The 72,089-nt window shown below is 41.2% G+C and overlaps 4 protein-coding genes across 5 annotated transcripts in view; 2 read left to right on the forward strand and 2 right to left on the reverse strand.

Annotated features, from left to right (window-relative positions):
• LOC308092169 (beta-1,3-galactosyltransferase 5-like) overlaps positions 1 to 622 on the forward strand; it is a gene marked incomplete at its 5' end in the record, with an annotated part of 23,863 nt that extends 23,241 nt beyond the window's left edge. Inside the window, one exon of the mRNA XM_080438020.1 lies at positions 1 to 622. This exon is cut by the window's left edge and continues 495 nt beyond it. Coding sequence (XP_080294146.1) covers positions 1 to 481 — 481 coding nt within the window. The 3' untranslated portion in view covers positions 482 to 622.
• Positions 623 to 5,725: 5,103 nt separating this feature from the next.
• fbxl22 (F-box and leucine-rich repeat protein 22) lies at positions 5,726 to 12,170 on the reverse strand. Its single transcript, XM_080437709.1, has 2 exons — positions 11,534 to 12,170; positions 5,726 to 6,263 (listed from the first exon to the last, which is right to left on the reverse strand). The coding sequence occupies exons 1-2, from the start codon at positions 11,986 to 11,988 to the stop codon at positions 5,912 to 5,914; spliced, it is 807 nt and encodes a 268-aa protein (XP_080293835.1). The 5' UTR covers positions 11,989 to 12,170; the 3' UTR covers positions 5,726 to 5,911.
• A 3,341-nt stretch (positions 12,171 to 15,511) lies between these two features.
• Positions 15,512 to 33,541, reverse strand: usp3 (ubiquitin specific peptidase 3). Of its 2 annotated transcripts, none has more exons than XM_080438576.1 (15): positions 33,183 to 33,541; positions 31,856 to 31,916; positions 31,363 to 31,500; positions 29,543 to 29,626; positions 29,253 to 29,334; positions 28,553 to 28,635; positions 27,680 to 27,793; positions 24,794 to 24,907; positions 24,038 to 24,187; positions 22,248 to 22,354; positions 22,075 to 22,155; positions 21,843 to 21,961; positions 21,419 to 21,532; positions 20,431 to 20,498; positions 15,512 to 16,411 (listed from the first exon to the last, which is right to left on the reverse strand). In XM_080438576.1, the coding sequence occupies exons 1-15, from the start codon at positions 33,274 to 33,276 to the stop codon at positions 15,796 to 15,798; spliced, it is 2,025 nt and encodes a 674-aa protein (XP_080294702.1). In that variant the 5' UTR covers positions 33,277 to 33,541; the 3' UTR covers positions 15,512 to 15,795. The 2 variants fall into 2 exon arrangements, with proteins under 2 accessions (XP_080294702.1, XP_080294703.1); XM_080438577.1 differs by having other exon boundaries at positions 31,856 to 31,909; positions 33,183 to 33,279.
• A 15,544-nt stretch (positions 33,542 to 49,085) lies between these two features.
• ca12 (carbonic anhydrase XII) lies at positions 49,086 to 59,724 on the forward strand. Its single transcript, XM_080437358.1, has 9 exons — positions 49,086 to 49,259; positions 49,981 to 50,001; positions 52,723 to 52,902; positions 54,298 to 54,440; positions 56,349 to 56,444; positions 56,539 to 56,602; positions 57,037 to 57,194; positions 57,363 to 57,489; positions 58,163 to 59,724. The coding sequence occupies exons 1-9, from the start codon at positions 49,196 to 49,198 to the stop codon at positions 58,903 to 58,905; spliced, it is 1,596 nt and encodes a 531-aa protein (XP_080293484.1). The 5' UTR covers positions 49,086 to 49,195; the 3' UTR covers positions 58,906 to 59,724.
• Positions 59,725 to 72,089: the final 12,365 nt, after the last annotated feature.

Raw genomic sequence — 72,089 nt, forward strand, 5'->3', positions numbered from 1 at the left:
GAAGACCGACGGCGACGTTTTCGTCAACACAGAGTACCTCGTCCGCGAGCTGCTCAGACCCGAAGTGAAGCCCAGAAAGAAGCTCTTCACGGGTTACGTCTGGCGGGGAGAGAGGCCGGACCGGAACAAAGACAGCAAGCAGTACCTATCCAAAGAGGAGTACCCGAGCGAGACGTACCCCGAATTCTGCTCCGGGATGGGTTACGTGTTCTCCGGAGACTTGGCGACGGAGATCTACGGAGCCTCTCTGAGCGTCCCTCGCTTCAGCAATGAGGACGTCTACGTTGGGACGTGCTTGGACAGGCTGGGGATCCGGATCACACCGCCGCCAAACCAGTTCTTGTTCCTTCCTTTTGAAGGACTGAGGCCCTTCGACAGGGACAGGTACAGCCACCTGGTCACCTCTCACCCCGTCACGCCCACCGAGATGCTGGACTACTGGCACCGCCTGCACCCGCAGGAGAAGAACACAAAAGCTTAGGCATATCTTTTCAAATGGGGGTCCATGGGCTAATATGTGTCAATTTGGGGGTCCTTGACGCAAAAAAAGTTGAAAACCACTTTAAACCAATAAGACCAGGAACGCATTACATCAGAAAGTGTTAAAATTACACTTTGGGAGTGGAATGCAAGAGGCAACCTCATTACAATAGTTTTGCTTGCACTCCTCGTGGCTTACATATTCTCTCTCAGCTGGAGTGATGTGCAATTCGGCATTAAACTTTGAGTTTGCACAATCCATCCCACTCCACCCTCATGGTGGCATTATAACTCTTGACTCTTGAACCGTAGCTCATAGCCTACAATACATATTTTTCTCTTTTATTCGGTACACAAGTCGGTACACATTATGAGTTACGTGATAAAAATGTATCATTCTGATTTTTCATATTCCATTCCAATGGCCTAGATGATTACTTTCCAAATTTTGCAGGAGGGGCCCATAAAAAAAGACGAAAAAAAGAAAGATCATTAACACAGCAAACTACACCAAATTGAGGAGCCTCCAGTACAGAAGTCCTGACGTCACTCGTTCATCCCCTGGTTCGTAAAGTAATTTCTCTATGGAGAATAACATTAGCCTGGTAAACCCTCCCTCCGGAAATCTCATTTCCATTTGATTTCAGGAGTGAGTCTGGCCTGATCCGCCTTTCTGCAATATTGGCTGTGCTGGAGTTGGGCGGGAGTAATACCGTTGACTGACAACCAATGATAATTTTTCCCCTTCAGCCAATCAGCAGTTCACCAGTCTAATGTGACGCAAGGGGACTTTTGAGACGATCCATGCCCAAAATGGGTTGCCTTATTCGGTTACATGGGTGTCACTGCCCGCCCCGGTTCAGTTCTCTAAATTTGTATTTTTAAATAGGCTTTGTCATGATTAATTGACCACATATATGAAGTTAAACAACTAAATTCTATCCAAACGATATCTTATAAGTAAATTCCGTGCCTCAAAATAGAAGTTAGAGAGCTTTTTGAAGTAAAAAAATTGCGGAGAAAATAGCGCACAAGAAAAAGATGGCTGCCGTTCGTGTTTTGGGCTCACTCGAACTCGCCACCTGATTGGCCAACGTAAGCTGTCAATCACAGAACAATGAGCGACGACGCTGATAGGCGCGGCCGTTTGGCATACACAGCCAATATTGCAGAGAGGCGGTTCATGCCAGACTCACTCCAGGAATCAAATAGAATGAGATTTCCGGAGGGAGGGTTTACCAGGCTAGAATAACATTGGGTCATCTTAGAATCGTCTCATATAAGAATTGTGTTCCAAAAATAAACAAACTGTCTTGGCGATATTGTCAGGGAGGTGGCTCTGTTATGATAGTCATTCACTTATATTTGATACAGTCTGTTTTTGGCGAAAATGTAACTATTTCGGCGGAAGTAACATTAGCGTTTTCTCACTGTCAGTTGATGCTTCATATCCATAAGAGCATGGGCGCCGATGACGTGGGGGCATCGGGGCAACAGCCCCCACACTCAACTGATGAGGGGGCTGTGGGCCGGCTCAATTTAATTCCATGACTATAGCTGAAGGTTCAAATGGTGCCCGCGAGAGAGACGCATTCAACGAGCCGGCCGTTAACACCTACAGAACAATAGCGCAGGAATGTAGGAATGTAACAACCCCACCCAGCAATCAGCCCTTGTAAACCTGCTCTGTATAGAGCATCGCAGTTCCCGCCCACTTCCTGTTTTTTCCTGGTGCCGGAAGAAAAAACTCAATGCATTTTTCCATTGACATTTCCAAAAATATTTATATCTATTAATTTAAGCCTCGAATCAAGCCATCATGACATGACATGAATCATGACCATAAAACGTTTGATTCTGTGATTTTTTTTTGTTGAAAACGGCAAAACAAAGGGTATTTATTAAATATAGTATATCATATAATTAAATATAAAATAAAATAAAATCACAGAAAAAAACGTTTTGTGGTCATGATTCATGTCATGTCATGATGGCTTGATTCGAGGCTTAAATTAATAGATATAAATATTTTTGGAAATGTCAATGGAAAAATGCATTGAGTTTTTTCTTCCGGCACCAGGAAAAAACAGGAAGTGGGCGGGAACTGCGATGCTCTATAGATGGGTTTCTTGTTTGTAAACATGAGAGGATGATGCGCGCGCAGTGGAGGGATGAGCCTGTAGAGGGCGCTATTACCCGCAGCAGCTCTGGCCATTGTACATTCATAAAATGAATGGTCTTCACCGGGTTTAATGAAAGTAGATTAAATGATGCAGTTTGTAATATCTTCTTTACTCAATAAAAATGATTTGTCGGAAGTTGGATCTGTTTGTATATAATAGCAGCATTATGCCTATTATGCCTATAATAGCAGCATTATGCCTATCTAAATCCCGAAAATAACAAGAGAGTGAATGGCACTTCCGGGTCGTTCTACCACCCGCATGCGCAGATTGCGCACTCTGCTCTGTGATGACGTCGCTCGGAAACCCATCTATAGAGCGTTTGATTCTGTGATTATTGTTTTTTGAAAACGGCAAAACAAAGGGTATTTATTAAATATAGTATATCATAATTAAATATAAAATAAAAAATCACAGAAAAAAACGTTTTATGGTCATGATTCATGTCATGTCATGATGGCTTGATTCGAGGCTTAAATTAATAGATATAAATATTTTTGGAAATGTCAATGGGAAAAATGCATTGAGTTTTTCCTTCCGGCACCAGGAAAAACCAGGAAAAACCAGGAAGTGGGCGGGAACTGCGATGCTCTATAGTTTGATGTGTAAACCGTCCTAATGTGACAAATAAACCTGATTCTTCTTGTTTCTTGTTTCTTCGAATTCTTTTAGTTTGATTGATTTTACTGTATAACTAAAATGAAACGAAAATAGCACCTTTCATAACATGAGTGCAGCTCAAATCTCTAAAATAATTAAACTGTTTAAGGTGTTTTTTTTTAAGTTTGATTGCAATTACTGTAAAGTTTCTTTTACCTCTTTACCTCTTTTACCTTTAGCTCAAATCTCTAAAATAATTAAACTGTTTAAGGTGGTTTTAATTTTCATGCTATAAATAAAGTAATTCAAGTAAAAACAAGTTGTGTGATTATTTTAAGTATAGCCTTTAAGTATAGTATAAGCAGCAATGTAGGGGTCCTTGGCATGAAAAAGGTTGAAAACCACTGGCTGATAAATCCCATTTTACTGCCATTATTTTTAAATGATTTTAAGACAAGTTGTCTGATTATTTTAAGTATAGCCTACTTATGTGTGGGTGTCTATGTAAAGGGCTTTTATATAAAACTTTAAAATGAATAGAAACAAAAATAAAACAACAGCACCTGGGCTGGCTGACAAACCTGTCCCTCATTGGGGTGATGGGGCTTCCATTGCACCCATTTCATTGGTGGGGCACGCTCCCATAGGCATGTAAATGTATAGGGCTTTGTTTTCACCTGGCAGGTATAGTATAAATTATAGTATAAGTTCTGCTAGTGCTTGTAGCACGTTATCTTTTGTGAGATCATCAATAAATGTCTTCTTGCATAATGTCGGTGCAATACCATTAATTAATTAGGCCTATAGGCTACTTTGTTGATATCATGACTTTTGTTCATCATGATTTGTGTGCATGGGGTTCTCATCTTAAACAAGCTTAGTGCTTAATGAGAGTTCCAGTTTAGCAGACCTTGTATTGTGAATTTGTACTTCCATGTACTGTTATGTACTGTCATGGACTATTCTCATGTCTTACTAAATAAACTACATCAATCAATCAATCAATATGGTGCTGAAAAGTTGAAACATGCTGAAAAGTGAGTAGTGTGTCATAAAAAGCCCTTGTAAAATCGTACCACTGTACTATTGGCAAACTGTAAATAAAGTACTCAATGAAAAAAAGAGAGACATTTTTTCCGGTCGCGACGGCGGGGGGGGGGGGGGGGGGGGGCTGGTCTAGGTCAAGTTCAGCCCCCATGGTCGCGCACAAAAGTCGGCGTGCCTGCATAAGAGTCAAACCACCGGGGTCATTTGTTTATTTTTGCAACACAGTTCTTATTTGATGCGATATTAAAGACGTCTATGGGGATTCAGAACGGGGGTGGAAAACCGCGAACCAGGTAGGATGTGTAAATTACGTCAGACTTTGGTGCTCTATACAACATAGATGCAATAAGCAATTTCACTTACACCGATAGGGGGCACCACAAATGCTACAAATGTCACTGTTGCAGAAACATGATCCCCCACCAAATTTGGTACAAATGATCTTGAGTCATTTGACAATGACCGTCAAAAGTAGTGTGAGGGACTATTTATTAAGAAGAAAAAAACACGATATGATGAACGCAACATCCAAAAAAAAAATGTAATCACATGTTGAGCGGCCTCTATTGAGCGCACATTCAAAATCACTTTCACTTCTGCCCAGTGCCCACAGAGGGCGTACATTGGGTAAAGTTGCACCGTATGTTGTAGAAATGCTATCCCTCAGTACCAACTTAGAATGGAACATCTGAACTGTTCTAGAAAAATAAATGAAGCAGGTGTAATTCAAGTCCAAGTTTCATAAACATGAAGGGTTGTGTTCTAGCACCACTTCACCAACAGTATTTGCAAGACACATTGAATTAGTACTGGTGCAGGAATAAGAGCAAAGGAGTTCAGCCTCACTAGCATTGCGAATGTGATTTACTAATTATAAACTTGTAAATAAAAGTAGTTTCTAGTGCTGCAAATGTGGCTTATTACTGCACAGGTCTTATGCCATCATGGTAATGAAGTTGGTGATGGATTGTGTACACACACAAACACACACACACACACACACGGCCGGCCAACTGTGTATTTTGCGGTATGTAATAATAACATGCTTCCTCCTAGCTGTCACACCGCAGGCAGATTGACCCTAGGGAACTCTTCTTAGTGCAGAAGGTACTAATAAAAGCAATGCAGATTACACTCTCATTTGCCTTCTCTTCTCATTACAACAGTTAAACTGGGAATAAGTATGTCAGACGAGTATAAAGGTGTATTGTTAAATAATCAAATAATCAAACAGTTCATTTGTCAACGTGATATGAACGCACACATTAAAAAAAAATGTAAGGACAAATGTTTTTATTCAAACGTTTTATTAAGACTTCGTCCCTCCAATGAGAAGAACTTTCAATATAAATAGCATGTCTTCTTCATAAGGAACAGTAATATAAAAAAAAACAGTGTATGTAAAAGATATATAAAAGTGTAAAAAACCCAAAACTATTTGTATCAACATTCCCATTAAATACAGACACACACACATCAAACAAACAATCATAGCCATAGTGATGACTTGGGGAAAGTATCAGAATGGAGAGCAGAGCAGAGCTGTCCTTGCAGTGCTCCTCCTTGTGGTCCCTGAGAAAGGCCTGCATGCAGCACTGCCATCAGGAGAACAGCAGGACCTTCTGCAGCGTCCTCCTGAGCTGCACCCTCTCGTCGGGCTTGCTGTCCGGGATCATGTCGCCGCTCCTCACCGCGCTCAGCTGAACGCCGGGCCTCCTCTCCCGGATGGCCCGCAGCCCCGCCTGCGTGACGTTCCGGCAGAAGTCCACCTGGACCTCGAGCAGGCTGCCGCCGCCGTGGGCCGCCACCGCCCGCAGTGTGCGGTCGGTGACGCGGACGCAGTTCTCTAGGTGGAGGCGACGGAGCTTTCCGCAGGCCTGCAGCACGGCGATCACGTCCTCGTCGGTGATGTGTCCACAGCCAGACAAGGTCAGAGACTGCAGGTTGGGGCACCTGTCAGAGAGAGCGAGAGAGAGAGCAGTCAGCCAGGATGAACCATCAAGCCATTACCAGTGACCGAATAACACACAAGACACACACACATCACATGAGGTGGAGAGCAATAAATGTCCCATTCTGTGTAATTCTTGGCCACCAGGCCTTAGGGCACATGGCCTAGCCGAAAGGGATTAGTTTGTTTGGCCAATGACTCATCTTGAGTAAGCAATGCTTTGTGGCGTGTGTGCCGATTGTGAGAAGAATACATCTCAAGTGTTTGGAACAGAATCAGATAACGGCACATAGCATATGGATGGGGGCCCTGATCTGAGCCATTATGTCAATGGCTTGTAAACGACACCATTGACAGACAGCAACATGATCCATCTCACAATAGAGCAGTTTAATACAGAGACCGAGCCATCCTTTCTTCATGCTATCCTTTCTTTCTTTATGTGCAGTCCCATTGGGCATATGTGCTCCTGTGCAGTGCACTGTAAAATCCTGGAGCTATACATAAGCCTACACCACTTTGTAAAAGAACGACACAAAACAGAGGTCCTGTAGCACAGAACAATTTGAGGATGTTTGACGAAATTGCAGAAATGGACAGTTTTAGATGCTTTAATAAAATAAAGAAATGGAAAAACGATGTCGAATGAGAGTGGCGGATCGTTGCAGTAAATCAAGGATTTATATGTTGCTTCTGGGTGTCGGGGGAAGTGCTGTAACCAACTGGAAAGCGCACAATGCAGCGCTGCGCCTGGACAGGGCTGGCAGACAGACACAGCTGATGGCAGCAGCTCAGGGGGGGATGTCATTCCCGTTCACTGATGCAGATTACATAAAGACTTACATAATCTTTCTACACTTTACCACATGTGAGGCAAACACATTCCAGTCTCCGTCGAGCACTGTGGGTATACCGTCCCAATAACCTTTGTACAGTACATGGGGCAAGAACGGCACAATCCACGTGCCCACTGTTTCATTGTTGCAAGGGGGGCCAATTCCGGGCTTTATCAGCGGATGTGATTGCACAGTGTTGACACAGAGGGAACCGGAGGAATTTTCGAATGACAAGAGCTCAAAGCCAGGGGTATTTTTGTAGAGGTCCAGTTGGTGTGTGTGAATAGTGGTGGTTATAAGTCAGCGTGGGGGGGGGGGCACGTTGGAGGGATGAATAGAGGTAAACAGGAATAAAAGCCTCATCAAACCCTGTTACATAATGACTCGCCCTGCTCTCATGGCGCCTGCCCACGCTTTGTGCAGATGTTCCCCCCACCCGACAAAAAGGCGTCTACACAACAGTTTCTCATGATTTAGTCTCCTCCTCATCTCTCTCGCTCTCTTTCTGTATAATTTCTGATAGCATGTCCCACTCTACGAGAATGTACATGTATTTGAGTATCCTTCAAAAAACAAAAAACGCTAAATCCCACACAATGGTTACAAGGTGGCACATTTTTTTCATCATTTGTCAGTACATTGTTAGCTATAATATGAAGGACCTCAGTTTCTGTGTACAGATTCCTTCAATCTTTAATTGCTGCCTCAAAACCCTCCTGCAACACCATCCTGTCCATCACACTTATATACAACATGAACACTCCAACACTGCTTTTCAACTGCAAGGTACCAGGGGTGTCATTTGGGGTCCCAGTTAGGGGTGGCAATTGCCATCCCCTGGAATGATCTGCATTTAACCTTAAATTCAGTTATTTTGTGCATATTTTCACCACTTCTGATTTTTTTTTGCAGATTAATTTAATTTTAGGTCGGCATTGAATGCATCTTAATCCACATCTATCCATCTACATGTGATATGTGACGATTTTACTTTTTGTGTGTGCAGATCTACAAGCTCACAACGTGTTCTTTTTTTTAGAATAGTAGAATAGTAACTTTTTTTTGCCACCCTCAAGGATTAGTTTTTTATGACCCTCTATTCTGAAATCGACTTGATTCTATTAGCTTCACTTTGCACTGCAGGTAGTAACCCCTCAATGTACATCCAACCCTCTGCATAGGAGAATGCTCAACATTGCTAAAGTTAAAGCTAACATATTAGGTAAGAAATAGGCCATGCAGTTGCTCAATATTTATTCATTTCACATTTACAATGGCTAAAGCTTTAAAAGTTTGTCAACAGTATTCAGCTTCCATACAGGGGGGTCCATCGTGACACAAGGATGAAATGAAGCGACAATGTCACTGACCAATCAATAGTGTCTTTAACATCACCTTTTGGTCTTGTCTCAGCTGGCTTGGCACCTCAACGGAGGTGATACCAAAATAGTACCAGATACCAGGAGCTTTGGCCTAAAACAAACAAAGCCGACTAGTAGTTGAGTCGGCAGAAGACCTAAGTGTGTAACGTGTAAAGTGTGTAAGGTGTAATTTTGTTAGTTTTGAAAACTTCCCCAATCCCCTGTGACAGATTTATTTCATCCTCATTCCTTCATCACCAGTTTCCTGGCATCCTCAGGAATAGATTATAACACTTCTAGCCTTGGGAATGACAGATAAAATATAGCAAGTCATGATGTGGGATTTGCAAAGCCATCTGTTATCTGGGTGCTCGAACAGACAAAGTGAAGGAAAACAAGTTACATCATCCAATTTGTCTCCAGGGTAGCTATTAACATAATCTGCCCTTGCTTTGACAGTTGTTTAATGTCACAGTGAACAGATTTGGTATTTTCTTTCCTCCATCATGTGCTGCATTAATGTCAGCACTCAGCAGCATTTCCCTAACACTCTCTTACCTCAGATATACAGTCGCCTACCTATGTTGACATACAGTAAGGCTATACAGTAGCTAGTGGCTGTGGTTGAGATGAAGGCAGCTCACTGCAAAGCCCATGGCAGGTCTCCAAACCAAGCTCTAAACCCTGTAATTATCTCGCTAATGACCTGTTTGGTTTCCTTAACAGTTATTTTGTCTGGTCAAGTTGTCCGCTAAATTCTAGAGGACCAAGCCATGCATCTAGCATTCACCTCATTGGGTTACAGCATTTTTGTGTTACATTTTCACAACATTCTATTTTGGGCAGTTCTTTCTATCCTACTTTCTATTGCTGCTGTAAATGCTACTGAAACAACTAAATCCACCTTTAGGGTTTAAAGGAATAGTTCACCCCCCCAAAAAAATCTTATTTTCCATCAATTACACACCCAATTTTTTGTTTTTGACACATTCCTGAGCCAATAATTTGATGACCGGGTGTATTTCCGGTAGGAGACTCATAAGAGACTCCTTTGAGTCTCCTACCGGTACATTAGCATATTTCTGCCGGTAATCAAATTATTGGCTTTGGAATGCGACAAAAACAAAAACATCTCCATGAATTCAATGCTTTATGGGGTGTGTAATTGTCTTGATAGAAAAGAAGTAATTTTTTGGGTGAACTACTCCTTTAACAAAGTTTCATCTTTATTCACGATATGCTATGACTCATCTTCTTTTCATACCAACGCTTTGTGTGTGAGGAACTGGCTCAAAGACGGCCATTTCAATAAGCACATTCATTTTATGATTTTTAAATATGCTTGACTATCTTACAAGAAGAAAATATGTTATGGCTCAATGCCCACGGCTGATGCAGTGCAGCCAACAGGCATTAGAGCAGAAGAGCACTATTAACTTTGAAACGGCGTTACATGACACAGATTAACAGAGTCCTAAAGATATTCTGTATTTTATGGTTTTTCCCTTAAAACCCATTGATACCTGGAGGAACGCATCTGTGTCACTTTAGATGTCTTTGGCTATTCAAAAATAGCAGATCTACAAGCTCATAGCGCGGCACCGAGTGCCGCGCTACGAGCTTGTAGATCTGCTATTTTTGAAAAATCTTGAATTTGTTTTTGTTGTTTTTTTTCAAAAAACTGTTAGGATTTAGATTTTTTTTAAAGAATCGCCTCAGGTCTTAATGGGTTAAAAAAAAAACGCCGATCTGATGTTGGTGTTAGAGAGTGTATGTGAAGCCTTATCCGGGAAGAGGCAGACCAACAGACGCACATGCTCATTCCTCTGCCAGCAACAAAGAGCCAATTGTAGGCTCCACCTGCCTGTGTAAATCTTCACAGTCTGCAGGGAAGTGGGAGGGTCTGTGGCCAAATCGCTCTTTATCTCCACCACAGCCTCCCCCCCCCTTGCTTCTCCTCCTCCTCCCAAATCTGTCACGTGCACTTGTTTTCTTTTTCCTTGCAAGGATTCTGGAGAGTTTAGCAGTGTGCCATTTTGTGGTGGTTTAAGGGGGTGAGATAGGGACACCAGACAAAGTACGTGGTTCCAGTTTTGACTGGCCGTATGGCTCTCTGGCTCACTTCTCTGGTTTCACAATGCAGGAAATCCTCACGGGGGGGGATACAGCGAGCTCATTTTTTGCAAAAGAGCCAGGCCCTCCCCTCTTTGGTCTTGTCTAGAGTGTGGCAGTGGCCAGGCTCCCAACACGTCAGTGGTTATTACTGGTTGGCTGGGAGAAATTGTCCAGAGACCTCATTATTCTGTTCAAGGCTGATGCCTCCCTGAAGCTGGCAACTCAGAAGGACAAAAAGTCAATGGAATTGGCGAGATCCTAATTTAAGAAACAAATCAAATTAAACTGGGAGATAATTACATTTGAAACGAAAGGTTGGCAGTTCGTTTAACTAGTTTACACAATTGTCACGCTTTTGCGACCGACAGATTAGATACTGTAGTTTGTCTGTCTGTCATGCCAACACAGTGAGAATCAATGCAGGAAGTTAAACGTGAATGAATGCTCTTATCTAACCTCTGCCTGTGTTATCGCTGTGACAACCCAGAGGGGCTGATTGATTGTGGCAAACACTCTTTTCCCTCAACAGTAACTTCCATCATAAGTAGGTCATGTAGGTGGCTAGGTGCTATTTATTCACAGTAAAATCCTCAGTGATAATTTAACTACTTAATAGTAAGTAAGTTCTCCCCCTCTTGCAGCATTTAGAGGTAAATATACTGAAGCAAGTCCGTTTGTGTGTGAATGACATGTGATCCGTACAGAACTGACACCAAGGTCTGGACTCTCATGTCAGGCAGCTGTCAATTCACCAGTTGCTAAGCTCTCCCGAGTTAGTTACAAATAATTAATGCTACATTATGAAACAAAGCCCCCAAGGTGGAACCATAGTACATTTTGCATGTGTCTTTGCTTTTCATCACTGATCTGTAAAGATGTTGCTTTCTTCAGCATGCATACCTGGTGTAATTAGATTTAGGATGTGTGGACACAGAAATGCAGGCACGGGCATGAACTCACGTGTGGCAGACGTTGGCCAGGAAACTGCTGACCAGGCTGTCGTGTTTGCTGCAGATGTCCCTCTGGAACGTGCTCTTCATCCAGTCCTCGATGTTGCACACTTGCTGGACCCTGCTGGAGTACCAGCTGACAGTCAGGAAGCGCAGTGAGGGACCCAGCACAAAGTTATCCCTCTTCAGCTGCGAAGGGGAGCTGAAGTGCAGCAGTGACCAGAGGCACGGGTCCAGGAAGACCTCGCGGAGCCCATGGCAGGTGAGAGACAGACTCCGCCGGCTGTCCTTGTCCAGGAACGAGAAGAGGTGGAGGAGACACTCGCGGTTGAGCTGGGTGAGCTGCATGCTGAGGCAAGTGACACAGACAGACAGAGAGGCCTCTTTCCCTGAGGGGCAGCAATACGGCCTGCTGACACACGGCAACAATGAGCCTCCAGTCTGTATTGTGTGGCCCAGATACATGATGCCTCCTAAGGCTCACACTTGAGCCCTGCACATATAAGGCCGTGGAACGGGGGTTATTTTGGGAAGACAACTGCCAGCAGCACTGTCAACGATGGAAGTGTTGTGTGTGTGAGCCACACACACACCCCTTTCCATTTGTCACATGGCTCGCAACAGGAGAGGACAGATGTTTACAGTGGCCTGGCCTAATTCTCTAACAGATATGCATGTGGGGCCTTGCATATATGTCTGTATGTATATATATAAATAAAATAAAACAGTTTGGAGATATGTGTTTGGTAATTATTTCTCCATGCTTCTTGACAATAACTTGGAAAGCCTGTTTATTTCAAATATTTTTAAATGGTGTCCCATTTGTAAGGAACATACATACATGCACATACATATATATATTTCTCAAAAGAATTAAGGGAATACTTTGATCCCTAATTTGTTTCACCCATTTCAATTCAAAATGTCCTGTGTAGATTAAAATCAGATGGCAATAGTGTCTGCCTAAAGGAACACTGTGCTACTTACTGTACAGTACACTTCATAGCCACTTAATTAGATACAACTGCTCATGATTAACACATTCAGCCTGCTCCTCCAAACAGCTCCACGTGGCTGCAACTCAGTATGCAAAGCAAGAAGACAAGGATCAGGTGATGATGTTCAACTGAACATGCAAGGGCAAGATGCGTGACCTATGTCTTTGAACATTATGGTTGTTGGTGCATGATGTGGTGGTTCCACATGCATCCCTTCTGGGAAACTAGAGAATGGTGTGCGTGTGTGGCGGGGGGGGGGGGGCTCTTTATTATGTACACCTACCAGGTGTATGAGGATAATGAACTCTTAATGTATTAATGTATGTTAGAAATTGTATATGTGCTGGACCGATGGGACAAGAGGAGGCTCGAAGCATCCCCTAGCATGGTGTCGGGTTACCCCGCCCCCCCCCAGTAGCCCCAGGCGGCGCTCTCTCCTGTGGGTGCCCGCCAGGAGGCGCTCTGACAGTGCATGGGGTACAGGGCGGAATCATATCAAAACATCAAAAAAAGTGCCCAGTAGCATCTGTTGCATCACAGAGCCTCAACCAGTTATTGTCTCCGCCAGGCCGAAAGGCATGGCGAGAGAGTATGTTTTTCACCCTGTCCGTCCGTGTGTCCGTGTGTGTCCGTCCGTCCGTCCATCTGTCTGTGAGCAGCTAATCTCAGGCACCGTTGGCCCGGTCGCAGCGAAACTGTGCACACACTCTCCCTGGATGCCAATTCAGAACCTCTGCCCCAAATATTTCTCATGAACCTTTTATAGCGCCACCAGGAGGCCGATTTGTGCAAAACATATTTTTTGACAGTACTCCTACAGATTTTGTCCAAAAATCACGCAAATCGCTACACAGTATCTCTAAAGTCATTAAATGAAACAGGTCTTTCAGATTTTTCTTATTCTATCCTGATTGGCTAAGATTGACATCTAAAGTTTGCATTATTGGCTTGTTTTGAACAAAATTCCGCAAATCATGAACGCACTGTCCGATTGCGGTCAAACTTTGAGTTTGCACGCACATTCACACTATGTTGAGGAACAAATGCCACCCTTTTAACATTGGCCTGTTATAGCGCCACCAGCAGGTCTAATTTAGCAAAACAAGTGTTTTTAACAAAATGCCTCAAATCATGAATGCAGTCAGGGTCCAATTGTCATGCAAGGCCTAAGAACAAATGGCACCCTTTTCACATTGGCCTATTATAGCGCCACCAGGAGGCCACAATAGCCTACCTGACCTGGCGGAGACCTGTGCTCCGAGGAGCACTTTTTCTAGTTTCCTGCTGTACCCGATACCGATGTACGCATCTCCTGTCCATCAAACCCGTGGGGGCGTCAGGAAAACCCTGCCGTTTACTGCGACTCGTGAGTCATAAACGTTCTGTGGCAGAGCACTCCTCCTCGGTGTTACACAAACAAGGCAACGTGAGCCTATTAGCAGCTGTGACCTAAACGCTGGGAGGAGGGAAAAAGGCCACTTGTGTCTTAAATGAGGACAGAGTAGCGAGTCCATAGACAAGCCACCTGTGAGAGAGACACCAAGAGCAGCTGTTCCTTTTTAGCATACAGGAGGGCTTGTTCCTGCCTAAGTGGGGGGGGGCTGACTAGATGGCTGGCACGTGTCCTGATGGGAGCTCCTGTGTGTGGGTGGAGATGTTCAATAGAGGGAGAGGAGCAACATAAAGCCTTGCAGGAGCATTTACGCTTTTGCCTCAGTGCTTTTAGTTGACAAGAGCAATGGTTTTCATCAATTAACTATCATAATGGAAGGCAGTGGAAAAATTATACTGGGTTTGCAAAAGGTGTCCTTGCTGGTGCGCACAACTTACACATTCATGTGACAGTGCAAGAGCGAGAACATACTGTACTCACAGGTTTAATGTTAGGAATATTTCATCCCTGCCTAGTACCTATATGTTTTCTAACTTGGGTTTTTACTTGGTAAGAAACACAAAGAATAGTGATTGTACATAGAAGACCGAGAGGGGAAAACAAACAGATTTCAGATGATTGGACCCAACCTGTCATTTAATTTCACAAATGACACATAAACATGATACTAAGCATAACCCAGCAACTTAGGATGCCAAGCTAATACAAGACATTGGACAAAATATGGAAAATGTTTTAACCACTTGAATCCTAGAATCCCTATTCTCGGGGGGGGGGGACATTGCTGAAAATAGCAGATCCACCTGCTCACAACGCGTTGAAACACTGAATATTATTGCCTACTACTGTATGTTCGAAGAGATTTGCTGTACAGGGGGGGAAAAGTACAGAGTCGAACCCAGTCAACTTTAGTTTACGGTTTAGACTAGAGTGTTAAAGTGGTCAAGAGTGTTTAAATGTTGATAGTTTCTGGTCACACTGGTGCTGGTAAAGAGGTCACAATAGATTTTCTTGTTTCTAGTCTCATGGCTGTTTGAAACCACTGGTCTAGCCTACAATGCTGTGTCTTAATAGGCAATTAGCCTTACTTAGACAAGTCTTGCTGGGTTTAAATACTTGAACCCTTCTTCCATAGTTTCAGCATACCTTGGTGATGGATCTGATGACTAGATGTTGCCACAGCAGATAATGACATCAAAGGGATGAGCGGAGATGATGTGCAGGTGGTGGGGGCCACAAATTATCATGTGCCTAATAACCTGCTTTATTGGAAGAAGTAATCTCAAGATAAAGTTATGTGTCAATATTTTTCATTATTCCATATCTAGGAGTGTCTGTATTCCTGATGATATTGAAAACCATACCTTCAAGATTTCTAAATGACTTGGTATACCATAATACCTTCATACCGTCCACCAAGCCTACTACCACCTTTCTCAATAAATCTAAAAGAGTCAGGAAATGTCTAGTGAATAGCAACTTTATAAAAACAATTATCTAACATTCCGACACAGTTAATTTCAACTGTATGACCTTAACACTGGAATTAACTGAGATTTTCCAAGGCCAAAGCTTTTTTAATCACTATAAAAAATAATGACCTTTTAGAATCTTTTATATGAGGAGAAAAGGCCACCTCCACTGATTGAACTGGTGGAACAAAAAAAGAAAGAAAGAAAAGAAAATCAAGTGGCAGGTTATGCTAGAGGTTGTCTAATAAAATGCTATACATCAAAAAGAATAGAATAACGTACACTTAAAGCTTCAAAATGAAAAGAACTAATTAAGCACTGTGCGAGAGGTGTTGTCTGGGTGAGGCAGATATGGCGTGAAGAGCAGGTCTGAGCCCAAGATAGTCTCAAGGCATCATTGTGTGGGAGTCTATACAGCTCGGCTATCATTGCCTGTGGCAACCTTATCTGAGGTATCACTGGCAGCCATAAGGCCGTCTGAGGGCATCTTCTCCAAGTCAGCTCTGTCTGACACAGCCCTGACGTCGGCCATCTCTTCCAAACTCGCCTCATCAGAGCCTGCCATGTTCATGGCAACCCTGTCGGACGGTGACATGTCCAGGGCGATCGCGTCAGCTGCTACCGTGGCCATGCCGAGCTGGCTCTGGGCAATTCTCTCTTTGGCTGCCATGTCCAAGGGAAGCTTATGGTGGTCAGACGTGTCAAAAGTATTCAGATCTGTGACTATGTGGTCTGAGAAAGCGCCACTGTCCATGGATGCCATGTCACAGACTGCCATGTCCGTGGTCTCTTGGTCCTCATCTGGCCTGTCCGTGGCCACCCGGTCCGCAACCGGACTGTGCGTGGCCACCTGGTCTCCAACCGGCCTGTCTGTAGCATGCTGGGCCGGCTTCTCCACATAGAAGAGGACGTAGGCCTTGGCTTTCCTCACGGTGTCCTCCTCTACCAGGGTCACTGTGCTGTCGTTGAAGTGGTACCAACGACCCTCGTGGCTGCCGTATGCTGTGTAATGCCCTGATCCAATCCTGTCAATAAAGAGATATACATCACGACTGACTTCATGCAGGATCGACACACAGGACAAAAATGAGGACCACAATGGATTTATTGTGCATCATCCTCAAATGTGTATTATCCATTACCTTGTGTAAAGGTTAATACCTTTTTCAATGCTTAATGTTAAATGCTTTTTCAAATAAATCAAATCAAATGCCTCTTGGACGCATTTGGTGCTTCCAAAATGTTTTGCTTTAATCATTTTAAATGTACTACTCGTTAAGTTTAAAAGACCATACCCGTGACTCATGCTCCAGTTGAGTCTAAAAATATAAATTGAAAAATCCTTGTTTTGTTTCCTTTGACATTGAATGGCCTATTCAAACGCTTTAAACATATTTTGCCGTTTTCAAAAATAGCCAATTCAAAAAACTCTTTTCCCAAAAGGAGAGGGAACAGTGTCTACGAGTTCACGTCTGGTCGTGTGCGGTGCGCATAGCAGGAGTTTCATTTCCTCAAGTCACGTGCTGCCACCTTCACTAAGGAGCATGATGTGGGACGAACGCCAAACTACTATGAAAAACACAGCAAAATATGCAGCTTTAAATTTGTATATCGCATGTCTACAATGTATATAAATCAGGCTTTATAGATTCACCGTTACCTATGACAATGACAAAAAGTGGTGGATAAAATGCTGACTGTGTGCAAGCACTGTGCAACACGTATGGATTATGGTAGCAGCAATACTTCCAATATGATGACCCGTTTATGAAGACATCACCCCAGCATGTCTGATGACAGTGCAAGGAGGAGAGACAGTTGGGAAGGAATGATCACCTCCTTCTCCCCCGCAGGATTTAAGCAGTGTCTCCATGCATGGGGGAGGGTGGTTATGAAACATTTACAACCCTATGCAGTCATAGGATACTTGATTTCAGCATATGATTATAGTGAGCTGCGCTGTCCCCTCTCGCAAACCTTTCAGCACCAAGTTAATTATAACTATGGCAATGCCGGTTGGGAACGCAAGCTCCTTTGGTTATGCAATACCCATTGTCAGAATACTTAATGCAGTACCCATTACAGGACTTGGAGGCCAATCGATGACATCTGTACTATGACGTCATATTGATGACATCAGGGCTCTCCATATATGGGCATAAAATCAGGTTCTCGAGATATGCGGGGCAAAGTCAGATTACGTGCACTTATACCCGTAAATTTTGGACTATAAGCCGCGACTTTTTCCCCATTTTTCGACCCTGCGGCTTATATAACGGTGCGGCTTATCTATGGATTTTTACAGCTAACGGCCACTAGGGGACCTCCTAAATCTATGGATTTTACACCCGCGGCTTATAGTCCAGTGCGGCTTATATATGTACAAATCATTCAATTTAGCTGCTGCGGCTTATATTCAGGTGCGGCTTATAGTGCGAAAATTACGGTAGATGTTTTTATGTTATTCATGAACAAACACGACTAGGAATGATCAAGTAAACACTTTCTTTAAATAAAGACAAACATTTGGGATACACAAATTCTGAGCATCAGTTAATTGCACACAAAAAAAGCACAAAGTCGACCAACTTTGCCGAGTTGTTCACATCCCTAGTCAATACATGTCATTGTCTAATCACTCCTATATACATATATTATTGTACAAAAAACAGACCATTTCCTTGTTTTTTAGATGTATTCCTTCTTTCTAGTTCAGTTCACCCTTACTTGAATGATTAAGTCAATATCAGGCAAACATCATTGCACAGTTAATAAGTGACAGACGTTGGAATTTAGTTTGTACAGCTATTTTTTACTTTTAATTTCAAAACAATCAGTTTAATGACAACAGGGATTTTACATTGAAAGTACAAATACACCTGTGGAACTTCATGTACATACTGTACCTGCTATATGCCATTATGTACTGTATAATATCTCTTCACTCTATTATTACAATATTTAATTATTTGACCCGATTCTGTTTCTATCCTGTTTTGTTTTCTTGCTCTCCAGTGACTTCCTTGAAAATCAAACAAACTATGGTATGGTATGCTTTGGAAAATGATTGGCAGGAACATCCAGTATACTGTGAGTCATAATCAATGGGCCCAACATGCCAGACCACTGGTGTAGTCCTACTATACCTTCTCATCCTAATCCTAACTACTTTAATTGAAATGACCTCCAAAATATGCCCAAACCTCTAGTTAAACTAATACATTTGCCCCCACCAAAGTTCCAACAGGGAATACACATTCATTCTACGGCTGTGGTTCAGGAGTTAGAGTGGTCGCTTGGGAACTGGAAGGTTCCCAATTCGATCCCTCGCTCTTCCTGGCTTTGTGTCGAAGTGTCCTTGAGAAAGACACTGAACCATAGACATATAAAAGGTAGACGCCTCCTCCGAGTCTGGGGTGTCTGTATCGCGGCCACCATATTAGAGGGGACACGCTTCCTGACTACTGGCCAATCACAGCGCATATTTTCAGAGACTTGGCAGAATCTAAAAAATACAACGGTATATTTTTATACAACTAGATTCAGTCCTGGAAAAGAGGTGCTGTGATTGGCCAGCAGTCAGGAAGCGTGCCCCCTCTAATATGGCGGCCGCGATACAGGTCGCTCCAATGAACTGCACCGGCCAATGAGGAATCTAGGTCTCTATATCTATGCACTGAACCCCTAACTTCTTCTGATGAGGGCGGTTCCTGCATGGTTGCCTCTGGAGCGGTGTGTGAATGTGTGTGTGAATAGGTGAATGTAAAGTACATTGTAAAGTGCTTTGGATAAAAGGTGCTATAGAAAGCAAACCATTGCCAAAAGTGGCAAGTTCAGCATAGCAACACAGCTGCAGTGCAATATTGCCACCTAGTGGTCAATGGCAAAATAGCAACAGGTTTAAAAACAATATAAATTATTTTTCCTGATCATATCTTCAGCACTTGTCAACTAAATGCCTTCCCGTGTCTAATGGAATGTTAAATTACAGCTTAAAAAATTAAAATGCCACTGAGTCCCAGCCTACAGCAAAAGGTAGAGCTGGAAGGCAGATGCTAATTTATACGTAGATGTATCAGTCTCAATGTATTTCTACTGGTTAAAGGTAGGGTAAGTGATATTTTTTGGTTAAAACAAAAAGTATTTTGTTAAAAGGTTAAAGCACTATATTCTGATAGTAATCATTGCTATAGAGTGTTTGTTCAGTAACAGGAGTCTCCATGTCTCTCCAGCTCTTTAATAAACAGAAAATACATTTTCCGGTAGGTGTCAAAATCTCAGCCAATCAGCAGAAAGTACCCATTTTTAAGCTTCATTTTTATAGTGTTCCAGTTCCAATTTTGCCTGCTCATTTCTTAGTGTCATCACTTCCAATTTCACTTGTTTAATCTGTATCCTGATTGAATTCTCTATCCTGATTGGATCAAATTGGAAATGCATTTTCTGTTTTATAAAGCGACAAGGAGACTCCTTTTACTGAACAAACACTCTATAGCAATGAGTACTATCAGAATATAGAGCTATTTAACACTTATTTTAACCAAAGAAAATCACTTACCCTACCTTTAAATAAAGGTTGAATATCAATTAGACTAATCAGCTTTTTTAAGGCAGCCAGCCTGTGCCTCAGAATGTAAATCACGTTGGGAAGAGGAATGTACTGATCTCAGCCTTGAAATACAAGGCTGAGATCAGAGTATGTAACAATCATCCAAAACATTCAGTTAGTTTACAATGTTACCATGAGAAACTTTCATTTAAAGTAATATTTAGAGCTCATTGGACAATCGGCACTTGATGGCTTTTTCTGGTATACTTTCTGAGTCAGTGAATTGCACATTATTATTATTCATACATGCCATTTCTCATCAAAACATATACACTTCTAATACTATAACTTGGTCTGACCCTTATTGCTTTTTACCTTTCCTGTGTACTTATTCAATGAATTTGAACATACTTGGCCAATAAAAAAAATTCTGAAGTACCAATAGAGGGACCATTTCTTTGTATTCTCTGTAATAAACGTTCAAAGGCTACTCACCCGGATCCATGATGTACCACCACAGCAACAAGGTCATAAAGGCAACTTCCTGGCAAGGAATTCTCTGGCTGTGGAAATATAACAGCAGGATGAGAAGTCTTCTAAATGTGTTTTGCACATCACAACCAGAGCCTGACCGATCGGTTTGGCTGATATATTGGCCATCAGTTCACTTTTGTTTGTGTGTATTTTACTAGTTTGCTTGTTCATTGTATAATGATGAATATAATTTATTTTCAGTCAAGGACCAAGGTAACTGTGGGAGGCCACAGCGGTATGCACAGCTTCCCCACACTATAAGTATTAACTTGGGTGCTGCAGGTTGACAAAACACGGTAGAACTGATATTCTACCACAATTCAAGCATGTCTATAACTTAATGTCATTCATGAATAGGCTACTATTTCCAGACAACAAGTGGACTTCAGTGTACTGCAGTACAGATCATTATATTTTCAGACAAAAGGGTGTCAAATATTAATTCATGTCTAATAATATGCATCTCACCTGACCGGCAAATAGTGCCACCTACTGCTTAGTGCTTATCTCATGAACCATTTCCTAATAATCACATTATATTACTGGATGGAAACGTGCATAAATTCACATTTAGTTTAGCTGACTTTCTGAAAATGTTTGATTCATTTTAATGGTAATCCACTGACAACAACCTTCCTGGAGAAGCTTGTAAATTCCCTAGAATGAGGGAGGGGGATAAGAAGCCATAAATGAGCCGTAAGCTAATTTTATATAAAAATATAAATTAATTGAAATAAATGTACTAATTATGTTATTTCATTACTGTTTCAGCATCGACTGCTTGCATTATAGGTTTACAATTGACTTGGACCTGAATTGTAAGATCACAGAGAGCCTATGATGTGTGAAAATGATTGAGCTGGTATTAGGTTACCAAGTCATGAGCTTTGCACAAGCAATATACAGAACCTGTTATGTTGGGTTAGGGTTCATTTCTGTTTTCACTCACCTCCAGTAAGTAGCCCCTCATGTCCAGGCCTCGCAGTGGGAACTCCACATAGGTGTCCACTTTATTTCTGAGATAGGCTGTCCAGTGAAACCGTTTCAGGTGCAGACACAACACCTACCAATGGGAACAAAATATCTACTCATGACAACTTCACAGTTTTTTGTCTCCTATATACACTGTCAAATTCTCAGTGTTAATTGAACTCTCAGAGTGTACAAATGGAACCTTACGAGTTCATTTGATTACATTTGTAACATGTGTACACTCTCAGAGTAATAAACTGGATAACACAAATAATGAACACTGAGGATTTAACCGTGTAACTAGTAAACCAACAGGCAAATAATTTCCTTCAACAAATGAATAAAATGGCTTTACAGTAGAGTTGAATAGTAAATACATAGATAATGGCATTATATTTAACCTTAGGCAGCTTCTGGACCCAGAACTTCTTGGTGGATTTCTGTCGTTTTTTACACTTATGACACAAGTAAAGCTCCGTTTCGTCAAGCTCTTCCAGGTCTGTGAAGCTACGAAGGCAGTCTGAAAATAGATAAGAAACACAGAAAATGCTCAGACACAGTCACACTGGTACACTCTGCTTAGATGTGAAGGCTTCAAGTGATAACTGCTACAGTTGAGAAACGATGCATTACCACACAAGGTGCAAGTAGGGCCTGGTTTCTGGTCCTTGCTTCTCTTGACTCTGAACTGGCTGGGTATGTCCAAAGACAGATCTAGAGAAACATGCAGAAAAAAGCTGAAGCCTCTTTCTTGCTGCCACATGACCAACTGAAGTCCAACAAAGAAGAACAGCAAAATATCTTACCAAGGAATGGATCAAACTTCCGAGATTCTGTCCCACAAATCAAGCAGTTGACTTCATTCTGCAGCACTCCACCAAACAAAGATGTGACAACTGTGGAGCTTCCATTTCTGAAATGAACCACAACCGTAGGGTGGTTTTACAACTCAAATGTGTTCAAAACAAAGGTTTCAAATGCATTAAACAAAACTAGTGCAGTGCCTGTTGGAGCGGGTCGGTTCTAGAGAACCGTTCAGTTTCGACACATTTACATACAGACAGACATTCCTGTAGAACAGGGGTGGGCAACTTTGTAGATGGTGAGGGCCACACAATTTCCTCACTCTGGGGGGCTGCATTGTTTATCGGCAGGGACCCCCCCCCCCGTCCAAAACGGTCCGGGGGCGGTGCGCCGGTTCGGACCCTGCCCCTGTTTATCGGCACTCTCGCCAGTAGTACCCCATTACTCAAAAAGCCCATAATAGTCACATATGTGATAAATAAGGGATATTAACTATTATTATTTGTTATAACTTTGTTTTTATTTAGCATTTAGTAATGCTTCTATCAACTTACTACAGCTGTACTGCTAAACAAAACTTCACATTCCTGAGTATGCCTTTCAGAGTATTGCTGTAACCTTGGCTTAAAAATATACAAAAATGAACACTAGAATTATAGTTAATAAGGCTTAAAATAAACGAGAGCGCACTCTACTGGTGGACTGTTGTAATTCAAATGGTTCATGGAAAGTTGCATGTTTGGAACAGTTGAAGGCAATAGTTCACCATTTCGTATATGTTTAGATTACTGTTTTCCTTTGTGATTTAATTATTATTATTTATTTATTTTGGCCTGGGGCCGCATTGAGTGACGGTGCGGGCCAGTTGCCCATCCCTGCTGTAGAACAAGTGATATTATGTTTATATAATTTGACTGGACCAATTGATGGTTTCTAAATACACTCATTCATTTCAACAGTTTCCTACATAGTTGCATTCCCAGCAGGATTATTGTACTGTACCACTATAAAGCCCACACAAACCACTGAGCTCATCTCAACAAAGAGGCCAAAGACTTTGGCTTTTTATGTATCAAGGTACAGTAAGGAAAAGTGAGTGGTCTGTGGGGCTGGGGGGTAAGATCATGCAGAGACGTGGAAATCAGGCAGGGGCCATGATAAGGCTGAATAAAAATGACAAATCATACATGATATGATATGATGATATGTTGAATATATTGAATGTATCCTGCTAAGACCAAAATAAAATACTACTACTACTACATCCTCTTCCAAATATTCTGTTAGTTAGATGAGCTTAGAAGCAGGTTGCCTTTCCGGTTCTGGACTTGGCTATTACACCATTCACCGACAGATGGTGTCTCCTTCATGATCAACAATATGGTGTACAGACAATAAGGCGTGCCGAAATGCTATCAGCAACAGTGGCCTAACATGAGGACAGCAACCGTTGGACATTGGACCATTTGTCTGCAAAATCAAGTGAAAAACAAAACATAAATGTCTCAATGAAGAAATCGATCCATATATATATATATATATATATATATATATATATATATATATATATATATATATATATTTGTTTTAAGTTTAAACTTTAGTTTAGTTGAACCTTTAAACTATTTGAGCAGCATGTCTGTGGCCCACTAGGAGGTGCTCTGAGGCCCAGTTGAGAATGGCTGTTCTAAGCCATCTATAGCATTTGAACACATGACAGCTTTTAAATCACGCAACGTGCAATAACGTGCAACACAAAGCTTTAGACAAAATGAGGTTACTAGGACCGTACATGTAGCATTTCCCCCCTGGGGTGGAGATCCTGAGGCCATCCTGAGGCGGAGCAGTGCAGGCAGCCTTGCTGCGGCTGCTCTGGAGCTCCCGGTGGAGGTGATCCAAAAGGTAGCGCATGAACTCATGGGCATCCTGCTGTTGATAACCCCTAGACACAAAAACAGGTCATGCACAGTAAAAGGCTACTTATACTCTGAGTGTACAAATGTAAACAAGTCATAACATTTACTGAAATAAAACTCCTCAAATAAAATTCTGATTATTTCTCCCCTTCAATAATACCAATTGGTATTGTATATAACATCGTTATTGTTGATTAGTCACCTTTTAAAGGGGGTATACCTTGTAATACCTCAGGATAAGGCCCGTGCAACAGGGCAAGTGGAAGCTAGTGTTCCATTACGCAGAGTGGCAGCACTATTTGGTGTCAGCCCTGGCCTGCCAGCAGGTGTGTGCTGGCAGGTTGCTCAAAATGAGAGTGGAAGTATATTTGGGGGCGCTACCCACACGTTAAGCTTTGATGCTCATTCCACGATTGCATGATCTTTACAAGTTATACCTCGTTGTAAAGGTGACTAATTGACGACAACAATGATATAAAATACAATACCAATTAGTATTATTGAACGGGAGAAATAATCGGGAAGTTAAGTTCTCAAACCTTTTTAGGGAATTTATTTTAGCCCATTAGTTACTCCACAATATGATTGATTCATATATTTCCCATTATTATCATTATGTTTCCATAGAGTACCTGAAACTTGGCATGATTTTCCAAATGACATAGAATAAGGAGTCTGGGCTGAAGGCAGTCTGGCTTCCTTGCCACAGGGAGCACAAGGCTTTCCTGAACTCCTCCACCAGAGACCTGATGAACACAAACACACGAGTGTGAGAGGATGCAAGGGCTCAAAATGGTAAATACTGTAGGAATGGAACGGTCCTTAATTCACTTTCCATACCTTTTAAAACTCTTACTGCCCTTATTTACAGTCAGTGGTTTAAAGGCTGAGTGTTTATTATCATTTTATTTAGGTTATTCTGTGTGTTCTAGTGTTTAGTTAAGGGCTTTTCTATTATTTACTGTGGGTAATTCCCTCAGGCAAAGTCTGCATCGATGCAGACTTACGGAAAGTGACAATTTGACAATGGGACGGCCGTAAATCCTCGCGGACTTCACATGATGAATGCGCATTTAAGTTAGTGAGTCTGTAAGGGTGGACATTGGAATTGGGCCACAGAAACCAACATCAGTCAACAAACATCAGCCTCTACACTTTTGGATACAAAAAAAAGGAAGTACATAGACAAATAGACAAGGCTCTTAATACTGTATACCCTCCTGCAATTATCGAGGTTGGAAAGTCACACACGGTCACTCAAGAAGATCCAAGTTAATTGTGGAAGTGTGTCCAAACATGATAGACTTTAAAAGACAGAAAGGAATAGTGAAAGGCACTTTGAACTGAAGTGATCAAACAAGAGAATGTATCCATGTACCGTATATCAACAGTATTGTGAACCGTTTCGCAAACATGGCACGCTGCAGATCACCATGACGCCCTCAGCGATGTCTGTCTCTAAGACAAGTCTTACATAAAGCAGGGTCATAAAGTGCCTTTGCTCATTTGAGACACTCCCTTCAGGTTCAGACAACCACATAACAGACTAAACATGGAATTCTCCTTTATCCCAATAGTCTAAAAACAGCACAACTCCCTATTTCACACCATCTCCTTACTAATTCTGTGTATTTATTTTTGAAAAGATGTATTATTATTTAGGGCAATATATCTATTTGTTTTAGATAGGCGAGTATAGAGACGAGAAATAGAGACTGGAAAGATGTGCAACCCATGGTTCCAGCTGGAATCGAAAACCAGAGACGAACTTGCAATCATATGGTGGCCACACTAACACCCACCGGTAAACTCCCATTGTGTGTATGGGAGTTGTGTATACTATATTGTGAATGATCAGGGGTTGACACTAACGCCTGCCCGCCTGCCCGGGGCAGGTAAATAAAATGGTCGGGCAGGTGAAGTTTGCTATCCGGCTGCCCTACGGGCAGGTGTGCATTTTGAGTGGGGATGCAACCGTTTTTTGTTAACTATAAAACACAACACAAGATATCCGTCTTTAGACACTTGAGCGTGGCCAGAGCGCTCCCCCTACCCCTCTCTCTCACACTCACACACACACACACACAGAGGCTGCGACCTGGGCTTCGGCAAATATAGCTAATCTACAAGCTCACATAAATTATAATACTGAAGACACGGGCACGCAACTAGTTTTTTTTTGCAAAATCATGCTTGGAATCTAGCGTGAAGCTATACGTTTGTGAGAACGTGGAGTTGATGACGAGCATGGCTGCATGCATCGCACCCGTGATATAAAACAAAAACATCCGCTGACTTTTGTCACATGTGCTGCAGTTCTCTGCTTGTCCCTAACAGACGTTTGAAAATATAAGAATGCAGCAAGCAACTTGTAAAGCCTTCCTTATGTCAGTATCGGTTCAAAACAGCAGTGCCAGCCCAGTACTTCCCTTTGTTTATTGAACGGTCAAAGCTTAACACATGTCAAGTCAGACGAACGTAAACCCTTGACTTCTGGTCGGTGGACTTCAAAATAAGAGTGCTTTGTCAAGTTATGGGAAAGTAAGTGTCTTCTGGTCTGTGGAATGGAAAATAGGAGCACTGTTGGCCTACAATGTGCTGTTTTCACTATTGCTACACTTTAATATAAAATAACAAGTGTCCCATAGTCATATTCATAGCTATTTAGATATTTGCATAAATATTGAGGTATGACATTTTTTATCGTGCAGCCCCATAATTCGCAAGTAGAAGGTAAAAAATAAGTGTAATTCAAACTTCAATTCAAAAGTAATTGTGATTTACTTTTCGGGCAAGTGGGCAAGACCTGTGGGCAAGTAGAAAATGACCTGTGCTTGCCCGACGGGCAAGTGCCTCTGAGACCTTAGTGTCAACCCTGAATGTGTTTCTGTGAATTTTATTTATTATTATATCCTGCACCAAATCAAACTTTCCCTTGTAGGAAGACAAAGTATTTTACTTAAGCACTTTGTTGTTCAAAATTGTGCCTTCATGTACTAGCTGTAGCAGCAGAGGTTTCCCGACATAGTCATTTTTGTTGTTTCGTATTCGTTGCTTTTGCCATTCCTGCTCGAATCCCCCTGACACCATCAACAATGAGCCATGGGGTTTGGGCATAATCGCTTCTGCATGGTACAGGTACACCATGCTATGCTTTACCCGTCATGAGCTCACCAAGCCTGTGAAAGCTCATAACTGTTGTCCAAAGACATGTCTTGCTATATAAACTACAGGTTAAGCTTTAGCCTCATCGCTGCCATTTAATTCAAATTTACTTTATCTTTACGTATATCCTGATTTGACATGGCACCTATAAAACGACTGCTAGGCAGTACAATTAACTGAATAATTATGATCCATCTACAGAAGTTATTTTCACTGTTTGTGGGGAAAGATTCTAGTATCTAACCTGCCACAATATTAAAAAAAAAATCTATAACACTTCTTTCTGCTGTACACTCGCTGCAAAGTATCAATTAATTTCAGGTGAATGCACTCTTCCTGAAAAAGGACCTTACACACTGCTGTCCCCTTGGCTTCGGGTGTGGTACATCCTCCTTCCCGCCGTCTTACCACTGCGTAGCGCCACCGCTGGCAGCTCCTTGAAGTAACCACTGAACTGCTGAATGTTGCTGAGAAAGAAACATGTACAGGAAACATGCATTTCAGAGACCATGAGAACACGGTGAGAGAAATACAGGCAATGCCAGGCAGGCAGTACATCCACAATATACACACACACAAAGAGAGCAAGGGATTTCTACATTTTAATTGAGGTAAGGCCGTAAAAAGGGACAGGAAAGTCTTTCATGTCTATGAAATTAATTCAAGGACCCCAACGGAAACAAGTCCGCAAGGACTTTTTTGGTCGGACCTTTTTAGACAAAAGTATTATAAATGTAACTGTGTTGTTTTACATTCTTTTGCCTAATAAAAATTTCAATCAATCAATCAAAGTGAGGGAACAATGGAGGAATGACGTGCAACACAGGACTCAAAGCAATACTTTGCAGTTACGTGGTTGCCGCATTAACTGGTTGGGCTGCCGGGGCGCCCCAGTAATATGGTGTGTTAGCTGGAAAACATGGCCTTTGAATTGCCTGTGGTTACCAAGCAGCCAGCCTAATCCCCTGTCTGTGCCCCAGACTGTATTACTAAAGGATGGCCGACCACAGGGCCCTCCATCTACAAGGAAGAGTACTATGCCAGGCTGCGAACACAGCAAGCCACCCAAATGGACCATATTCGTACACCAGCCGCTTTGCTATTATCTCATACTCGAAGGATGGGAAATCCCATCCCAATGGTGTGAGATTTTCCCCATCTCTAACAAACTAATAACAAAATGGCTTATACACATATGTGGTCAATGCCTAAGTTAAGATGCTTACCTGAGGGACTGTAGAATGGCATTCATGAAACACGTGTTGCCCAAATTCCGTAAGCCTGTGGCGCTCACAGCTGAAGTCCCAGTCTAACAACAAAGAATGACACGTGCAATAAAGTCATGTTTAATCCCTCAAATGCAAACTCACCGTGTTGGTATTAAGGATTACAAAAAAACTCTAATGCATTCATGAATTATACTTGACAGCAATGAAGGCTGTCAACTGAAACTGTGTTGTAAAAGTTTCAGCTTGTCTGATTACTTGAATGAAAGGCTACGGCACTCTTTCATTTGACCTACAGTCTAATGTTCCACTCACCACAGCACATAAACACTACTATGACAAAGACACAATACTACATTTGAGTTTGAGTGTTGATAGTAATTTCAGGAAACAGGTGTTGTGCAGTCTGAATACTATTCAAGGAAAATGTGAGCCACAGTCTATTAGGTCACTAAGCAGCCTGGTAGTCTGATGCTACTAACCTTGTAGTCAATAATATATAAAAGTTAACTCAAGGCTCACGAAGGAGTAGGCCAGAATAATGGTGTAATGTAGAAAAAGCCTGATGCTCAAGAAGGTCTGAGCACCAAAACAGTCCCTTCTTTCTCAAATTATGTAAATGCATCTTCTATTTTTGCATCCAAAGAGCAGAACCTAGAATGGAAACAACTTAACAAGCATGACGTTTTGGCATACATACATTGTCTTTTAAGACCTTGCTGTCTGGAGACGGGCTGTCCGAAAGTTTTCTTTTTCTTTGTCGGTCACCAGTCAGTGATGAGCTGCAAGAGAAATCAGCTACATCAGCTATCTATGGCATAAAAGCTTTATCTTGGCTTTTTACATTACACTTGAGGATGAGGATGCTACATTTGATTTATTGTACATCTGTCAAAGGCATAAAGGTATGAAAATATTAAGACAACTTAACAGTCACTGGTGTTATGGTGAGGTCAAAGACAATGACCATAATAGTGAACACATACTTACTTTTCCAAACTCTGTAGATGTTCCCTCACCTTCTGCACCTGTCCAAGTTTGGTGTCGTTGACAACAAAGTCATCACATCTGTAACTACAAACACACACCAGACGAAAACAATTCACTTACATCATGAATTCACCTTCACACTTGGAAGACTGCAACATTAAGTGTCAATGCAAACATAACTATGACGAAAATGGTGACTGTGACCTAATTTTCATCTGCTGTTACAGTACATATCCATAATTTATATATTATATGCCAATACCCGTTGTACTTGTCAGAGTACATGTTGAACTCGCTGTCCGAGTACCCAGTGCAGTACCCACTACCATACGACTGATCGACTAAATTCGGATGACAATCAATGCTGATATCGTGTTGATGATGACATACATGAGCATAAATGGGAAACAGACAGACCTGCAGACATACAGATACAGACAATTTGTGCATCGCTCTGTAAAGGAATGGAGTTCAATTGTGCACGGCACGCTACCACTCATATTGGTGCGGTGGCACAAACATGATTCAAATCTTGGCCAATAAGTGAAGCAGACGTGTTGTTTTGGCCAATACGTTGTGAAGCTGATGCTTACTAGGGGTGTCACGATACGTATCGAAATCGAACCGAAAATGACGTACGATACAGTGTATCGAAATCAAAAGCCGTATCGCGATTCAAGGGTTAATAAAAAAATAATACTCCCGCGCATGCGCACATCCGATTGCACGTCCGGGTGAAGTCATGCACGAGCGCTGTTGTGTTTTTCCGTGCATCGCGCATGCGACGGGGGAGAAAAAAAAGACGACAGGACAAACCCACACACAGTGCACACCGCAGGCGCAGACGAGTTTGAAGGAGAGTCAGAGAGAGAGACCGCTGTAGCATTGCGTCTGTACTACTACTTTACATTTCACCATGGCCACTGCTGAAGCCAGAGATGGTAATGATGATACACAAACGGAAGAATTGGAAAACCCTCCCGCTTCCTTTAAGTCAAAAGTCTGGCAATATTTTGGCTTCCCAGTGAATTATGAGGGCACCCGACGCGTTGTTGACAAAACGGCTACCGTTTGTCGATTATGCTCCACATTGATAGTTTCTCCGTCTTTTCTTTTTCCCCTCTACACCTATACCTCTCGGCCAAAAATAGCCGATCTAGATCGGCTATTTTTGGCTAAAGTTCACCTCAGAAAAGGGATGAGGTTAAGGTAAAAAGTTGAAGACCCTGTTGAAGACCCCTGGCTTAGCTTATTATCAGGCGCAAACAAATCAGTCAGCTCCATATATGGGCATAAAAGGGACAAGGACTGAAAGATACAGAGATCTCCATATATGGGCATATTGTTCGGATCGGCGGTGCGACATAGGTGTGAGGGCCGTGTAGCGGTCTGAACCTCTAGTCTAGTATATTAAAAAGATCTATAAATTGTTGATAGGAAACCAAGCTACATTTGAAACACAAGTGTAATAATACGCCAAAGAAAAACATTTAGCAGACGCTCTTATCCAGCACGTCTTACAAGTACTATACCGGGGCTATGCATGTCGGGAACGATGCAAGTGGGAACTACATGAATTTGATCGATTTAGATAAAGATGCCTTCCTTCTCCTTCATCCCAACAATACCGCCATTCTTCTATCAGATTCTTCCGTCATGGCTTTTGCCCACTTTCTGTTCCATTTTATGACATTTCATGACACAAAAGCAGTTTAAACTAACGTTACTTAATCACATGAAATAATCACTCCCGTGTGTAAGGAGTAAGGAAATTAAGTCACAAGCATTGTGCATTGTTCATGATGTCCCAGGACACCCACCAGAATGTGCTGTAGTTACTGCAGTCCATGCAGACAGAATGATGAGCCTTCTCCTTGTCCTGTTTGTCACATCTCTTCCGGCCATCACCGAGGAACTGGCTCTCCTCAAAGTGTTTCTTTGCATGTCCATTGACATACCTAAAAAGACAGGGATGGCTTAAATAGACTGTTCAACACTGGTTGATTATAGAATTTAACTTAAGTCAAAATTAAGATGAATAATAACAGCCCTGTTCTTTTGAATCAACATAATCGACAAACACTTTTTGCAAACTATGCCCCAGTGTTGATGAAGTGAACTAAGGCAATTCTATATTCCTCTACTAAATGGAACACAAAAGGGCCTTATTGTCTACAAGTAATGATAATACATTTAATTGTATAGTAAAAAAAACTAGTTTGCAAAGAGCAACAAACCTTAAAACCCACAATTTAAATAAAAGAACAGCTTGGTCCTCAGACCAGCTAATGACTAACCAAACACCTTATTTACCTTCCACAGTGCACGTTCAGACAGCTGAGACAAACCCATGGACTTTTGTTAGATCTGCAAACTGGACATGGAAGGAGACATGAGCAGTGGTGGAAAAAGTACTCATATTTCTTAAGTAAAAGTATCAATACTGCAATGTAGAAATACTCTGTTACCAGTAAAAGTCAGGAATTCAAAATGTACTTGAGTAATAGTACAAAAGTATTGATATCAAAAAGTAAAAAAAAGTAGAAAGTACTCATTATGCAGGATGTCCCATTTCACAAGTTGTCAAATGTATAAAAATCATTTGAAAATAAATACATTTTTAGGACTAACTTAATTTAAAGACTAATACTGCATCAAAAGCAATCAACAAACTATACTATAAAAATTGGCCAAATTGTCAAATAATATAAGAGGTAAAAAAAAGTGTGGAAATAGGCAATCTACAAGCTCACAACGCCTCGCTTGTAGATCTGCTATTTTCACAATATATATATCTGTGCAACCAAGTCAAACAAGTGCTTGTCAGGGTGGGGAGTCCCCAGTTGAAATATGATTATTTTGAGGGGGGATCACAGCTTGAAAAGTTAGATAACCACTGGTCTACAATAGTCTAGTTTTAGTAACGAGCAGACAAGTGACATCATGGTGGTCCCAGATCAATTTGTTTGCAAAATCATTTACTCAATACAATAATAGCTGTAGAATACAACTCTCGTAGACGTATTTATGATTCTGACGTTTTCAATCTACGAGCGTTGTAGGGCTCACCCCCCATGGACACAGGTACTTTCTGCACTATGCCCCGTAGACACTCCAAAGTCCAAACATTTACAAATTGAAAGAAATGTGCTTACCGCCACGCCCCAAATGTTAACTCTCGCTACGGGGTAGTAGTTTAATGTAATAATCCATATCTTTCAATAAAGAAGTGTTTTAATGCCGTCTGTGGCCGAACACCATTTTTTCACCCTCGTTTACTTCCTGTTTACATTGAGTGTAATTCCGGGTTTCACCAGATGGGGCGCATCACTACCGCCCATTGGGAACTTCCGACAGAATCGGCCACAGACGGCATTAAAACACTTCATTATGGAAAGATATGGATTATTACATTAAACTACTACCCCGTAGCGAGAGTTAACATTTGGGGCGTGGGGGTAAGCACCTTTATTTTCAATTTGTACATGTTTGGAGTGTCTACGGGGTATAGTGCTGAAAGTCCCTGTGTCCATGGGGGGTGAACCCTACAACTCTCGTAGATTGAAAACGTCAGAATCATAAATACGTCTACGAGAGTTGTATTCTAGTTCTACAGCTACAATAACATCATGTTTCTCACCGCTACAGCACCAGGAGGACGGAGTGCCATTGGGGAGCCTGGAGGAATCGACGGCAACAACACAAAGAGTTGAGTTGAGATGAGGGCACTCCATCAATCAATGTAAACAAAGCGAAGACTGCGTTAACATCGAGGAGCAAAAACAAACGCTGCACAGAAAGTGAATGCTACCGACTAACGTCAAACCCAACGAGAGCTTTAGCACTAAACTGCTAAGGCACGTTTAGCTCCTCTACAAGAAACACGCGCAATTAGTTGAATTGTTCATTTGAATATGTAATTCATAGAAATATTAAGTAATTTTTTTAGTAAGGATATGGATAAAGTGGTGAATGTAAACCTAACGGGGGTGACGTTTCAACGTTTGCTAGCATCCATTGAGGAAATGACGTAGCAGCGTTGCCATTTCCTCTGAAAGAAATACGCAACCAGGTCTATGAAGACAAGCCCAAAAGAAGATTCGTATTGCTATTTGAAAATAGCAGATCTACAATAGCTTGTAGATCAGCTATTTTCTACAAGATGTGAAAAAAAAACAAGATGTTTTTACATTTTAACAACGCAAATCTTGTATGGGGGGGGTCCCTGGTACAAAATATTTCCAGATGGGGGTCTGTGGACAAACATTTTAATATGGGGGTCCTTGCCATGAAAATGCTTGAGGAGAACCACTGGTTTGGACAACATTTAGGAAACAACTGCACTTTATAAACAAGCCCAAAAAACCGCAACCACCAATATTTTACAAGCAACTTCACAGAAAAACAAGTCCAACAACAAACAAGCAGACATGGCAACACTGATTGAGGAAATTACGTAGATGTTTTTGCCGGCTTCGCCTTCCTGCCCCAAAAAAAACGAAAAAAACATGCAAAAAAGGTCTCAATCCCATAGCCTAATAACTCTATTCCCATAGCCCGGAGGAACGGGTCTTGGTCTTGATGTGATTGGCTACTGCCTAATTTATGTTCCATCGTACGTATGTGTCGCGCGTGGAAAATAGCGGATCTACTAGCTGTGAGCTATTTTCCGCGCGTGACACCGTCGTATGACGAAGTACACTTCGTTGTTGGCGGAGTCATAACCAAGCTTATTTCATAGCGCAATAAGCATTTTTTTTTAAAAACATCCCAGAGTTATGTATATAGACTCGGTCTGTTTTAATTATCATGTAAAAATAACCTCTTCCGTTATTATGCTATTGTTTTTTGTTTCTTTTAAGTTGACACAGGTACACGGTGTAAAGTAACTATAAGTACGTACATTTACTGAAGTACTGTACTTAAGAACAATTGAGGTATTTTTACTTTAGTGGAGTATTTCCAATTTCAATACTTTTACTTCTACTCCACTACATTTCTGAGGAAAATATTGTACTTTTACTTAATACTCCAATACATTTATTTGAAAACTTTAGTTTACTAGTTACCTTTTAGATTTAGATTTGTATTACTAAACATACATTAACCACTTCAGCCCATACATTTCGTCTATTTTCAAAAGATGTGTATACATTTTGAAAACTTGAAATGGGACATAATGAGTACTTTTACTTTTGGTACTTTAAGTATATTTTGATGCACTGTTGTACTTTTGTACTTTTACTCAAGTCTGAAACTCAAGTCTGAATACCAGACTTGTACTTGTTGTAATGGAGTATTTCTAAATTGTGGTATTGATACTTTTACTCAAGTAAAAAAAAAAACTTCTTCCACCATGTTGGTCCATGCAGAAACAGAAAGTAACCTCGCAGCATCTGTGGTCCAGCCAGTCTAACTGCCAGGCATATTCATTCCTATACTTCACCATCATCACCAGTGATTTTGATTCTTGCCAGTCAGACAACTTAGCATCTGCCTCCAAAGCCGAGTTTTTCTGCCTCACACAGGCAGATGTCGTACAGGACACATCTCTGAAATGGGACACATCTCTGAAATGTATTCTGAGTGACCTAGGAATGGGGATCAACTTGTGGTGTGTGTGCCAGGTCCCAGGTCCTTGATTGTGTGCGTGTATGTGTATAGGGCACAGGCTGCTCCGTGACCCCCCCCCCCCCCCCCTGAAGATGCCTTTTTGTGGCGTCCTCGAAAGAAGTCAGCTGTACAGTTCAGACCCTTTTCTGTGGAGGGCCACAAAGTTGAAAGGTCACATTGCATGGAACCACATCATTCTGGCATTTGTGTCCATGTACTTCCACCCACCCTCTTTGGCTCTTCCCTGGCACCGGTGCTGCCGCCAATCTATTGCTGCCACCGACAGTCCTCGCCGCCCCGCAGCAGGCACCCGTGGCCCTGCCCTGGTTGCCTCAATGACCCCTGGAGCTGGGGTGATCTGGTGGTTGAGGAAGCCGAGCTTCAGCTCCTCCTGCTGCTCCCTCTCCTGCTTCCTCTCCTATAACTCTCCCTCTGGAATTCCATGAAAGACTGGAACTGCACGTGCACGGTCCTTGATTGTGTGTGTGTGTGTGTGTGTGTGTGTGTGTGTGTGTGTGTGTGTGCGTGTGTGTGTGTGTGTGTGTGTGTGTGTGTGTGTGTGTGTGTGTGTGTGTGTGTGTGTGTGTGTGTGTGTGTGTGTGTGTGTGTGTGTGTGTGTGTGTGTGCTTTTGGAATTCATTTCCTCTGTATTGATACTGTATATTTCAGTTAGGGTCAGGGTCAAGATTCTTTATTGTTACATCCCATTATAATACAAGTATTTGCAGCAAAATAACAAATGAAATAACAGTTTAAAAAAAGTTATGATTACTATAATTTTTTTGATTTGAATAGAAATAGAATCATCAGAAAAAGTTATATGAAGATTGACACATTTCATATTCAAAAGCACACATTTCATATAAAACAAAGGCAATGAGTCTGGTGAGTCTGCACAAGCACAAATCAAATAAATATCGATATGTTGTCCCACGAAAATAGATTCTTTGAATTAGCTTGCTTAAAGGGAATTTAACTACAAAATACCACAGATCAGGTTCTGGCTCAATTCTGGCTCAACTCATCCATTACTATTCATTCATTCATATCTCAGTGTGTGATGTACGCATTGTTAACCACTATCACCCTGGCATCCCTATTTTGGTCATTATAGGTGAAAATGTTCCAAATTAATAGCAGCCCACATGTGTCAGGATGCGGCATGTGAGCCTGTAGAACAGATATTTTCAATTAGTAAGTAGGGCTTAAGTGGGTAAACATCACAAGTAGTCTTTTAATGAAGACTGTGAACTAATAAAATTGTACTCCTGCTCAAGTTGTTTGCACATACCTTATTTCAATGGATTGCTCATACAGTATGGGACATTTTCCAGAGAACAAATCTGCCTATAACTAAAAAGCACCATTTTAGATATTATACTGTATAGTTTTTGGCCATCATTCACACCAAAGTACACATTCTAAAACAATTGCTGAGCTAGACAATGTTTGTATTGAATTGTGATGACTTTCACACAATGACAATAAAAAAAATAAAAATGTAAAACTCAAGTGTTAAAGCAACACTGATACTGGTACTTCTTAGTGTTTTGTATCAAGACTAGAGGCACTCTAGTCACACACAGCTAAGTCCATAGAATTTTAAAAGTGTCCGTATATTCTATACGATCTATGCCAATTCAATGCCTTTATCTTGAAGAGGTAACTCTGTGTCTTTACTTTTCTTTGGTTCCTTTTCCTTTCTGGGTAAAAAGAAAAACAAAAGGGTTATTATTCAAAATGAATTATTTTGCCTATTGAGAAGTGAAAGTAAGAGAAAATAAAGCTACACTGTTATATGTATTGCTTTCACTGTATTTCTCCATCTGTCTATATTGAAAGGAAAACCCTGAAAACTAAAACAATATTATACCTTGACTTCACAGTCAGGACGATCACCAATGCGATGATGACAGCACCAATGATTCCAAGCAGAATTCCGGCGATGAGTCCTATCAACATAAAAAAGAGGGAAACTTTTGACAACAGTCAGACAAGAAGCATTCCCATACTGGCATAGCTACACCATAACATGTCATTCAGAAAGTGTAACAATTGAATATATCACATATTTTGTCTACTGCTCGGAGATTTAATCATGAATTGGTCTCAAAGTGTAACTCAACACCAGACCAAATGTGTGTATTTGCTGCCCTCTAAAGTTTAGAAACTACTGCTGGATAAAAAAGAGGTTTGGCTGACCTTGGTACACCGATTTAATACAATTAATACCTTTATGTGTGTTCGATTTGGGTGTGACAATGAACAGGCATTATAGTGCACTTGACACAGGGTTGTGCCTAAACTGGTTAAAATGTTTTATCTAATTAAAGAATGTAACTTTTTTTTTATCAATAAAATATAATTTAGTCCAATCTGTATGGTAGAGTATGTTAATACAATATAGCTTATAATTGGGGTGGTTGTATTTTGTCTACCTACTCTTCTATTGAGACATTTAGATAGTGTCAAAGGTCACCTAGACACAGGATCTGACAAAAAACAAAATTCAATTTATCCCCCGTGCAAGCAGGCAGGCTCTATTAGCTATGGTAAATAATTCTGCATTTGAACAGGAAACCGGGTTCAAATCCGGGGTAGAAGAGGAAAGTTACATAGTGCTGCTTTAAGTAAATTGTAAATGAAGTATTTGATTAATATCCAAAATCGTGTAACTGAAACACAACAAGCTTGCTTGCTAGGTCTATACCATATATTGAACATTATTCAATCTGATATTGTATGCATGAAATCCATTATACGTCACAAAGGTTTTAGCATCTATTCTTATAGACAATGAGAGCATTAGTCACAATGGGAAGAACTTGGCAGATATGCGTTCCTCAACCCGAGACATATTATAAGACGAGACTGGTCAGCAGTGGGAAGTCTTCTGGGCGATAGTCCCATGATCTAGCCACACGTAACACCAGTGCTGTTGAGATGTGTTCCAAACCACATCAGAGTAACTTGTGACTTAAACCTAACATTATAATTCAAAAATTGCGTCACTCGCCATAATTGTAATATACTTCTCTATTCAAAATAAATGTGAGATACTTCGTCCATATTCAGCCATAAAGTTTGCTTATTGTGATTATTTCTAAGCTGTATGTATCTCCTCACCAACTGGGGTGTCTGGTTCATCTTCCTCCAGTTGATCACCATCATCTAGAAAAAATAAATAAATATCAAACTATTATCCAATGTGATGCAATATTTCCATGTAAAAAAGCATGACAGTTCCTAAAATATAATGAATAACAATCAGTTATCATATAAAGACATGATGAATGAATTATCCAAAGCATCTTACCATGGGTACCATGAGTAGGCCTACCATGACTGTGTGGTGAGAATTTCTGAGAAATGAGACCTTGGTCCCCGCAGTGTAACCCACTGACCTGATTCAGGGCTAGATCATGTTCTATAATGTACTGTACTGTAATTGTGTCTGCTCACCGTGGATTCCATCACAAGTGGCGTTGCAGCTTTCCTGGGAGAAAAATCTGTTTCCGTTTCCTAGGCAGCCAGTCCAAATGAATTTTTTGCATTTGTCATGATGGGAGTCATAGTAGTAGCGCAAACCGGTGCCCTTGCACCAATCTGCCCCCTTTGCGTATGGCAGGTGGCAAGCTGCAGCGTCTGTGAGTGAGTATACAAGGGATACATTTATCATTTATGTGATTGATGATGTCAACTCTTCAGAGAGTAAGGATGAAAATATGGTCAAAATGCATTTCCCTTCCCCTTCCCGTTTCAGCCTGGAGACTGGGTTGCTTGATGGCATATTGCTATTACTTGAAGCTGAAATGTGTCACTGCGTAGCCTCCAAACAATGACATGTTCCATTAACAGTTAAAACGGGCCCAAATGCTGCATAGTTGCTAATGAGCCTTGTGGTTATATAATGGAAATATTAATCTCCAGACTTACTTAGCAGGGATACCTGCTAAAATTTTGCTTAGGTAGACTTCAATGAAGCCAGCATTAGATGACTGTAAATATATCCACCCACCCTTTTCTCACAAACACACGCATGCACGCACGCACAGCCCCGCGCACACACACACACACACACACACACACACACACACACACACACACACACACACACACACACACACACACACACACACACACACACACACACACACACTTAATAAGCTATTATCAGGGAGGCTTAGATGGCATTGTGGTTCCCTATAGTTTTAGTAGGCTACGTGGCCATAAATGTCTGCTTCAAGTCAGTTCATATTCCAAAGTCCTCCTCCTCAATTGTTATCCCTGCCAGAAGGCCCGAATGGCGAGGGATTATGTTTTTGCCCCTCTGAGTTTGTCTGTCTGTCCGTCCGTCTGTCTCTCTGTCCGTCTGTGAACAGCTAATCTCAGGCACCGTTTGGACCGATCTGCTCAAAACTTTTTTTCCGATTGCTGTGAATCTTTGCACACGCACTCCCAGTGGGCCAAGGAAGAACCTCCACCCCAAATGTTTCTAATTGGCCTCATGGTGGCGCTATAACAGCCTGCTTCACATTTTGGCCAATAACTCTTGAGCCATACAATCTAAATATTTTTGTTCCCCTAGATTCCTTGGATCATGACGCAACTCCACAAATCAGTACATATCATGAGACATGTGATCAAGATGTATCAGCCAGATTTTGAAGATCTCATTCCAATTGGCTATGACTGCCTTCCAAACGTTTCTAGTATTTTTGTTTGTTTGCCATTCTGGGCCAAGCGTAGACTGTTCATGAAAAACTGTTCTAGCTGAGGTGTATTTCATTACTTATGTTCAATTAGTAGGCCTACATTTGGGTATTCTTTGCAATTGTTGTGTTAATGCTGAAGTAAAGTTATGGTCATCTTACCATTCACAGGGTATGTCGTCTCTGCATTAGCCGAGCAGGTTCTTATGCAGTCCTTCTCGTTTGCGAATCGATTTTGATTTCCTCCCTCTCCCTTGTAAAAAAAAGGATAGCACGCGTCGTTGGACTTTTGGTAATACACAAGGTATGTCATGTTTGTGCCAGTGCCTTCCTCATTGGGCAAAAGACAGAAATCTGTTGGTTGACAAAGATGGGAATAGAGAATACATTATTTACACATTATTTGTAGATCTAAGGTGTACTCGTCTGCATACAGTGGTCATGTATTCAGGAGAGAAGGTTGAGGGGAACATTGAAATTTGAATATGTGTCACACACAGTCAAATCCGGAGTTTTGATGTTCTGGATTTTACTGGAAATGCATAGCTGAAAATGAACCCTGCACATTTATGTCACACTATACTGTATGATTCAGAGCAAATCATCAAGAGATATCTCTGTTCACATGACTAATGTTTAACCAGCTTCATCGCCTGAGACCCACTCCTTCTTTTTATGGCTGCAGTAAAATGTGTCATTTATGGTTCAGTTTCAGGTCTCCCGCCCTTTATAGATTCCACAGTTGGCCAGTACAGTTTCACCCCGCAGTAAAACAAACTTAAACTTCCCTACCATAATACTTTGGGGGGAAAGTGACGGAGGGGTCCATGGCTTTCCGTAATTATAATGTTGTGTTTTGAACGTTTTACAGTGATGAGCTGAGGACAGCAGCAGTATTTACTCCATCATGCACAGAACAATCAGGCTAGCCAAGTCAGCAGTGATGTCAGTGTTGAGAAGACGTAGACAGGAAATTATGGAGTCCGTTTTGCACAATCATTAACAATGAGTAAATAGCATCACCAGGATATCAGACCTACAGCATATACACGTTCTTACTTCTTTGCTCATGTCTACGGCTAGAGGCAGTTATTGTTGGCTTTAGGTGCAAGTTCCTGCTTGACAATGGGCTACTGTCAATGGGGGGAAAAAAGCTTTGTAATGGCTGCCTACTCCCTAGAACTTAACACCCACTGGTTTCCAGTCCTGCTCCTCAGAGGCCACCCAGTACTGCTAAGCTAATGGCTTTGAACTGGTGTCCCTGTCAGTCTAGCTGTCTGTGTGGGTCAGTTGGAACCACTTGCAATTTCTAAATGTATCTCATAAAAATGCATTGATATCATGGTATGTGATATTAAGATGACATTAGGATGATGATTTTTAAATTAGACTTATGTCCACTGTCCATTGAATATGTCTCCTACAATTTCATTTTGCAATGTAAGTCCTGTGTATATGTGCTTTATTGGTAGTCCTGTCTTAAAGTGCAAAACACTTTGGTAGAGGTTTGGTCTTGCCATAATGTAACTCCAAAGGTGGGCAAGAAATTTAAAATAGTGCTCCATTGATTAGAAATTGGTCATTCAAAATATGCTCCTTGTTGTCTTACAGAGGCTCAGGAGGAGCTCTTTCCGTAAACGAAAGTAAACTTCCAGTCGATTTTGCTAATTTTATTAGGAAGAAAACCCGGACTGTAGTTGAAGATCAGGATCCTGATCTTCAAATATTAAAATCAACGGGAAGTTTTTGAAAAATGGTGATGTTCTATATTGTCAGAATCAGCTTTGCTTGCGTTCGTTTGTGGAAAGAGCTCCTCCTGAGCCTCTTCATTGTAAAATGTACTGTGGAGCATTTTGAATTTTGAATAATATCATGGCAAGGTAACAACCCAAATCTCTACCAAAGTGTTCTTGCACTTTAAATTCTCTTTCTCTCTTATGTTGTGTTTCCATGGCACCACATGCTAAAGAAAGGTCCTTGTATGTAATACAATAATAATCAGATTAATCACAGATCAATAATTAATCATGATTAATCACCATTCGTAACTATGTCCGAAATATGCCAATTTTCTCTGTATATTTTTGTGGGAACGGAAGGATAAATGACTCTCTCTCTCTGCCTCTCTTACTCTCTGATCTGTGCCCCCCCCCCCCATCCAGATAGGGCCGCACACAGGTAATTACCGTTTTTGAATCTATCAGCCATCAGTTAACAGAGCGACGACTAGTGCAGAGTTCTGTTAATTGCTAAATGTTTTAAAATACATTAAAATCCAATCCAAATCCAAATGAAATCAAGCCTAATAGTAAAAATTACAGAAAAGTTGGAACCTTGATCTACCAGTATATGTACAGTATCGAGGAAGAAGCTTTATCTCATTGCAGAAGTTTCAACGAAACTGAAAGAACACATTTTCAAAAATCTACAACCTAATTTACAAGTAGAAATTGAATAGTAGTTTAAGTAGAAAAATTGTTGTTCATGTACCTGTATTATCAGAGTAGATGTTGTGCAAAATTGCAAAAGCGATCCCCAAAAATAGAAAATGTTTCATGTTGCCTCTCTTGTGGCTGTCCGTGGAGTGAGTGACAGTTGTAAAATAAGCCTATGTTGGGGACTGGGTTGGTCCTTGTCATCATTAACCTTTGGACTCAGGCAGCAGAAAGGTTTTTTTTCCCTATGGCTGTCAGAGCATTGAATGAGGACATGGAGATTCTCGAAGCGCAAAAGCGTGTAAAGAAGTGGGGGGAATTCATTCACAAGGAAAGAAAAGCAGGGGGGCAGGGTGAGGAAGGAGAAAAATCATGTCGAGGAGTGGCTGGCAACAAATCTAAGATATCTACATATATTGTATACACAATCACATAACATAAACCAGCAGGTACAGTATGTACATGAGGTTAGGTGCAAGGTGGTGACACTAGGTCCACATTAGCAGCAGGTATGTAGCTACATGAGATTGGGTGCAAAAGAGTATCAACACATTGTGCATGAGATTAGACATAAGGGGAAAAAGAGTATCAACCATTGTAAGGTTCACATGGAACAAACGTCACGCAAAGCCCGGCATGAACGTCACGTGAATCCCAGCACAAATGTCTCACAAAGCCCTGTCTATCACTCAAGGAGTCTGACAGGCTACCAGAGAAGCCTAGAACCTTTTTTTGCCGTTTGGGACGTTCCATCAAGGGGTCATCTGAAGCTTACACCCCAAATCTGGGACCATTTGGTCTATCGCTCCCCGGACAGAGATTCTGTAAGCAGACACTTTTCTCATGGACAGAGACTTTTCTCGTGGACAGGGACTTTTCTCGCGGACAGAGACTTTTCTCGTAGACAGTAACTTGTTACTTATTGTAGCCCCATTTTGACATGTATTATGCCACGGACCCTCATTTGATAAAACTTTTATCTCTGGGACCCCAATACACTGTAAAATCCTCAATGTTCATTTAACTCAGAGAGTGCACAAAATGGAACCAAATTAACCTTTAAGGGTCTATTTAGTCCCATTTATACACTGAGTTATATTCCTCACTTGTAGCCAAAATACAGTGAAAGTTTACCAATGGTTTATACTGTACACAACAAAATCTAGACAGAGCGTTAACTCTGAAGAATTGACTCTTACAATTCTTACACTTTCCGAGTAAAATTAACCCTGGATTTCGCTGTGATACAGCCAGGGTAGCATATTCATGCATTGTCCATAAAGAACTAGTTAGGCAATTCTATAAAGTCACAGAAAACATTACTGTGTTTGCCCCATTAGACAGTGCCAGAGACTTTGAAAAGGCTCCAGCTAGACTGAAGCACAGGTCAGCACAGAACTATAGATAATACGTTTTTGTCCCTTTTCCTTGAACACGTTGAGACGTGATGCACCAAAAATAAAAATTACCTGGAGAGAATGTGTTGACTGCAACAATAGCTGTAACTTTTTGGATAGGGTTCAACTGAAGTAGTTTAAAAAAAGACAGTGACCTCAGATACTATTTTGCATGCTATTTGGTTGTTTGAGCTAGCCTGCTTATTGACTCAACATGAGAGATTTGAATTTGGTAGGCTATCTGATGATTGTAATCATGAGGCAAGGTTATGGTGTAGGTCTACTTAAAATATTTACGCTGAAAACAGTAGCCAATTGCTACTATAATGCCTATACTACTACTACTAGGCTACTGTTAATAATCTATATATTAATTCACGAAACCTGTCTGTGTGTCTATCTGTCTGTCTGACTGTCCCGGGCATACTGGCCCCGTATGTCCCATATGATCCGGGGGTGTGCAACGCCAATAAGTGGAAATTCGATCGGACCAACGGTTTCTGAGAAACAATAAAACACGAAGCAAACGTGATGCACGTGGAGCTGGAGTATTGCAAAATGGGTGGGGTGTCTATTCCCAACTTGCTTGGCCTTGAGTATGCCAAACTTTTAGTTATTATTATCATTCGTAATAATAATAATAATTATTATATGTGGTTGCAGTCTGGACCCAAGGAATCCGCTGGGAAAAATGCAAAAAGCTGCACCATCTGTCATATTAAACTCTATTTTCCCCCACAGCTTCCTTGTACCCTGCCGACTACAACCCATTGACACACAGCACTGGGTAGGCCACCCAGCCTGGCGGTAATCTGCACTCAGAGGAGCTCCCTTTTCTAGTTAATACTGTATTATGCAATGACTGCATTACAGTGCAATTGTGTAGTTTTTAATCATCAATATTCATTCATTCATTCACTCACTCACTCACTCACTCTCTCACTCACTCACTCACTCACTCACTCACTCACTCACTCACTCACTCACCATTATTTTATCATAACTCTTCAATAGGCTACACACTGTCTTGTCAATCACCTACACCTGTTTATAAGTGTATAAGGAGCTACAGCTTGTGATATCAACTATATTACACTTATCCGTGGCACGACTGTAGGATTATTGACTCTCATTTTCCCTCAGGATTGTAACATCCTTAACTCAGGATCAATCTCTCACGTTAGTCATCCCTCGTTCCAAGACCAAACCCTACAGCGAGGCTGCTTTTAGTTCATATGCAACCAGACGTGGAACAGTCTCCGAGTAGATTCATGATATGATACCATCCAACTTTATTGTCCACAAAAAGTGAACAATTGTCCTTTGCTCACATGGCAACATTTAAAAGGAAACTTAAAGCGAGGTTGAAGAACATTGTGTAGCTTATAGCTACACTACAGCCTAATGTACATGTAGGCTATATACAAATAGCCTAAAGCAGTGGTTCTCAACCTTCAGACCGTGACTCGACCCCCCAAAAGCCAAAATAATCATATTTGAACTGTGGACCCCCCCACCCTGACAAGCACTTGGAATTGTAGGAGTTGAGGCATTCAATTTAGTTTGACTCGGTTCCACAGATAAATATTGTGAAAATAGCCAATCTACAAGTTGTGAGCTTGTAAATTAAAATTAAATTGTAACTTCACTATCATCTGGGGACCCCCAAAAATCATGTAGGGCCCAATCCACAGGTTGAAAACCACTGGCCTAAAGAACAAAGAAAATACAAGTATTTTAAGTATTTATTGTCTCCGCCAGGCCGAAGGCATGGCGAGAGAGTATGTTTTACCCCCTGTCCGTCCGTCCGTCCGTCCGTGTGTCCGTCCGTCCTTCTGTCTGTGACCAGCTAATCTCCGCCACCGTTGGCCCGGTCGCTGTGAAACTGTGCACACACACTCCCTGGATGCCACAGCAGAACCTCTGCCCCACATTTTTCAGATCAGCCTGTCATAGCGCCACCATGAGGCCGACTTTTGCAAAACACATTTTTGGATATTACTCCTACAGATTTTGCCCAAAAAACACGCAAATCAGTACACAGTATCTCTATAGTCATGTGATCAACACGGATCTGTCCGATTTTCCAGATTCCATCCTGATTGGCTAAGATTGGCTCCCAAAGTTTGCAGGATTGCTCCGTTTTGAACACAATGCCTCAAATCATAAACGCAGCTTGCGATTTCAGTGACATTTCACATGCACATTCCCACTAGGCAGAGGACGAAATGTTTTAAATCAGCCTCATGGTGGCGCTATAACAGGCCGATTTGCGTTTTTAACTATAACTGCACCGATCTGCCAGAAACTTTGCACGCACACTCCCTAGAGGCCAAGGAAAAACATCTGCCCTGCATTTTTCACATTTGCCTTTTATAGCGCCACCAGGAGGCCGACTTATGTAAAACAATTTTTTTGATATTTGTCTCCGCCAGGCCGTAAGGCATGGCGAGAGAGTATGTTTTACCCCCTGTCCGTCCGTGTGTGTGTGTGTGTGTGTGTGTGTGTGTGTCCGTCCGTCCGTGTGTCCGTCTGTGAACAGCTAATCTCCCGCACCGTTGGCTTGATCGCAGCGAAACTTTGCACACACACTCCCTGGATGCCAATTCAGAACCTCTGCCCCAAATGTTTCACATGGGCCTGTTATAGCGCCACCAGGAGGCCGATTTGTGCAAAACATATATTTTGACAGTACTCCTTCAGATTTGATCCAAACATCACGCAAATCAGTACACAGTATCTCTATAGTCATGTGATCAACACGGATCTGTCCGATTTTCCATATTCCATCCTGATTGGTTAAGATTGCCTTCCAAAGTTTGCAGGATTGGTTTGTTTTAAACAAAATGCCTCAAATCATGAACACAGCATGCGATTTCCTTGACATTTTGCACGCACATTCCCACTAGGCCGAGGAAGAAATGGCACCCTTTTCACATTGGCCTGTTATAGCGCCACCAGCAGGTCTAATTTAGCAACACACATTTTTGGAACAAAATGCCTCAAATCATCAATGCAAGGTCCGATTGCCGTGCAAGGCCTAAGAAGAAATGGCACCCTTTTCACATTGGCTTATTATAGCGCCACCAGGAGGCCACAATAACCTACCTAACCTGGCGGAGACCTGTGCTCCGAGGAGCACTTTTTCTAGTTTTGTTTCTTTCTGTGCAGCACTTTGGGCAATCTTTGGTTTTATGTAAACGTAATCTATACATAAAGTTTGATTTGATTTGAACTGCTTCCTCCTCCGCGCTCCTCTGTGGGCAGCACTCAGCTGGGTCAAGCTGAAAACAAGTTCCCCGGCGGGATGAAAAAGGTCACCAAAAAACAAACAAATACAAAACAAAAAAACATTGAAGACCCTTGCTCTACGGCACTGTTTCTCAACCAGTGGGTCGGTACCCAAAAGCAGGCAAGGGACCGTAATATATTGGGCACAGACCTCTTGGTCAAAATGAAATACTCCAGTAAAGTAAAAATACCTAAAAAGTGTACTTAAGTACAGTACTTGAGTGCTGTACTGTACAATTAGACCATTGTCTATCCAAAACTAGATATTCAACTTGATGTTCACAGATGGAACAAGATACAAAGAGAGAGAGGGGAAACCTTTGGAAAATGTATTTGTTTCCTTGTCACGCAACCTCACACGCTTCACACTTGCAACATGGACATTCTGTACAGCATGATTTACACAGAGTTCTCTCTCTTGACAAACTGTCTATTTGACTTGAGTTCATTCAACCTCCACCATCAGTTTGATTCTCTTCCTCATAAGTTCACGATGTCTCAAACTGTGATGTATTTATCAGTGCCCGTTTACTTCTCTTTTCCACCAGCTATTTAACACCAGTTTATTTTATTTGATGGAGGTACAGGACAACAGTTGTAGAAAAACAGCATGTACAGTACTCGTTCATAAATAAATAAGTATACATAAATCTATACCAAGTTCCCTGGTATTCTATATATATATGTCACTGTATGCAACTATACAAATACCACAAGGGAGTTTGGACCATATTATTATTATTTTCTTTTGCTTTAAGATATTTTCTGCTTCAACTAACTACCTGTTTTATTCTTATTTTTGTCTTTATTCCATTTTTGCAGTGGTGGAAAAAGTATTTTGAAATGTATATAGAGCTGAAGTTGTTAATGTATGTTTTGTAATAATAATCAAAATCTAAGTAACAAGTAACTAAAGTTTTCAAATAATTGTAGTGGAGTAAAAGTACAATATTTGCCTCTGAGATGTAGTGGAGTAGAAGTAAAAGTACTGAACACTGGAAATACCTAAAAAAGTGTACTTAAGTACAGTAGGCCTACCAGTACTTAAGTAAATGTTCTTAGTCACTTTACACCACTGCATTTTTGTACTTCTATTGTTATTAAGCTATTTAGCTGTTCCTGTCCTGTTTTTCACACTTACTGCGGGGCGGGCTGTGATGACACACGATCAACAAAGAGTATCTATAATTTATGCACAATAAATGACAATGCAGAAATTTGAGGAAAGTACTGGGTTCCAATTTCCTTTAGGCAAAGACTTATTTACTGTTGCCAGTTTCCTTCCTTCTAACAGGAAAAGAGTTTAATTTACTGGAGAGGTTCACTCAAGGGGCGCGTCCCACGGTCGGCTCTAGCCATGGATCACACGACGGTCGTCTGTCACGACGATCATGGATGAACTTCAACCTGGTGATTGCACTTTCTCCCTTTTTGGCCCGTACATCTACATAAACGTTCAGATTTCATATATAAAGTGCTTAACCCATGGACACGGATGTTACAATTATGTATGGGACCTCAAAAGTACCCGTATCTTCCCTATTATTCAATAAAAAGTATTTTAATCCGATTGGTGGCCATTTTCTCATAGAGTTATAATGTATCAGAGTGCAATACACCTCCCAACCAATAGGGTCACATTGTTGAAAACATGGCGAAAATACGGGGGGGAAATGGCCACCAATCGGATTAAAATGCTTTTAATTGAACAACACGGAAAATATGGGTACTTCTTCAGGGCCCGTACATAATTGTAACATCAGTGGCCATGGGTTTGGCACTTTTTATTTTTAAATTTGAACGTTTATGTAGATGTGCGGACCGTGAATGAAGAAAGTGCAAACACCAAGTTGAAGTTCATCCATGACTGTCATCATGATATGACGTCTAGGTCGGCTCAGTCTGTCCTGTTGAGTGCATGTTCACATGGTGGAGCGGTGCGCTGCTGCACGCTGACCGGTCTTTGAGGTTGCGCTATAATGAGTGACTTCGCAAGGATGCGGTGAGCGTCTGTTGAGCTGTCACTCTCTGGTGACTCCTGTTCATGATCTCCAGGAGGCTGGTTTGTTATGGATCTGACGTCAGTAAGAAGAAGAAGAAGCTGTCAAGACTACTATAAAAGCCGACTTTGAGGAGGCAGGAGGAGGATTCAAGTTATGTTATTGTGTGCTGTCTTTCAAGATCACACAGATTAGAGCTCCAAAGATGCAGATTCTGAGCCTCACGCCCACCGTTGTCCTCCAAGTGACTTTCTTCGCTGTCTTGCATGGTAAGACCTTTCTTTCTTTTCTTGGAAAACTATGAAAAGGCAAAAAGCGCCATTGATTGATTGACTGATTGGTTGGTTGGTTGATTGATTGATTGATTGATTGAATACTTTATTAATAGTTTGCAAAACAAGACACGGTTGCACAGATTCATACAAAAGAATGCTAAAAGGATGACCCCTCAGGGGTTGTTTCCATTAAGGTCCTGTGATTGTGTAAGGTCCCATCAATTGCTTATTACACATAGGCTAATTAACTCTTGAAGATTCCCAATTTAATTTTTTTTATTGTTTTGTTTTGTTTTTTGTTTTGTCTATAAAACATAATTTGATATTAGACTGTCATTTCTGGCTGTTTATTGAGCAGGTGTATATTCTTCTAGAGCATGATAACACCTGCTGACAGGTATAGGCGACAACCTAAACACAATAAGCATGTAATCTCATTTTTGCTCATTGTAACATTGTTGCTAAACTGAAGAGTCTGATATGAAACAGTAGGCCTACACAACATAAAATGCAACAATAAAAAATGCATCAATTTGACCCTTTTCTCTTATATATATAACTCCAGTAGAAAGCAGGTCTTTTGTATTCTTTATGTGTTTACTGTTTAGTCTAAGCATCCTTGTTATTTTGTGCACATGCATGTTTTAATATATCACATGCTTTATGGTGAAACACTTTGCACTTGTCATTCATGTTAACTTTCTTTTTGTTTCAGCTCACAAATGGACATACACTGGTCAGTAAGCTAATTGTTTTCCTCAACATTTGGTATTTGTACACAGATTAGCCTATTCATTTGTTCACCCCCCCACCACCCCCGCTTCCACCCAAAAAAACATCAACTTTGCATTTGTTTATCTGTAAAGTCTGTGGGCCAGTCTAGTATTCCACCCAAACCAAAATGTATTAATTGAGCATTAGAGTTAATTTACATATATAGAGTCATAGCATTATTAGTGCATACAGCCCAAGAGGTTGGCTAATCTGATGACAGTGTCAAATACAATGGTTTTGAAAACCATTAATTGTTTCACCTTTCTATGACCCAATGCAAGACAGCAGGGAACACTGCCGCCACCTCACTTTAACCACTTAAACTCTCTAAACTTAGTAAACTGGCCCTGAGTTGGCTATGTACTTGGACCGTTTTTTTCTGTTTACACCAAAAATTTCCGGTCTACAAGCTCACAGCACCAGAATACTAGGAATGCTGGGGTTCAAGTGGTAATAATATGCCTGATTTATACTTTGTGTACTGTACAACAGTGTGTTGTGCTCTTGTAGATTTTCTATTTTAAGCGTGCGACACTGTCGTACGAAGGAGCATAATTTAAGCACAACACTAGACTGTAGAGAGCTCTGCAATTACGCCATTTCGTAAGTGGTTGCCTGCCGCTGGCTTTGTGGCTTAAGGTTGTATGTGAACGGCTTCTTGAACCATACCATGACAAGCTCTTACATAAACTAAGAGGCACCAGAGTGAACCTCTTGATGTGTCACTGGTTTTCAACAGCCTTTACCACCTGTCCCAGGAACACCATGTTAGAAGGAATGAATATGTAGATAAATAAATCAAATGATTTAGCAATTGTCCCTAAATGAATTATTCAGTTAAATATTGTTTAGGATATGCACTGATTTATATCCGAATCCACTGCATTGTTTAAGACTTATTAGACAATTAAGACGAATATGAATGATATTATAATATTAATAATGCTATTTTAACAGCTTTGGTCAAAATAGTAAACGGAAATCATTGTTGCTGTTTTTGGAAACCTGTAGATGGATGACTGGCCCTGTTATTATAATAGTATTATTATTTCCGTGGCTGACCATTAATTAATGAGGTTCATCCATTATTGCTATGCATATTCAGGAAAACAGCCGTTCCTTTGGTAAACCTTCCGAATGGTACAGTTCCTGAGTGCAATGTGGAAGATTGAATTATACTGCTTACAATCAAACCACACAGAGATGTATGTACTCAGCAGTCTGCAGGACGGATGGGGCGCATCCTCACCTCTCCTGGGGGGATGACACTATTGTTTTCTCACACAAAATCAGTCATTATGAATGTATATTTTTATCCTGACCAGTGGTGTCACACACAGAGCTGCATGGTATACGCTACACAAATCTGGAGGGACAGAATTTACATAACAGAATGCCAAGGTTAAAAAACTACAAGCAGTCAAGCTGTGCTAAAGGACACTGAAGGGCCACCACAGGCCACTGACGTGATTATGAGAGGGCATGTTGGCTCTAATTAAAACAGCAAATGAACTGGACACTGGGTAATTATAGCCATAAGAATAACTTAAGTTTCTTATTATAGGGACTACTTTTGCCCAGCCTGAACATTGAGCTTTTTCCCTTGAGCAAGTATGCAGTGACTTCACACTCGCATATTCGCTTGTATGTCTCTCTGTATGTCACGCAGAATCAATTCAAATCTCTCTGTTATGTGACAGAGGTGGTGGTGGGGGGGGGGGGGGGTGTCATCTGTATCATTCATGCTTGCTTAATGATATTCATCTGGCATATGCTGAATGGCGGATTCTTTAAATGGACGCTGAATAGGCAAGCTGTCATATTGTAACAGTGATGTGAACACACAGCTACATTCAGCACACTTTTGTCTTTGTCCATTCAGCTACTGTTGAGTGTTTGAGTGTTGGCACTGTTCTATAGAGACATTCTTAGTTTCTACTGGAAGCGTCTAGCAGAAAAGCCCAGTAGGCTATGCAGCCCCATTCTTATAGTGTTCAACTCGCCAAATTTAAATATCACACACATAAATAGCTTCCTGATTTGTTTTTCTTCTAAATCAATTTACAATAAGTATTTCCTTTCTCAGATTTCCAGGACCACTGTGCACTGTTGCTTCATTCACTTTCTTTGGCCAAATTAGAAAGCATGAGCTGAGGTCCCATCGTAAAGTGCACAACTTCATCTGCAACCGTTTTTGGTGTTGTATGCTTTATAGTAACCTCTCATTTGGAAAGAGAGAGCGTTCTCATTGGTTGCCCAATCTAACGCCAGCCTGGTTCTCATTCTTGCTGCCTCAGATAGGGCCAATGGCCTGCAGGGAATATAGGCCACAGGACTCTCCCATGCTGCCATGCAGACAGCCCTGCACATACAGTAGATAATAATACTTAACCGCCAAGACCGGCGGGTCATCCCCTCTGGCACTTCACACTTCGGCATACAATTTTTTGCCCTTTAAGTTGGTGCAGTCTAACATTTTAAAGGCCATGGCATGCATTCAAACCATGTGGTCCTTTTTTAAATTGAAATAATCATCGAAACATCCATTTAAACATCTATTTAAATGCTTTACAGTAAATGCAATTGAATATACCAACAGCTTGGCCGGAACCTGCAGGGATCATTGCATTTGAGCAGCGGTACAGTTTTATTTGGTAATGTTTTGTTATTGGTACTGCTGCAGGGCCAGAAGGAGAGCAGCATTGGCCAAAGCATTACCCTTTCTGTGGAGGAGCGTTCCAGTCTCCAATAGACATCAAGACAGAGCTGCTAAGGTTTGACCCTACGTTGAGACCCATCGAGCTTCACAACTACAACCTGTCAGCCTATGAGGAACTTACCCTTGGAAACAATGGACACTCAAGTAAGTCATACAATTTGATCCATGAAATGCATCACAACATAGAATAATTATATCAAAGATCCTTTTGATGTCATTCTAAAGTCATTTTCTCACAACTTAGAATCCATTAAATTCAGGTACAGGAGAATGCATAAAACCATGCATTTAGTTTATTCTCTGATCCATAGTGATGCTGTGCTATAAGTGAGCAGTGTCTTTGCCCAAGCTCATGAGCTACTAGTTGAGACACATCACTACCTTTCTATTAACATGATTGAATATCCCGTAAAACTTGAAACTTGTACTAGAAAATGTACTTATTAACACACACTCACATTAGGTTTGAACCAGATAAATGCCTGAGAACGGCTTTGTTGTCTTAGTGGCCTAATTTCTCGGTCAACACAAAGAAAATGATAGGAGGCTCCTCTTTCTGCATCAGCCGCAGCAATTTTCCATAATAACTCTCTTATTATCGTTGCTGGCCTTTCACCCGAAGTAAGCGCACCATGTTTAGTCTCAGAAAGTATGTGCAGAGATTAGTCAGTGGCCCTACAGTGTCCGGTGTGCCATAAAAAACTCTGTATCAGTTTTATTTCATCACGTTATTTTCGATATCTATTCGTAACACACACTTAAACATAATTGCCACATCCAAATATAGCTTACAAACAATAGACAGCAATACCCACACACCACAGAAGCACAATTTATTTTAATTACTTGAAAAGTGTTTATTCTTCAAAATTGCACTGTTTTGCATTGTGTTGCATTGTATCATTATGCTTTATTTGAACAGGATATGCTGTGTGTCGAAGTTAGGTAGACTGCAGCACAAAAGACCGAACTGTTATGTTAGTCTCTTACCTCTTGCTTGAGGCTTGTCGAGGGCCATGGTGTAGAAAAATGCTACCTATGAGCAGTTTAAGAGGACATCTGCAGACTAATATGTCTGTAATGTCATGCCCTATGTTCGTCAGAGCATTACAATGGCTGTGACTTCAGCAGAGATAAATTGGCACCCACCAGCATTCACTGTTTCACCACCTGCCATCAACTGTGCAGACCAGACAAAAGCTTATGCGTGTATGTCTGCCGTCAGCTGAGTCGTACAGTATTATCAGTGTGACTTGTGTCCCCAAAATATGCTGTGACAGCAATTTTACTGTTGAACATATACAGACGGGGGACTATATCACACGCCACCACATATCAAACACAGATAAAAATATTTTGAAAAATAGGAACTTTGACTGCACAGAAAAATGTTAGATTTGTGTGATTGTGTGATTCTTCACATTTTGTCGATGGTCCTGTTTAGATAACGCCAGTAAATTATGCAAGCGCAAATAAAAAACTGAACCTGAAGTTGCAGAAGTAAAATTCACATTCTCTTTTTTGTCTTTCTCTCCACAGTGCAACTGTCCCTTCCCTCCAGGATGTACATCTCTGGTCTGCCTCATCGCTACACTGCAGCCCAGCTCCATTTCCACTGGGGTTCCTCCAACAGGCCCGCTGGCTCTGAACACACAGTCAAGGGTCACCAGTTTGCAGCAGAGGTAACGAGCATTGAACATCGCTGTTCATTCTTGAGAGCTGGTAATCACATAATTGTTTTGGAGATGCAGACAAATTGTTTGATAGTCTGTATGACTTCAGTATGTGACATCTTCAGAGTCAAACGATGTGACATGCTTGTCGGCTATTTTCGGTACGAAGTATAAATACGATTCTAAGAGTTGCCTGTGTACATTCAGTCGCCGAACCTCAGCATTGTGGCAGATGTGCAGTTAAAGCAGTAGCATCCACCCATTGGCCAGTTACAGAAACCTCTTGCATCTTGCATCTTCCACGTCATAGTATAATTGAATGCTTGTACTGTATAAAACTTTTGGAGCTATGATTCATTCTAATTAAAGAGGCACGCGTGTAACATTATAGGCCAAGAAAGATATGATAAACCACATCCTACCATTTCAGCCAATGGGTGTCAGAAAGAGCTCACAACTACAGTATGCTTACCATTGTCTTTTGAAATAAAGGAACACAAGAAGTTGCAGTGTATGTGATACAATTGATTGAGTCAATCTCTGCCAATATAGTGGGCCTGATTTCAAATCAAAATATAGGCTTTAAAGGTATAACGAGTAGGATCTGTTGATTGTGGTTTGTAACACAACATTCCAAAGTTGGACCCTCCTCCCCGGCTCTATGACACCAACAGCACATACCTATACTGCCCATTAATGGTTGACGCCCAGAAATGTCTGAACAAAGTAAAATAAGAAAATACAGGTAGAGGGAACACCCTATACCTTTGTCATCTTATGAAACGGTCCATTTTGTATATCTTGTCAGATAGCTAAACTATCTGACAGATAGTGTAACTATCTGACAAGTCAAAATGCAAAGACGTACCTCTGTACAATGTAACCATCACTTTCTGCAGGATTTTGAAGGGATTAGAGTATTAGATTATTATATGTCTGGGGCTTTCAACCGCCTCTTAAGATGACTGGCTCCTCTGTCCTATTTCATGTGTCAAGCTCAGTAAGCACGTTTTTGCACACCAGGATGAGTCATACAGTTTGCCACATTTACTTTTGATACGTGGAAGTGACAAATAATTTGACTTAAGCATCTGGAAAGAGCGCTGCCACATATCACGGATAGAAAAAGAGGTGACTTTTTATATATCGTTTTGAATCACTGCGGGTAGAGGCTTGTTACAACATGTGGCCGGTTAGGGACCATACTCCTGTTGCAGAGGAACCACATTCAAAGCATTGTGGCTTGACCTGCGTTTGTCAGTGGACACGTAGAGCGTGTGCATCCTTTCAACTGTCTCCAAGCTCCAGAACCACAGTCTCTTGATGACATGTTTTGGAAGGAATGGTGGAAAATTGAACATTTCCCAGAAATTGTGGAATTGTCCCCATTTTTTCCCCAGGACCATAGTCCATAAATACCAGCTCATCGCCAGCGTGCAAGCCTAGCCTACTTGCCTGCCTTTGTCGTACATAAGAAACATGCATTATCTACTCTTCCCCTCAATTGTGATAGACCACCCACTGGAGTACACACTGTGAAATCCTCAGTGTTAAATGAACCCAGAAGAGGGTACAAAAGCAAACCAAATGGACCCGTAACACTAAGAAGGTTACTATGCAGTTCCACTGTTTCTTGTGTTCTTTTCTTTTAGAGACAGAATTCTCAACAGCATGCCAAGAATTTAACGTGACATTGCCAACTATGTCATATCCAATTAACACTTAGAGTATAAGTGGAAAACATGCTATGTTTAGTGACAACACTTTGCAAGAAGTTGCTTGCAAAGTCTTTAAAGAGGAGGGAAAATGTGAGCTAAAGATACAATAGCAGCAGAGATATTTAGAGATAAAGCTTTTACTGAAAATATCTTTAATTAACTGGGGGGGGGGTTGATTTGTTTCCCTTTACATTCACAGATGCATGTTGTGCACTTTAATTCGGACAAGTACCACAATATTTCCATGGCAATGGACAAATCTGATGGCCTGGCCGTGCTGGGGGTCCTGATTGAGGTGAGCACCCTTTGGCTGGGGTCAGGGGGGACGTAGAGTGAACTCAATTCATAATGCATTGGGAACACACCCTCTAACTGAGCCTCCTACACAGGTTGGCGAGTTCAATCCAACCTTTGAGAAGTTCCTGAGGTTCATCAATGGTATCAAATACAGAGGTAAGTTTAATGTGACTTCATTGGAACAATTAACATTTTTAGCATGCACACTGTATCTCCAGTCCAGGTGTGCCTTGGGATTTTGTGACCACCGTACATTATTATTGCAATATAGGACTATACTAAAAGTTAATGAATAATAAAATATTTATTTTATTTTATTTACTATATCATTAGTTTGTGCCCACTCATTTCCCAATGCAGACACACATTTTATACCCGACAAAAGATATTTTAACAGTTTCAATCTGGTGTAACTTCCGCCGTTCGCTATGAATACAGGTGTCTTCTTGAGATGTTGACTTGCCTATTGGTTTGCCTTAAAGGTTAGAAAACCACTACCCCATTAGCCTATATGAGTTGATCAGCATTCAACCGTCAGCATCACTGCTGCCTCATGTCATCCATAACAATGTCTCACTCTCAACTGGCAGATCAGAGAGTGAAGGTGGCAGGTTTCAACATCAAAGGGCTGCTGCCTGCACGTTTGGATGAATATTACCGCTACGATGGCTCACTGACAACGCCTCCTTGCTATCCTAGCGTGCTGTGGACGTTGTTCAAGAACCATGTAACCATCTCCCACAGACAGGTATTTGACCACCACTGTTAAAGTATGTTTTCAGAAGTGATTTTTTTTTAAATACTCTGATTTTAGCCTTAGATTCTCAGGTAGGGCGTTGCAAAGAAGGACATTGTAATGACTTCTAGCTATGGAAAATCTCTGTCTAATGCGGTTTGTTTTGTTGTGCCTCCCTAGTTTATGAACCTAGCAACTGCCATCTACTCCTCCCATGCCCAAGACTCTGCCTCAGTACCCCTGAATGGCAACTACAGGAAACCACAGCTCACTGACAACCGCCTTGTCCTAGTCTCCTTTAAGGACGGTAAATATGGTCTTCAAAATGGGTTTGATGTATTGTTGGAGCACGAGGGTAGAATTTACCTTATACGATGAAATGGCATGCATTAAAAATGGCTTATGGACGCACATGGGTTGTTGGTAATCTTTCTCTCCTCTGCTGGGTAAAGGGCTTTCGCACCGGCTTCAGCTTGAACATTATCACCTGCTTGTGGTCGAGCTGTTACCTTCATGTTATTCATAAGCCTTTGAGAGTTGATTGACATGCTTGTTGGAAAGTATGCCGTCCCTCAACACAGTACAAATTACCCAGTCCTTTTACATAATGAGCTCTACAGCACATAAATCTGTCCTCAAAGGCCTGATTTTAGTCAGTGGCGGTTTACCGCACTGTATGGACGTAAATACCATACGCAGTGGTATGACAAGAATCTGCATGTTCTCCTCTTCTTCAGAGCTTCACTTTCAGGGCTTCTGATTCTCTCTAATGGCAGATCTGTACTGACACGCAGCGGGGCACCCTTTGCTCTTCTGGCTTTCTTGATGAGCGGCGCTCAGCACGAGACGGCTCTGTCCTTTCACTACCGGCAATGCTCATGCATGCTGGGCCTGTTGCAGGCCAAAGGCATACTGTACCGTGGGATATCCTCCGAGCTGGGTTGTTTAACAAGTTGTGATTGGCTTTGTGTCCGATGCAGGCAAAGGACTGCATGGTCCTCTTACGGTCACATCCCCACTGGTGAGGAAGCGAATCATTCAGCAGCTGCTGGTTGGTGACCTGGCAGACCTGGCTGACGAGGGGCTCTACCAGCTCCTACCGCAGGCTGCGGTGAATCCCCCCACTAACAACAAATGGCAATACCTCAACAGTCAGTACAGCGGCACCCTGTCCAAGACCAAACAACAGTGGTTGAACCCCTCGCTGCACAAGAAGAGCCAGAGGAACCGCTATGTGGGAATGTCAGGGCTGACGGAGGATACGCTCTGCTACGTCTCAGTGGAGCAGGAAATTATGCGTCAGCTGAGGAGAACCCACAGTGAGAGAGAGTTGGTTCAGGCTCTCAGAGAGGCCATATTCCCTGAGCTCAACCTCAAGAGTTACCTGGAGTGTAAATCAGATCTGGCCCTCTCCACCGTCAGACTTATTCTCCGTGACCGGCCGACAGACGAGGCTACTGAATTGGAACGCTCTCTGACAAGAGCCACCATGGGGCTGAGGAAGTTTCCCCATGGAATGAAGCAACCTGTGGCACAGTCAAAGTACGAACCTCTCCCACCACTGACAAAGTATGAACCTCTCCCACCACTGACAAAGTATGAACCTCTATCACCACTGGCAAAGCAAGAAGGATTCCATCCTGGCACTCTTCCCGGGCAATCTCAGACCCACGGTGCGGGTGCTCAATTTACCTGGATCCTGCCTATGGAGGTGGAAGACTAGGGAGCTTGCAGACAAGATATTGAGCATATTGAGCATTGCCTAAAGCCTGCTTCTGTTACACTCCTCAGCAGATGACAATGTGTTCCAGAATGAAAGACTGATCAACACATTGTACTGTAGCCAAAACTTATCCTGATCAAACTTATCCTGATCAAACTTATTCTGATCAAACTTATCCTGATCAAACTTATCCTGATCAAACTGTCATCGCCTGATGACCTTTTTTTAACCAAATTATTTTAAATTAAATTATTGTCTGTAGTGCACATCGTTGTTAGATAAATATTGTAGATTTACTTCATTTACAGTACAATTTAATTTTGACGAGGGCACAAGAAATGACTTTCACAATATGACAAGAGTTTGTAAGATACTTTTAACAGGAAGATATTTGTTGTAAGAATGATGAATGAGGAAACGTCTCAAAATGGACATTTTGTCTATTTGGAGAGCTTTGCATTGCTAAACATGGCATTACTTTAAATGGACCGTGATGCCCATGAGAGCAGAACTGTTTTAAGCATTAGCGTCTTGTACCTGGAAATCTGTATGCGTGGAGCTACATGTAATGCACTAGAGACCAGAGACCTGCAAGGAAAATGTACATTTTACTATGCAAACCTTTGTCCTGTGGCAGAGTAATTCTGGCATAGGGAAAAGTAATTGTCTCGGACAATGGAAAAGGCAGCTACTGTTGACCATAGGAATGGAGAAAGCTGAAGCAGCTAAAGATCTCTGGTTTCACAATTGGTGCCGCTCTTGTAAATGCCTTATATAAGTAACACTGCAAGATCTGCGCTGTTTTCTGAATAAAGAAATGTATGAAGCAAACATGGCAGATTTTTTTCAATACCCTTTCTTAAATACTTTTATCACAAATGTCATAGAACTGCAATAGTCAGATTATTATAGGAAAAAGTGAGTGGATGTAACTCAACATTTGAATTTTACAGGGGGGGGTGGCATTGGAGCGTCTGGCAATTATATAGATCTGCATAAGAGAACAAGAAATGGGACAATTAAAATTTTACATAAAAAATAAACACTAAAGATTTTGCTGTGTGACATAGGCTGGCTACCATCATTTGCCTAAAAAGCAAACTCCTTGAAGACCATAAAAAGAGGAGTTAGAGTTATAGATAAGGAGAGTTATATAGTTGAAGCACATCTTGCCCAGTGTTGCCGGGGTTATTGCGCCTACAACATGTCGCAAACAGCGTGTTCAGGTTCCCAGCATTGCCATGGGTGAAATAGGCTATATTGTTTCTGTAGCTGGAGCAAACTCTGACAACAGGTGCAAAACTTGTTTGAGAAAGTGACAGAGCCTGAATAACGCACAAGGGCAACTTAAACCTCTCAGAGACTGAGGTGATAGAGGCAGGTGCGAAACTGGTAGTCAGGCAAAGAACTTGTTATGTTTTTGCATAAAAAAGTTGCCAAGTGAGTGGAAACAAAGAATTCACGCGATAACTTTTAAAGAACTGACCATGGTGACCTACTGATGATTAACTTGCACTTAGAATACGGCAATATATTTTTTCAATGTGGCTTATTCTGAGACTATCCTCATCTAGTATGTCATATGACAGTGTATGATGTGTCTTTTCCATTGTGAATTTCATTTGCATTTTCACTCTTCTCTCTTTTTCTGCTACTCAGATGACCTTTCTTGGAAGAACCTTGGTATGTTACTCTTGCGTGTATTTTATATCCTTACTGTCTGTAGAGCCCGACCGATGCCAGATTCAATGCCATTTTGGAGAGTCCCAGAACACCGATTACGATTACTGTTGTTTAACCGATATTTTTGTAATAAAAAATTTAAATAAATACAAAAGGGCTAAATATTGAATTCAATTTGAAAATAAATTTAAAAATAAACACAAAATAAGGTTTTGATAGATAGAAATGTAAAATTAAGTAGAAATCTTTAAACTTTAATTATACAATGAAGCAGCACAAATAAATATAAAATGAAGACATAAACAAACTGAAATTCATTTTACTGTAGCATTGGAACACATTGTGAGCGTGTAGATTGGCATTTTTTTTTTTATGTCAGATTTCTTTGAAAACGACATGCCCAAAGTAGGGACACAAGTTGTAAGTCGTTACAAATTTGGACACATCAGCACACATTTCTGAAACTGATGTCATCAAATAAGTCTAATAATGACCGCTATATCGGTCGGGCTCTATTCTGTATAGGCTACCATCAGCATGTCGCCCGCTTCACTCATGACTGTTTCATCTTAGATATACTGGCCAACATAATGTCAGTCATACCATCTGCACAGTGGACTGTCGGCTACTAAAACATGCTTGTCTTTAACAAATTAAACATCCAAGTAAAATAAACATAATCTATCTATCTATCTATCTATCTATCTATCTATCTATCTATCTATCTATCTATCTATCTATCTATCTATCTATCTATCTATCTATCTATCTATCTATCTATCTATCTATCTATCTATCTAAATATTTTTGGGATCTTATATTTTCAGCATCAGTTCTCTAACATTGGTGCAGTTGGTCCGTCCATCCAACACCATAACTCCAAACATATCTCTAAATCTACTGACTGGCCTGACATTTAATTTGCTGTGCACATTCCATGCTCCCCAAAGGATGAACCCTTACTATTTGAGTGACACCATGACCTTTCCTGTAGCGCCAGCCTCAGGGCAAAATCAAATGCGAACTTTTTACATAAGATATCTCATAATCTAACAGCCAATTAAGACACCTAATAGAATACGACTGATTTTGGTGAGTCCATAGCCTTTCCTCTAGCACCACCCTTATGCTATGAATGTCCACAGGACACTTTAAAATGTTTGTATTTTATTTTATTCCATTTTAAAGCTTTTGATGTTGTTGTTGTTGATGTGTTAATCCTTCAGTGAATATACAAACCACTTTCATCAGGTTGGGTGTAAGAATAGCACGTCCTCTATGGGCTCTCTAGCAGCTTTAGATATTCTATGCTTCTAGTTTGAGGGTGGTAAACTGACACACTCAGCGGCAACTTCCTTGCACAGGGATTTCTAAGAGTTCCATGCTGGCCTGGCACTCATGAAAGTTGTTGCCGTTGAGATTCCCAATGAGATTCCTGATGTGGGTGTATTAGCAATATTCCGCTGACATTGTGCAAGTTGCTTTATCAGCCAGTGTGTTATTGTGCTGGGCTGTCCTTGCACCATTCCAAGCAGCAACAGAATCTGTGCAAAAAGCCTGAAACCAATTAACCACTTAAACCCCAGCATCCGTATTGTGGGGAAAGCTTTCGCAGAAAATAGCAGATTGACAAGCTCACTACGCATTGCGCATTTTCAGCGGTGGTTAATATCACTGGTTAATATCACTGTCAATAAAATAATCATCCAATGTATTATAGCAAATCCACATTAATGTTTAAAACATTTCAGTTGATATACAGTTGAAACACATTTCTTATACAAAAAAGTGTCAGTATAATTTAATTCAACACTATAGGCCTAATCTATAATCTGAACTCACAGATTCTATTTCTGTATATTCAACCAGACTAAGGCCGCTAGTTTGAGGGCGATAACATTAAAGTCATAGCTGTGTAACGTTCATTTTAGTAGTCTTTTTGGCGACACCTAGTCTTGTAGCTCCGTTGTCATTACAGGGTTTGTCTATACAGAGATACCGCTCAAAAAGTAATGCTGTCCGGCCGGGTCCTAGCACCCAAGGATATTTTGGAACTCAACAACACGTTGTCAGAAACTGTATTCATTAACTTAAAATACATTTCCAGTTCATTTTGGCGTGAGTTTTGGGGGCAGACACTTTCGACAAAAATTAGTGTTGAGAAGTTGTCAAAAAACAAATTATGTGGAATGGTTGATGTGAAGAAGACACTGGAGCAGATCGGACATTTAAGCCTAATTTATTATTGGTGTAAGGTCAAAGTAAAGAGTGACTGATGTTTTGATGTATACTACATGTTCCTCAGAGTCATGAGTCTTATGCGCAATGGCTATTATAAAGCCTACCAGTAAAAGATGATCAGAAACTACTTGTTTAATTGGAAAAGGTTACACAGTATGACTTTAGTGTTTATCTTCAGTTTAAGTGAAGGGTTCAGAAGTTTGATGCACAGCAGCGGAATCGGTACAGCTGGTGCTCAAGTTCTTAAAAGTTGTGCCTAATTAAAAGTAATACGTTTTGGATAGTTCGTTTTGAGAATAAGATAGCTGTACGTTCCCTAAGCCCTATATACTTTGTCATGCGACGAGTAGCGAAAATAGCCGCTCTAAAAGCTATTTTCAAGATATGTCATGAAATATCCTCCCATGCAACATTTTGAATGATTTACTGTTGCTTGTTCCCTCAGCCTGAATGTGTTTATGTGGGGTTTGAACTTTTAATTAGGTGCAACTTTTAAGTCCTAGCTGTACCAATTCTGCCGTTGTGTGTCAAAATGTGTCAAACATTAATGTCATCTCCCTCAAACTAGCGGCCTTATTCTTGTTGAATAAGAACAGCTGTGAGTTCAGATTATAGCAAAAAAAGGTATCTTTTGCAAGATCTACATCTTATTGTCATCTGCCTGTTGAATAGTGACCAACTACTGATACTTTTTTGAAAGAAATGTGTTTTTATATAACCAATGAAATGCTTTAATCATGCTTGTGGATTTGCTATAAAATATTGGTTGATTATTTTGCCGCAGTTTGTTGTAGTTGTGATATGATCTTCTGGACAAACAATGTCAACATGAAGTTGATGATAAAAGAGCGCTTCCGGTAACTTAGTCATACTTCTCTAATTTTTATCTTTTTGTTATCAGTTTCCTCCCATAGCAGAAATAACTGTGTCACTCACTAGTGTTGAAATATGAGATAGTTTCATAAACTGTCTTATTGAATATACACACATAGCTTTGAGCTCAGATCAAAGTAAAAGAGCTATCTTTTGCAAGACCTATATCTTGCTGTCATCTTCCTGGTGAATTATGACCAACACTTTCTTCAGCTGTAATTAAACTGACAAGTTTTTTGTAAAATATGCGTTATCACATAGTTTGTATAACCACTGAACTGCTTAAGCATGCATGTGGATTTGCTATAGATTTCGGTTTGGGTTGGGTTTGCGGACTGTAAAAACTCAAAGACACATGCACAAATAGGTACGCATCATACACTACCCCAATTATTACAGTTCTCCTTGTTGTCCTTACTATGTTGATTCCATGCTTTACAGGTGTACTGGTCCCCATAGTGATGGCCTCAGCCCTGGGACTTGTTCTCATTCTCTCTTTAACATGCTGTCTATTAAAGAAATACAGGTAGGTAAAAGGAAACATCCCACTTTTATGACTGTTGCAAACAGTCTACAGTGTGGTTGAAACAGATAAATCAGTGCTGTCAATGCTGATTATGAGCAATATGTTTGTGAAAAGCTAACCAAACTTGAGTTTAAGTAGACTATTTGAACTTCACGTTTCTATCTGTGATGTGTAGACCTTGGTGTTTTATCTTAAATGCAGAAACTAAGGGCAGCAGTGATAAAGTAAACTTAAAAGTATGCATGATTCATTTTGAGAGGTACAGTAGGGGGAGTTATATTTAAGCAATGTCACACAAGAGAGTGTTGTTATACTGTACAGTATTCAGCACAGCTGTGATTATCTTCGTAACTTGGCCTGCCAGCCTTGTGTCTATACGGCCATATCACAGCCACGCAGAACAGCACAACCATGTCATATTAACCCGAATACAGAGCTGGTGAACATCTTTGTCCAGGTTCCCACCTTGGGAACAAATAGGACCCTGGGAAGTCACTGGAAACACAGGGCGCTGCGCTGGCAACATGGGACCCTAGGAGAGAACATACTGTATGTATAGCTGAGGAACATGGAACTGGGATCATCGCGCACGCACGCACATACGCACGCACATACGCACGCACATACGCACGCACACACACACGAGATAAGCCAGTTACTTACACGCGATGCATTGTGACCGTTGTGAGCTTTTGCTATTTATCACACTCAAAGTACTGTATATAGGGCTTAATACAAGAGGGGTGTCTTCCCCCAAGTTAACCCAATATTGCTTCAACCTTAAGGCATTATTACATTTGTCATCCAGTGTTTCAGTGGATGTTACAGGAAAAGGTTGCACTACTCGATCTTGTTCAATCAAACAGGCCCAACCATTATATAAACGACTTTCAAAGGAATGATTTGCTTGAATTTCAATTTCATTTTATGGCTGGTTTTAAGACTTCTGGTAAAATAATGACAATGTTTATAGGGATGGATGGTGCACTCATTAGTTGGATTTACTAGGACCAGACTTACTTGCACCACTCTTGTCACACAAGCTCATGCAAGTAGGCAAAATGTAGTTTAGCCTACTCGTATGTCTTTTCTGGGATTTGAATTGTTGTGAAAGCAACACTTTCTTAACAGTGCACAGATTCAAACATATTTTACAATTTTGAGGGGACAGAGTGATGTATTCTCAACTTAATCCCAACTAGGCGAGCGAGTCGGCGGATCGATCGGCGGATCCTCTCGTGGCTCAATTCACCTTCAGATGACTCAGCTTGTTTTTGGTTTTCCAATCATACTGTAACATATGTATAGAATGTTATTATATACCTCATATTAGTGCTACTATATGCCCACTGAGCAACAAATTACAATATGACACTAATACAGAATGTTTGACCTTGCAAAGGTCAAGAGAGCCAGGGATTAGGATTGAGGCATGTATTACCTCATTCTGAGTTTAACCACTTCCAACCTGTTGTCCCTATAGTTGGGGCATATCATTTTAGGTAAAAAAAAACAAATTATTTTCAGTTTATCAACATTTAAAAAATGTTGAAAACAGCAATAGCAACACCATCGTGTGAAGTACGAGAGCTTAACCACCCTACTTATTTGACCAGGGGTCCATACAAGCCCCCCCCTCCCCTCCCTCTACAATAAATGTCTTTGCCAAAAATATCTGATCAATAACGATAAACAACAAGCAGTATTCTTATTAGCTCAAAACAAACGTCACGGTCAGAGCCAGGGACATTTGAAGAGAGCAAACTACTTCAAATTTGATGTTCTGGTGCTTAAGGGATAATCTGATATTGCTGTGTAAGTATTGTTCCTGGCTCAAAACCATATTTTGTCCAGGACTCACAGCTGGTTTACTTTATGCAGTATACTGTATAACTTTAGACACATCAGATGTCCATGGTCATGTACTGTAGCATTAGCATAAGGGCAGTCCGGTTTAACCACGTAAGCCCTTTTATAAAAAACTAAATTCTCACCTATAATGAATGACATGCCCAAAATAGGGACGTCAGGGTCAAATAGATAAGCTGATGGCTGCAATGCACATACAGCATTTTCATAAATAACAGAGGAATGACAAGTATACCTGCATGTTTATCCTCAGATCTGGTGGTGACCACCAAGAGAAAAGCAATGATGATGTCAGGTACAACATCGGAGAGAAAGACGAGTATGGCTCATCAGTGTAGCTCATCATGCTGGAACACCATTCTAAGGAACCCACACAGGAAAGAGCCCTGTAAAACCTGAACCTTCCACACCCCAGCTAAACCATTGTCTTGTGTTGTATGTGTTCTGTTGTATGGGGCCAGCGTGGATGTCCATGGTAGCATGGAGTATAGCCAGTGCAGGAGGTACAGTTTGCATGCAACTCACACATTTTGGAAAGCATACTGTTTTGTTGCTGTTTGTTTTTGTACAGCCACATTGCACTTGCACTTGTTTTTCGATTTGCTGTTGTGGTAGGAAGAACACAGTCGCCTAGCTGTGGGCAAATTGAAAAGGGTGTTTTTATGCTGTGTGACTATTTCCTTTGAGCAGGAAGGAACAGCTGTCCTCGCTAAAGCCCTACTCATTCATCTGACACGGTGTGTTAAGTTTCTCAAGTGTGGCTCCACACGGAAGCTTTGGGGCAAAGGAGGAGAGAACGTTGACAGGCATGCGTGGTAGGTTTGAAACGGCCAGATTCTCAGGTCAAGTTTGACCAATGGCCTCTGTGCCCTTTCTGCTGTCCAGACATGGTGGAAAGTGCAACCGCAGTCCAAACAATAGGGGGATAAGAGTCAACAGACATCCACTGATGGTAGGGTGGCCTGAGAGGGATGGGCTATACCACAGCTTCAACCAACCCTGTACTTAGAGTTGCTCTATGGATTTTCATAATAAAAGGGCGCTTAGCTCCATACAAACCCAGAACCACACTGTTCCTTCCCTGTGAATAATGCAATGCAGAGAAAAAGGCTTTTGTTTCTCTGAGCTGTACAGTATGTGGGCTGACCCCTGACCTCTCTCTGCCATGGCGATCACAAGACTAACTCCCTCAGCACTTCGCTGACCTTCTCAGACTGTAGCCTACATACAGCGCTAGACCAGCGCAGCCCTGCTGTAGATCCTTTTATCCACTGGTTCTCAACGTCGGTTCCGGGGACCACCAGGGGTCCGAAATGGATCATTACGCGCCTGTAACTCAGAGAGAGTACAATTGGAACCAACCATTTGTTTGTCATTTGGTTATCAAATGGGGGTCTGTGGCTTAATGAATATCAAACTGAACCAAATATACAGATACATATTTATTGGTTACATGGGGGAAGTTTGAAATGAGGAAATGCCAATGAAAACAGTAAATGACAATGGGTTTCTTCCCACTGGTTGTTATGAAAGGTTGATATAGTTAGAATAGAATTACTGGGCGACTATTTCCCCATAATTAAGTTGTAGTGGTGGCTTTTAATATTCTCCCACACTGTGTCATTTACCAGGCCCCCGACACAGACCATATCGTCTGCCCATTGCTGCTTGTGGTCTTCTCTTACTGTTGATGTCATGTCGGCTTGCATAGTGTCACAATCATCCCAGCAGAAAAACAAAACCCTAATGCTTAATTGTGTTGTCAACTTGTCGGCTTGTAGATCAGCTGTTTTCGGCCAGCGACACCATCGTGTGAGGAAGTATAAATCAGGCTTAAAGACGTGTGTTGAAGTCAAAACGAGATGGCCACGAGCTCTATCTGTTTGTGTGGATCATGCGTTTGCCTTGCCTCGTTCACAGTTATTTGTGACTTGGTAAAGTGCCACTGTAGTATGTTTATTCTGTTAAGGTGTTACATAACTGTACATGTTTACAATAACTTTCATGCAGAATCTGAGATTAAAGTATCATGGTGTTAAAACTGGAGTGTTTGTTTTATTACCTTTTATACAGTATGTCATTTCCTATATTAAAATTGACTACTGGGAGGGCCGGCGGGCTGGTCGGCTGGCAGACTACGGCCACGTCATTATGACTCAGACATAACAATAAACAAACCTGATACGCCAATAGGCATATATGGACGTCCACGTCACTATGACACAGACATAACCATAATCAAACCCGACACGGCCATATATAGGCATGACATTTCACTATGACTCAGACATAACCACCATAAGCTAATTGGCTACTGGGAGGCCGGCAGACCACGGCCACGTCACTATGACTCAGACATAACCATAAACAAACCCGATACGCCCATATATAGACATATATGGAGATCCGGTTGTCCAGAGCCACAGATCCAATCACTATGCCCATATGGTCATGCGCATATATAGGACCGACCGACTTCAAACTCAGAAGGTGCATCGGCGAGGACTCAAGGGAGTGCCGGTTCCTGCCGTTGGGTCGTTCAAATATGCGGTGCGACGTCTAAATCATATAAAAAGCCCTTTGATTTTGCTCAGCAGCACAAAGCTTATACACAATAAATCCATGGGGTTTTACTTGACTTGACTTGACCTATGGGGTTCAGTGGTTTCAAAAAATTCTAAATAGAATTATGGAATACTTTTAAAAAAAGACACACATTTCTATCAACCTCACCACGTTTAAAACCCCACTCAAAACCCACCTTTTCAGACTCGCATTCCCTACCCAATCCAAATCCCCCTTTTCTACCTTCTATTTTTTGTGTTCTTAGTTTATAACCTTTTTTTTTTTTTTTTTTTTAATTGAATTTTTATCCCACGATTTTGTAACCCTATTTCTTACACCCAGTGCCAATTGTCTATGTAATCCTGGGCACTACCTTGTACCTTCCCTCTGCCAACCTAGGGAGGCCAGGGCCGAGCTCATGCCGCCTCCTTTTTCTGTGAAGGTTAGTTGGCATGAGAGTAACCATCTTGTCACCTGACAGGGGAGAGTTTCCCTGGTTGGACCTAGCGTGTGGAAGGAACACGTTATTCCAACCAGTTCCCTTCCCCTCCATCAGGCTCTCCGGCTGGCCAGGGGGAGGCAGTATAGTGACCAGGATTACTGCATGTTTTTGTGAGGGTACCTACCCTAGGAGACACGGGGAGAACATGCAAACTCCACACAGAAAGGCCCTTTCGCCAACCCCACCTAGAGTATGGGCACTGATGACGCGGAGGAGAGAACACGCCCCCAGCGCCCACAGCGTCCCCTGCGGGAATCGAACCCAGGACCTTCTAGCTGTGAGGCGACAGCAATACCGACTGTGCCACCGTGCCCCTGTTTATAACCTTTTTAACTTGTTTTTCCTGATAAAGTTGTTTAGATTTAATTTCAGTTTTTGGTAAAGCGTCTTTGAGTATTTAGAAAAGTGCTATAATTGTATTATTGTTACCATTATTATCTTTTATTTAACTGTTATTACATTAGGTTAATGTTAAAGTGTGTTTCATGTCAAAAACAATTCTGTGAGAAGATCACCACACTCTTGATATTATGTTAAAGTGCCTCAGGGAACGGAAAACAATTTGGGAAAAACTATTCTACCCACTTGCTCATGATGCCAGTGACTTTAATTAAAAGACCAAGCATTCAGTCAGCAGACCTTCATGCGGGAAAATAAACGATGCAATGTATTCAGTAGAAATAGGCCTACAGTACTGTATGTCAAGTGCTGTACTCTTATTCATGCTTATGGGAAGTGGAGTTCTAATTGTCAGTTTGTAGTTCTTTCTATAGTGAACAGTAAATGTATTGTTGAATATTCATACATTTGAAAAATGCAAAACAAAAAGGATACAATCAGAAAATAGTAACATGTCTAGCCTAATGTAAATGTAAGAAACAAAATAACTGCACAGATATTTGGTCAGGCCATCACAATAATGTCAACATCACATTTTTAAGTAAACCCACAGGATGTCTGGTGTGTTTATCCAAAAAGTAATAAAAGGCCTTTTCAATCTGGCTTTACATGTCACCATATCCCAAGTGTGCCATCAGTATATGAGAACCACGTGTAACTGACCTCAAACAACAGCCAAGTCTCCTGACAATGAGCACAGTGAATATGCACAAAGTGAGCGACAGTGACCTCTGGAGTCACAGCATTCATCAGAAGTATTTTAGAATCAGAATCAGAAATGTGTGTCAGTGAGTTTGGTGCATTACGGTGGGATCCATTGTAACGCCTCAAGGCTATGGGGGACTCTTCGACCTCTTCGCACTTTGTAGTAGTTCTGCAAAATGCATTCAACAATAAAATCATGACTGGGCCTTTCTCTACTGTGCAAAATGTAGCTGTGCAAATTAATAAAGTGCAAATATGCTGTGCAACATGATTCATGAATAAATAATTAAAGGTGTTATACAATCAAAAACTACTTTGATTGTATAACATGTGTCAAATGTTTCTGGACGATTCAGGCTCCCATCCACTTATTTTTGACTGAAAGATGTTCTTTAACGGCAAATACTGAGGTGTGTAGAGTTTCATAACACCGATGACTGTGTCATGAATGATTGCTATCTATCTATCTCGAGGTGTTCAGGGCTACATGGCTGATATAGATCAGGGAAGATGTGGTCTGGTTAGTTCTCTAAACATGAATGAGACAGTCATTGACACGTCTACAACCAGGGTGAGCTTTAATAATCTTAGAAATAATTTCTGCAGGCATGCAGTGACGAAAAGGTTTCAGGTGGTCACCAACTTGACCAGAGGTATGGTCTTCAGTATGACCAGAGGGATGGATGGGTGCCAGTAGGATCAGAGAGGTGGTCTATACAGCAGTAGTTCTGAACCTGTGGTTCTGGACCCCTGACATGATTTTGGGGGGGTTCCCAGGGCCAGATGACAGTTAAAGGGATATTTCACTTTCAAAAAAACTTTTGGTAATTTTATCGTCTACTCAGGCTTTTGTGAGCCCCCCAGACCGTTTTTAAGTTGCTTGATTCAGTATATAGATATTTGATATTCATTTTATCAGACACGCCCCCTTCCTATACAAATCCATTATAACTTCAAACTCCATTTTTAACATGTTAGATTCATCAAAAACACCCGTCCTTGGTTCTGCTGACTCACCCTGCCCTCCTAATACGCGAGGGGGCCGTGTTTTTTCGATAACTTTTTTAATTTATTTTGGAAAATGAAAATAATTAAATACAATAAAAAAAATATAAAAAAAATGAAAAAAGTAATCGAAAAAACACGGCCCCCTCACGCATTAGGAGGGCAGGGTGAGTCAGCAGAACCAAGGACGGGTGTTTTTGATTAATCTAACAGGTTAAAAATGGAGTTTGAAGTTATAATGGGTTTGTATAGGAAGGGGGCGTGTCTGATAAAATGATGATCAAGTATCGAAATACTAAATCAAGCAACTTAAAAACGGTCTGGGGGGTTCACAAAAGCCTGAGTAGACGATAAAATGACCAAAAGTTTTTTTGAAAGTGAAATATCCCTTTAAGTGACAATTTAGGGACTTTTAAGACCATTTTAATACCAAAAAAAAGAAAAGAAAGACTCTACATCAAAAGTTATCAACAAACTATACTATGAAAACTGGTCAAACATTGGCCAAATTGTCAAATCATTTATAACAGATTTTTTTTTTTAAATAGCTGATCTACAAGCTCACAATACCTCGCGTAGAGATGGGCTATTTTCACAACATTTATCAGTGGAACCGACTCAAACTAAATGCAATGCCTCAACTCCTACATTCCAAGTGCTTGTCAGGGTGGGGGGGTCCCCAGTTCAAATATGATTATTTTGGGGGGGTCTCGGCCTGAAAAGGTTGAGAACCACTGATCTACAGCAGGATCTAGAAAGATGCACTCAGTGGAGCACGGGTAGGTTTCACGGTCATTGTCACATGACTCACAATGA

The sequence above is a fragment of the Gymnoscopelus braueri genome (genome assembly GCF_963280865.1).
Source record: "Gymnoscopelus braueri genome assembly, chromosome: 9".
Taxonomy (NCBI): domain Eukaryota; kingdom Metazoa; phylum Chordata; class Actinopteri; order Myctophiformes; family Myctophidae; genus Gymnoscopelus; species Gymnoscopelus braueri.

What these genes read in the sequence shown, in the direction of transcription:
- fbxl22 (XM_080437709.1), bottom strand. Translation starts at nt 11,988, where the DNA reads ATGTATCTGGGCCACACAATACAGACTGGAGGCTCATTGTTGCCGTGT. An exon ending in CTGGCCAACGTCTGCCACAC is followed by an intron (nt 6,264 to 11,533) that starts GTGAGTTCATGC and finishes TCTCTCTGACAG; the next exon opens with GTGCCCCAACCTGCAGTCTC.
- usp3 (XM_080438576.1), bottom strand. Translation starts at nt 33,276, where the DNA reads ATGGAGTGCCCTCATCTCAACTCAACTCTTTGTGTTGTTGCCGTCGAT. An exon ending in AGTAACTACAGCACATTCTG is followed by an intron (nt 29,627 to 31,362) that starts GTGGGTGTCCTG and finishes GTGTGTTTGTAG; the next exon opens with TTACAGATGTGATGACTTTG. An exon ending in CCCTACTTGCACCTTGTGTG is followed by an intron (nt 21,962 to 22,074) that starts GTAATGCATCGT and finishes ATCTATTTTCAG; the next exon opens with ACTGCCTTCGTAGCTTCACA.
- ca12 (XM_080437358.1), top strand. Translation starts at nt 49,196, where the DNA reads ATGCAGATTCTGAGCCTCACGCCCACCGTTGTCCTCCAAGTGACTTTC. An exon ending in TCACAAATGGACATACACTG is followed by an intron (nt 50,002 to 52,722) that starts GTCAGTAAGCTA and finishes GTACTGCTGCAG; the next exon opens with GGCCAGAAGGAGAGCAGCAT. An exon ending in CCTAGTCTCCTTTAAGGACG is followed by an intron (nt 57,490 to 58,162) that starts GTAAATATGGTC and finishes TGTCCGATGCAG; the next exon opens with GCAAAGGACTGCATGGTCCT.